The sequence below is a fragment of the Brassica napus genome, chromosome C5 (genome assembly GCF_020379485.1).
Source record: "Brassica napus cultivar Da-Ae chromosome C5, Da-Ae, whole genome shotgun sequence".
Classification (NCBI taxonomy): Eukaryota; Viridiplantae; Streptophyta; class Magnoliopsida; order Brassicales; family Brassicaceae; genus Brassica; species Brassica napus.
In genome coordinates this window covers 17,647,396-17,719,484 of record NC_063448.1, presented here as the reverse complement: position 1 = coordinate 17,719,484, position 72,089 = coordinate 17,647,396, and the positions used below count along the sequence as shown (strand labels likewise).

The 72,089-nt window shown below is 35.5% G+C and overlaps 4 protein-coding genes across 4 annotated transcripts; 2 read left to right on the top strand and 2 right to left on the bottom strand.

Moving 5' to 3' along the window:
* The first annotated feature begins 20,434 nt into the window (after positions 1-20,434).
* Positions 20,435-21,159, top strand: LOC125587816. The gene has a single exon (XM_048759032.1). The coding sequence runs from the start codon at positions 20,638-20,640 to the stop codon at positions 20,944-20,946; it is 309 nt and encodes a 102-aa protein (XP_048614989.1). The 5' UTR covers positions 20,435-20,637; the 3' UTR covers positions 20,947-21,159.
* Positions 21,160-23,893: 2,734 nt separating this feature from the next.
* LOC106399625 (CLAVATA3/ESR (CLE)-related protein 43) lies at positions 23,894-24,534 on the top strand. The gene has a single exon (XM_013840087.3). It carries the CDS (start codon positions 24,113-24,115, stop codon positions 24,401-24,403), a length of 291 nt encoding a protein of 96 aa, XP_013695541.1. The 5' UTR covers positions 23,894-24,112; the 3' UTR covers positions 24,404-24,534.
* Positions 24,535-34,282: 9,748 nt separating this feature from the next.
* Positions 34,283-36,217, bottom strand: LOC106400997 (zinc finger protein CONSTANS-LIKE 16-like). The gene is made up of 2 exons (XM_013841412.3): positions 35,040-36,217; positions 34,283-34,757 (listed from the first exon to the last, which is right to left on the bottom strand). The coding sequence occupies exons 1-2, from the start codon at positions 36,024-36,026 to the stop codon at positions 34,500-34,502; spliced, it is 1,245 nt and encodes a 414-aa protein (XP_013696866.2). The 5' UTR covers positions 36,027-36,217; the 3' UTR covers positions 34,283-34,499.
* An 8,963-nt stretch (positions 36,218-45,180) lies between these two features.
* Positions 45,181-47,861, bottom strand: LOC106400927 (3-ketoacyl-CoA synthase 5). Its single transcript, XM_013841331.3, has 2 exons — positions 46,688-47,861; positions 45,181-45,879 (listed from the first exon to the last, which is right to left on the bottom strand). Exons 1-2 carry the CDS (start codon positions 47,730-47,732, stop codon positions 45,431-45,433), a joined length of 1,494 nt encoding a protein of 497 aa, XP_013696785.2. The 5' UTR covers positions 47,733-47,861; the 3' UTR covers positions 45,181-45,430.
* Between the last annotated feature and the right edge of the window lie 24,228 nt (positions 47,862-72,089).

Here is a 72,089-nt window from a genome sequence, read left to right as displayed (position 1 = left end):
TATATGTATAAGTAATAAAAAATAAAAAAATAAAAAGTTGTTTTTATATTTTTTAAAAAAAATTCGAACATTTTTATAATTTTTATAAGATTTCTATTTTATAAAAATTTATTTTTTTTCAAATTTTCTTTTCGAGATTCGAAAATGTTTTTTGAAACTATTTAAAAAAAATATTTTAAATTTTTAATATTTGTAAATGTAATTATTATTATTATTTATATTAAAAATGTAATATTTTTAAAAATAATTATATATTGAAAAATGTAAAAGTATATAAATGTAATGAATTATAGTTTTGAACATATAATTTAGATTTAAGGTGCAATAGATATTTGGTAAGAATAATTATTTTGTTTTCTAGTATTTTTATCACAAGAATTTTGAAAATCACATGGATACATATGATATTTTGAAAGTTGAGTCTTATAAGTAAAAATAAATAGAATTCATCTCCTAATAACACTAGATTTAGGTAGAATTAGAGAATCAATAATAACTAAACTTTTTGAATAACAAGAGATTTGAATAGATTTTGAAAATTGTTAAACCAATAATAATGAATTCTATTAAGATTTTTGAAATCTAAGAACCAATAACAATGGATTCTTAAAATTCACAAACTCTACATAAATTCATCTCCCAATAACCCCGAATGTATTAGTACTATGTGATCTTGACGCACCCACTAGTCGGTCTATGGTTGGTCGAAAGTCAATTTTGTTACACTGAATTAAGAGGGTATTTTAAGAATAATAATAAAAATAAAAATAAAAACTAAAAGTTGGCCACTATTCGACTATTCCTGCGGCATGTTTTTTTTTCGGTTATATTTTTTCCTTTACTCTCGGTATAAGTCTAATGGAAGTCATCAACACTTAGAGCCGATTCGGTTTAGTTTTAATTTGATTTAAAGAATTCGGACATTGTGAATGATTGAAAGCAATACAATACCAAACTGTCAAATATATAGTAGCACACTACAAATTCCAGTTTTATATTTCTATATTTTATTGGATTCATATACAACATAGAAGTTAATAATGCTTACTAAAATAGTAAAATCCTATATATGGCATAATTCTAACTTTGAAGGATATGAAACTAAATGTTGTGGAAAAAATGGGTGCGGATCAAACCGGTGAATAGACTTTTTGTAAAATTGTTAAGATTAAAAAATTGAATAAATTCGATTAGGTTAAAAATTAACTTGGTTAAATGCGGTTAGGTTAAATTGCTACCGGTGAATAGATTTCTTTGTAAGTCTACAATGATTTTTTTGCTCTTTAGTTTTTACTAGAGGTGTGTTCGTGTGATTGTTTTATTGTTGTTAAGTATAAATTTTTTGAATGATATATTATATGGTCGTATTTATTTGTCAAGAGTATTATTTTGGTGTTTTTATTGTGTACGTTAATATATTATGTATTTTTTAAAAATAATGTATTGTTATGTGTATAATAGTACTTATTAATGGTGGAGTGAGCCTCAGATGTAAAGTATATTGAATTTCAATAACTTTGCAATTAAGCATTTGTTGGTTCTGAGATTTACGATTTCAGCGTCAAAATTATATTTTACTTTTAAATATTTTGAGTATTATTCTTTTAAGATATTTTTTGCCCTCTCCACATATTTTGACATTGAGCCATCACCATCTATGTATTTTGTTTACCTTTCCGTTATACGGTGTTTCTCACCATCACCGGAAAAAGACTCACATATGTGCTCTTGTTCTTCCTCACCTTCTTCTCATGTGAGATTATCTGATATTTGTTGTAGATAGGGTTTATGAGTTCATAGTTGTGCGATTTTTTCTCACGGCGTTGTAGGCTGTTCCGGTGAATATTGTTTGCTCCTCTTCTTCCTTAGATTTTGGTTGATGTTAGGGACTATATTTCCTTGGGTTGAGTTAGAGTTTGTAGTCATTGATGTTGTCTTCCTTGTCGTTGGCTTGCCGTCAGTAGTTCATGCTCGCTTTGGTTTTCAAGATCTGGCTTTTGGTGATCTGAATTATATGCTCTATTTCATAGTTTGAGGACAGCTCCACGGTTTGATGATTTCGTTTTGTCTCTCCTTCCCTCTCTGTTCTTTCATCTCATTACAGTCTTCAACGGTGCTCGCGTCTCTGGTGGCTCTCCTTTTCGCTATGTTTTCCACTCCAGGTTTAGATAATGTTTTCCTCTGTGTATGCTCTATGGGCCTAGAAGGTTGTTTCTGTTCTCAAACTTGGGCTCTGGTTTCTCGGTGATTGGCTTTCATTCTCATTCCCTCAGGTTGTTTCTCTTCTTCCCCTGCTTCACTTGATATAGGTGTGCGGAGTTAGTCTCTTGGAGCTTTGGTCTCTTCTATCTAGAACTTTTTAGTTTTTCGCTGGCATGGACGCTTTGCATGTGCTTCTTTAGTTTGTGAGGTGCTTATCACCTCTTAACTTGTGGTTGTGCTTCTGGTGCATTAAGCATGTGTTTTTTGGCTTCGGGGTGACTTTGGCCTTTTGGTGATTATTCTTCCTTTGATCCGTTTTCTGGGTTCTTTGCGTTGATGCTTGATCGCGCTCATTTGTGTTCGATGGATTGCTTTGTCTCAGATTTTCTGACTTTTGTTTGTTCCTGTCAAGATACTCTATGGTAATGTGAGGTGAATTTATCTTCATTCTTAATCTGCTTTTAGCGCCAGACCTTTATTGAGTTAATGTTACCATGACCTTTTGCTTTTTTTCAGTAATTGTGGAGGTTTTAGGTTTAATTTTGTGTTGTGTTCTAGTTTCCTCTTTTCAGTTTGGTTAAATTTTTTTAGAATTTTTAATAGTAAATTAAATAAGTAATTTTTAAATAAAATAATAGAAAATAGTGAAAATAATGAAAATTTATGTTATTTTTAGTTGTGAATAAATTAAATATTTAAAATATATTTATATTATTTTACTTAATTTTTATTCATCTTGAATTTTGATGACCAAGAAAATTGATTATCAAAATTCATATGATGATGGTTAGTGCGAGAATGATTAGATAAATAAAATAATCAGACGAGTCACACCTATCAAATTAGATCATGTTTAATTTATTGGTGGAAACTGAAAGAGAAAAATAAACATTTACAAAAATAAATATTTTTAAATAATTGTGATTTGATATCACATTTTATTAGTTTTTCAGATCGCAAATACCTAAACCAACAAAAAAAAAGAATTTTCCAATTATTTACAAACTACACCGCGCCGCAGTTATAGTAACAAAAATCTCTACATACTACATATTTATATGTTTTGTTACTATTCGGACTGCATCGCAGTTGTTTTACATGTTGCCATTTGGACGCTATAACTTGACCAATATTTTTATTGTGTGCTGACACTTTGGTTTTTGTTTGCTATTTGTAATGGAAAAAAAAAAGAACATTTTTCTTCACCAATTTTTTTTTTTTTTCAAATATTTTTCAGGTATGAGTTTTTACATTTATAATGGATTCGATGATGTCAAATTCAATTTGAAGACATTAATCAGATAGAAAAATAGAGATACAACTATTTAGATAATTTCTACACTTTTTCCCTTAAAAATTAGCTGATCATCTAAATCTATGGAATTATTATAGCTTCTATCTAGAGATAGGGAAAGATGGGAAGTTGTATGTGACACCTAATATTTTTGATCGTTTTAGTGCGTTGAATTATATTTAAGGAGGGTGTATTGAATCTGAAATTTGAAGTGATTTGATTTTTAATGAGTTTTCAAATGATTGTAGGAAAATCTGAGAATTTGGTGTGATTTTTGTTAAATAACTCTAGAATCCCATATAAAACCGTAGGATTTGGATTTTAATTTTTATAACTAAAGAACTCATCTCAAACACTCTAGAAACACTTAAAGCACTTTAAAATCTCTAACTTAAATTTTGTTCAATAACAGTGGATTTCAGAGTGTATAATAAAATAACAAGTTCAATAACACTTGATTTCAAAGTATTTTTTTAAATCCATGTTTGAATAACATTGGATTTGTGTTTTTAATACAAATCACCTCAAACTCCAAATTTAATACACCCCACTAAGAGTCATTTGTATGATTAGCACAATTTAAAAAAATTAGGACCAATTCAAAAAAAAAAGTATAATTACAAAATATTGGACCAGATTATAGTACTTTAAAAGAAGAATGACTTAAAATGTAAAAACAAAAAAAAAACAAAATTGGACACGTGTCGCAAAATCCCTCTGCCACTTGTCATGAGAACATGTAAAAGTCTACTTTATATATATATATATATATAGATAGATTGTTCAATAATTTTAATATATGATTTACTAAAAACTTTTATTGTTTTAATAGTTATAATATATGATTTCATATTTTTATGCATAAAGAACTAAATTTAATTTTAAAATAATGTTTTTTTGTAATCTACAATTATATGATACTAAAATAGACGTCTAAAATAGAGTAGACTTTATTGTAAGTGTACTATATCCTAAACTAGAAATATCAAATCTTAAATGTTTTCTTGATAATAAAAAAGTCACAGTTAATCAATGTATCAAATATGGAAATATACAAAATATAAACTACACAACATTAATATGTAAATTTAAGTCAATAAAACAAACCACAAAATATGCGGTGTTTTTTTTTATATAAAATAAAATATGTGGTGTTTAACTCTGTGGTTACTGCTATGTTTAAACTTAAAGATCACTCAGAGTAAATCAGCCCTGCCTACACAACATTTTTGGTTACTGCTATATTTAACTCAACAAAGAAAATAAATTAAGTTTTGGTTAAAAAAAGAGAAATTGCCAAAAATACAATTTTCAAAGTATCACTTTTCATGTTTACACTAACCACTTTTACCACCATCTTTAATGAATGGTAAAAGACAATTATAACCATTTGATTAACTTTGACAAAAAAAACATAAGGTTAACTAATCTAAACTTAAAACATCAACTCTAAACTCTAAATCCTAAATCATCAACTCTAAACCCTAAACTATGAAACATCAACTCTAAACCATAAACCCCTAAACATCAACTCTAAACTTTAAACCCTAAACCCTAAACTTTCAAATCTAAACCCTAAAACATCAACTCTAAACCCTAAACGTAAACCCTAAACCATAAATCTAAACTTAAAACATCAACTTTAAACCCTAAATCATCAACTCTAAACCCTAAACCATGGAACACCAACTCTAAACCCTAAACCCCGAAACACCAACTCTAAACCCTAAACCCCGAAACACCAACTCTAAACCCTAAGCTCTAAACCTTCAGATCTAAACCCTAAAACATCAACTCTAAACCCTAAACGTAAACCCTTAACCCTAAACCCTATATTTTTCTGAAATTCGAACCATAAACCCTAAAACCCTAAAACCCTAAACCTTCAAATCTAAACCCTAAAACATCAACTCTAAACCCTAAACATAAACCCTAAACCCTAAAACCCTAAACATTCAAATCTAAGCCCTAAAACACCAACTCTAGGGTTTTAGGGTTTAGGGTTTAGGGTTTAGGGTTTAGAGTTTAGGGTTTAGAGTTGAAGGTTTGGGGTTTAGGGTTTATAGTTGATGTTTTAGGGTTTAGGGTTAATTTTTTAGGGTTTAGAGTTTACTTTTTAGGGTTTAGGGTTTAGTGTTGAGAGTTAGGGTTTAGTGTTGATGGTTTAGGGTTTAGAGTTGAAGTTTAGGGTTTAGGGTTTAGAGTTGATGTTTTAGGGTTTAGAGTTGAAGGTTTAGGGTTTAGAGTTTATGTTTCGGGGTTTAGGGTTTAGAGTTGATGTTTCAGGGTTTAGGGTTCGTATTTCAAAAAAAAATAGGGTTTAGGATTGATAGTTTAGGGTTTAGGGTTCGTATTTCAAAAAAGAAATAGGGTTTAGGATTGATGGTTTGGGGTTTAGAGTTGAGTTTTAGAGTTTAGGGTTTGAATTTCGAAATAGTAAAATTCGGAAAAAAATTAAAAAAATTATTTATTATTTTTTTAGATTTTTTTATTTAAATATTTATTTATTATATATATAAAGAACAAGGGCATAAGAGTTTTTTGCCATTTAATGAAAAATGTATTTTTGAAAATGTCCCTTTAGTGGTGGTAAAAATGAAAAGCGGTAGCATGAAAGTGGTAAACATGTAATTTTCCCTTAATAAAACCATAAAACTTGAAAACACAATTAGAGAAAAAAAAAATATGCGGTGTAGCCTTTCTACATAACAATTTCGTGTGATAAAATACGGTGTCTTAAACATCCCCTATATATTAATCCTGGAGCATTACAACATATTTTCGTAGCCACGTGTCATCACGAAAATGATTCTTAGAATTATTACAAAAATAAGTTGATCCATATAAACATATACTATGTTTTTTATTAAACTAACTATCAAATTAATTAGTTAAATAAAAACTACATAATTACCTAATATGGTTAACATATATATGACAATTAATGATTATGAATAATACATATTTGATAACAATTTTTCTAAAATACATATTTGATAACAATTTTTCTAACCTCTCTTTTTTTGTTTAATTTTATACTATTAAAAGAAATTAAACAATCATATTAAGCATATAATAAAAAAAATTAGATTTTTTCTTATATGTTATATTTTGAATTTTTAAAAACGACTATAAATTACTAAAAACAGTAAAAGTCTCACATTAAAAAAATTTGTGATCAATGGTTTAACTTTTTTTTTTGTTCGAGCAAGATACAAATGATAATCATATATCATAGGAGTGGGCGTTCGGATACATGTTCGGGTTCGTATCGGGTATTTCAGTATAAAGGTATAAAACTCGTTCGAATATTTCTACACTTCGAGTCGGGTTCGGGTATTTTATGTTCGGGTTCAGATATTTTTGGCCGGGTTCGGATATTTAAATTTTGAAGAAAAATAAATAAATGATTCATTGTTTAAGTTTTTTGTATTTAAAATATATTTTAACTGGTTTTCTAATTTTTAAAAAATTAAACTATTAATAGGTTTGGAGATAAAACTTTAAAAATAGAAAGACACTAGTTTAGTTTTTTTTTGAAATTTTAGATGCAACTTTTGTTAATGCAAGAAACAAGAGCTTGATATATATTTTAAGTGAGTAGCGAATAATTTTGTCCTTAATTTTATGTATATTATCTATTTTTGAGCAATAAGCATCATTAATATAAATATTTTGAATAAAATGAGAGAAGTAAACTAGAAATATAGGGTTAAGTATACTTATGTTTGGTTATCTTCAGAAATCTATTCAGATTCGGATATTACCCGTTTGGATTCAAATATTACCCGAACTGGTGAAATAAGTAATTTGTTTTGATGTTCTAGAATTAGATGATTTTTTGACCGAACTGGTGAATATATACTAGGCATACATTTATAATTCAAGTATGCACTTATATATTCTATAATAGCTTGATATATTAGATTTGAAAATTAATCTGTTAATATAGTTTGCCGGTGATTTTTTTTCAAAATTTCTTAGATATGTATCTGGAGTGAAACTAATTTTTACAGATGTCCATTTTTTTTTTAAATGACACTTATTTAATTTACCGAATTCAAAGAAGAAGTTAAAAAAAGAAACTTAACTCATATCAATAAAACAAAGACGAGAATGAAAGCACAATTTTATAGAGGTAGAAAATTAACTCACTTATGGAGAGTCAATAGTAAACAAATCGAGAGCAGAAAACCTAATCCCTTTCGTCATTATACAATCGATGTTGCCTATTTGGTTTTGGTGATTTGTGTCAACCGCAAAAATTAATTTTCTTTTGTGCATATGAAGTCTTATAAATAATTAAAATGAGATGTAATATGTTAACCCTTTCAACAACGATTATATATTTAAGAGACCAACATTTGTATTCGTCATTCTATAATCAATAAAGATTGTAGTATTGCAAAATGTTAAGACCATTTAATAAACAAATATTATTATAAAAACTCACTCCGCGCATGTGTACGGATTATCATCTAGTTTATTAATAAAAATGAAATATATTTTTTTGTATGCTAGTGAGCAGTGACGCTTCTTAATGCGATTGGAAATTTGCCATCTGATTTTTCATCTTTCGGTCAACGTTGGCTTCGGTGTTGTGATATCACCATTGTGGTTTTGCCTCTTTGTCGAAAATCTAAATAATATAAATAGTATTTCTCAACAAAAATTGAATCCGAGTGGCGGAGAGTGCTAACTCAATACTTACTAGTAGACCAATATGTTAGTTTGAAACTATGATTTTATATTCATTCTTCATATCTTCATTTTCGTGGAATTTTTTTTCTAATTATGGTCTGAAACTATGCTAGTTTCACTTTGATGACAACGTTTCTAAACCATTTCTGTTGTTTTATTTTTGACATTTTATGATTTTAATATTTAAAAAATCAGCAATGTTATTTGAATATATCTACGAACTGAAAAATGATTTCAAATGTGAATTTGAGATCTAGGAATAGATGATTTTGGTTGTAAAAATCATGTGTTGAAATGGTGGTCAGATCTAATAAATAATTTTTATGTAGAGTTAGTTAGTTGCCCAAATGATAAGCAAGACCAATTTTGGGGGCACAGTAACGAAAACCCGGATAGCATTGTGGTTAATCCTTAAGTTTACTATGGGTGACGTTTGGTTTAGCATAGAGATTTGCCACTACAAAGTGTAGGCACGGCTGATCTATACTAAGTTTTAGTTGGGAACATATTATTAAAAGTAACAAAAAAAACTTTTTGATAGGGGCGTTTTCTCAGTTTTCTTCAGTAAACTAAGAACATATAAACTGTTATGAAATAAATTATAATTTATAGTATCGAGAAATTTAAATAAGAGTAGAATTTAATACCCGTAGGAAGCAAATAACACTAATATAAGAGAGATAGTTTATTATAAGGAGGAAGAAGAAAATGCAATGATTCTTTGATTATAAACTCTTGTTCTTGTTTTTTTTAGTGTACAAAAAAGTGAGATGAGTGATGGTATTTATAGTGAACAACAATAAATAAAATAACAAAGATGGTGCTTAATTTGGTAAATGAGTGGATGATCATAGTGCTTGATGAGTAGATGATCATAGTGCTTGAGTTGGTAAATGAGTGGATGATCATTTCAATGTTTATCTTATAACACTCCCCCTTGATCATCCATCTTGTATTACGTAGTGCCTCGTTAAAAAAAACCTAGTCATGGAAAACCCAATGGGAAAAACCATAGTAAGGTAAAAAGAGTACAAATACGTAAGCTCCCCCTCGAATGAGTAGTCATAGAACCTTTAGAACAATGATAGATTTTCATCTCTCAAATTGTAACATTCTCTTTAGGTGTCTATCTTTTGTGTGTTCTTTGTTGCCTCGTTAAAACCTTGTCATGGAAAAACCCAATGGGATAAAAAAAAAAACCATGATAAGGAAAAAGAGTACAACCACACTTACTATCATATTTTTTTCTCTGAGAATTAAGCTTAAGAGAATAAACTCTATTCATTTCTATTATGATATCTAGGGCCTTTAGACTTCTTGTCCATAATTCTCTTTTGACTTAGACAATAGTTTATTGGTCTATTTGGATTTCAAACCAAATTTCTTACATATAATCGTATAGAAATTCGTCTCGTACATACGAATTATTCATTTGTAACTATAGAAGTTACTATTATGATTTTCTTTCTTTTCATATGAAATTACATCTTTCAGTAATGAAAAAGATTAATAATTTTCTTAAATAACACTCTTACGTATGGTATTTCAGGACCAAACATATACGAGCGTCTTAAATAAAATACTTTAAGGATCTTTATGATAGCATCTCAGTTTTAGATCTCCAGTTTAGAATACATAAAAACAATATAGTATTGTCAAGAGTTTTCTTCCAAAATATAATTTTTCTATAACTCTTCAGGAGTTTTGATTATATTCAAATCATGATTCTATTGATTTATAATCTCTTGATAAATACAAATGGATACATTTGTTAACCTTATAATATTTCATATATCCCATAAAATAGTTTGTTTCAATTCGATCGAATATGCAGAGTTCCCGGGAACATGATTTTGATATCATCAATCCTTCATGGATTCTACTTTCAGGGATTAACATTTTTCAAGTGGATTGTTATATTCAAGTTCTTCCTTTATTACCAGACTATAAGGAACTTGAAACTAGTTGCATCTACCATATGAAATTATGTCTCTTCACAATCAATTTCATATTGATCCTTCTTTGTGTGCAACGGTTCATTTACATCTCACTTGTTTTACACCTTTTAGTGTATGGACTACTGGTCCAAATACTTCTCTATTTCACAAGAAGTTTATATCTTTGTCTATTGCATCTTTCTGATTTGGCCAATCATTTCTTTGTGTACACTTTTCAATAGACTTTCTTTCATGATCCTCTTTCTCATTTATTATATCAACTGCTACTTTGCATGTATAATATCATCGACGTCAATTTTCTTATCGGTTCCATTTTGTTTCATACATGACATAACTTATTGAGATCTCTTCATTTGTCTCAGGTACCTGAATTTTCGTCAGTCATGTTTAATTTCTCTTCTGGAGATCATACAAAACTATATTGCCTCGTTTTGACCATTATCAATATATGCTCCTTTTCATTTACGAGGATTTATCTTGGGAACCAATCTGTCTACCACGCTGCAGGCGTGACTAGCAGTTTGATATTGTTCTTGTAGCACATTTATTCTTATTGGAGCATTTACAGCTGGTATATGTGACTTGAACACTATATTTATATGGGTCGTGTCTGGCAACTGCTTTAGTAAGTTTTGAAATGAATTATCCTTTGGACTTCTATTTCACATTGTGTTTAGCCCGAGGATCAATGATAATTCATTTCAACTTATTTTCTTTTCCAGCTGTTTATTTTCTCCCCCTTATGTTGGAAGTACTAACTCACTTTTAGAATTCATGTATAGTCTTACTTATATTTTTCGGGGATGGCTCTGGATTCTTAAGTGTCAATAGAGATTTATATCCAACATATATTTCCAACCTCATTTGAAAACACATCTTCATTTGAAGCTCTGTGGCGGAGCAACATCTAACATTCTTAGATGAAAATGATTGGTTTCTGATTCTATACCAATGATGGGGAGAACTAGTGAATATTTATTGGCTTGATGCGAACCAGTGTTGCTCAAAATGTTTAGCACTTATCTCAGTGAATGTGCTATAGTCGTTAAAGACTTTAAGAAGTGAATTCACCAATATTATAAAAATGCATAGTGGGTGATCAGTCCACTAACATCTTCGTTATTTATGCCAATATCTTATTTTGGCTGGTGAAAACCATATTACCCTTTTATCTTATGGGTAAGCAACATATGTCAAATCATTCGGAAGAATCTTCTGGTTCTTATATGACTATGCATATGACCTTTAAGTATATATTCGCATTATTAATGAACCAAAATGGTCTAACTGATTCATGCCAAATGTAAACTTCTAGTTTACTATACATTTATCTTCATTATACTAATCTTTGTGTAGTACAATATATAAGAGGCTGTAGATATTTATCTAAAATACTTATACTGCTTTGAGAATTATTTCTGATTGAAATGTATATATCATTTCGTTTGCTTATTGTCTCAACATAAGTGTCTCAAAATCTCATGGATTTACTTTGAGAAAAATTCATCAATCTTAGTTTTAGTGTAAACATAATCTTCTGGATGTTTGACTTATCATAAAAAGTGAGATTCTTTAACTCTTCCCCTCGAGATGATAATACTACAGGTTTATCAATCTCGAATGTATCTCATTTTCTTAATCAACACCATATCCTACATGGGTTATGTATTTTTCGTAGATCCTTTTAACTTTTGATACTTATAAAAATACAATACCTTAAGAACTTTAAATTGCATTCTTAAAAACTTTAAATTGAATTTTTATGTGCAGTAATACTATGTACACTTCTGGAGCATCATATAGATCCTCTTTTTAAGCATTCTATAAGTTTTTACTACCTTGTATTGTAAACACAATAAATTTTCTTTCATCTTCAGATGAATTCATAATTTCTTTTCTTTATTACCATGTTTATTTTCTCAACTTTAAGTGAGAGTATGAGTTCTATAAAGAAACTCTTTGGACCTTGACCTCATTTATGCTTATGTCTAAAACCACTTTTATGTTCATTTTCTTGACCAATGCTCACGTCTAAAATGGTATAAATGTCATATTCTCTTCAGGAGAATGAATCATAATCAACTAGACGTGATTTATCAATAGATATTTTTCAATATATATGCATCATAAAAAATTTATTGAAGAAATTTTACTTTTAAACTTAACATCCAACATAGTTGGCTTTATTTACAGACTTCAGGTCTTGTAATCTTTAAATGCAAAATACAAAATGAGCTTTAGGTAATCACTTCAGGTGATAATACCTTTTTATATATATTATTCTCCAAAACTTATGGATCTTTTAGAGTCAAGCTTTAAACTTAAAATCCTCAATATAAATGGTAATAAAATCAAAATATTTCAAATATATATAAATATGTATTAACAAAGGTGTCTTATTATATCAGAAAATAAATAAAACTTTCATAGTAATTATTATATAGACTATATTATTACTCTCATGCTTTTTAACAAAGTTTAACCTATCAATCAATTTAATGAACAAATTTATATCACTGCCAACTTCATACAAATTGATTTATCTAATCAAGTTTGTTAAACTTGTATATAAAGCATAAAAATACTTATCTTATAAACAGAAGTATATCGGCGATGAAAGTTTCAGCTGTTCACGTTTCTGAATTGGCTGATAACTTGTACATATCTTTCCGAGAGAATACACAATCCTGAAAACTTTAAATTTTGCTCATATAAACATGGCCATTACATTAGTAAATATCAACATATAATCCAAATTCTTTTATGATATTAGACCAAAGACTAATCGACTACAAAACTAACCGATTACAAATAATTTCTTTTATGATGTTAGACCATGAATCATAAAGTTTGTTTCCTTAATACCATTAAACCATGAAGCATATTAAAGTATAATAAGCAAAATTTAATTCATCAAATAACTATTATTCTTACATATAGACAAGCGTTGATATATATATATATATATATCATCGTTTAAAATGACTATATATATATATATATATATATTTTAGAATTTCGCAATTTTAAAATGAACCATTTATTATGAACTTCATAATTTAAAAACCGTTTACATTAATCATACAAGCAATAACAAGTAAATATAATGTAAACAAACATAAGGCGATGTTAATGCCAAAATATTCATCAGTGGTTCCTCCAACAAAAATAAAATACATAGCCGAAAAAATATAAATCGCACATAAAATTAAAGCTAAGCGACTCATCTTCATTGCGATTGAAAAACCGAAATATGGCGATTTGAAAATTTTGAGAGGAGATGAAATGTTTTGGATGAGTGAATGAAGTGAAGAATGAGTTGTATTTATAGATGAAAATACTGTTCATAGCCGTTTGAAAAAGAGAAAAATTTTGAAATTTTTTCTTTGTGACCGTTGGGGTTAAATCGAGTGCACAAAAAACCAGTCTGAAAATATCGTATTAAACGATCAATCAAATCTATTAAATTTCATAAAATTTTGATAAAAATAAAAATTATGGTTAATAAATATTTTTTGTTATGATAATAAATTATGCGACGGCTCAGCCGGTCAATGCAGAATAATAAATAAATTATACGGCGGCTCGGCCGACCAATTAGCAATAAACAAAATATAAGGTGGCTCAGCCGACCAGTTAACAACAAACAGAAAATAAAGGCGGCTCGGCCGTCCAGTTAACAACAAACAGAAAATAAAGGCGGCTCGGCCGTCCAGTTAACAATAAATAGAATATAAGGCGGTTCGGCCGACCAATAAATTAATTAAAATATTAATAAATAATATAGGCGGTATTCCGGCTATTATAACATAATATAAATAATAGTACATGCGGTATACCGACCATTATAGCAGAGTATATATGATACAATAAATTTTACCGAATTGCAGAACGATCGTGCTGATAACGTGTTATGAAATAACTTATAATTTATAGTATCGAGAAATTTAAATAAGAGTAGAATTTAATACCCGTAGGAAGCAAATAACACTAATATAAGGGAGAGAGTTTATTATAAGGAGGAAGAAGAAAATGCAATGATTCTTTGATTATAAACTCTTGTTATTTTTTTTTTGGTGTACAAAAGAGTGAGATGAGTGATGGTATTTATAGTGAACAACAATACATAAAATAACAAAGATGGTGTTTAATTTGGTAAATGAGTGGATGATCATAGTGCTTGATGAGTAGATGATCATAGTGCTTGAGTTGGTAAATGAGTGGATGATCATTTCAATGTTTATCTTATAACATAAACAAATTAGATTGCTTAAGAAAAAAAATAAATAGTAGAGAGCACGTGATTCCGTATCGCCCCGAGGTGTAGGTGGTTTTTTTTAGCAACGAATAATTATATTAAAGCAGCAATAAAGGTTTGGGCCCGAGGGCAAGTTCATCAAGAAGAAAAAAAACGATAATGGGCCTTAAGTGCATGTTTAGCTAAAAGATCAGCTTCTTTGTTCTGAGAACGAGTGATGTGCTGAAAGTGGGTAGAAGCAAAGAGAGAAGAGAGTCGGTCGATATCCTGGAGAATACCATAGATCTCTTTGATCTGGCTTTTGCTGTTGATTGCTCTGACGAGCATTGAACAGTCGGAGAAGATTGTGACTGAGTTGATTCCCGAGTGGAGTGCTTTCTCGATGCCATTGAGGAGGGCGATTGATTCAGCCACAAGGGGGGGGGGGGGGGGAGGAGGTGACTGATTTGACGATTTGGGATCCTGATAGGGGCGGAGGCGATCGATCAACACCTGCACGCTTCGAAGAGGCGTCTCAAGTGGCGTCGACGAAGCACGAGTGTTCGGCAATCGATCTCGTCTCCCGTGGTGGTACGATGCTGAGAGATAGATGATTACAGCTTTTTTAATTCTCCAAATCTTGGGCTTGGTCCCATTCTAGCGTAACTGATAATCCTTTTGTTGCTATCTCCACAGGGCGATTGGTCTTGGCTTCAAAGATTAGTCTGTTTCTGGCTGTCCATAGAATCCAGCAGATCCAAGGCAGTACTAGTGATCGGATCCCTGTTGGGGGAAGGCAGAGTGCTTGTCTGAAGCGAAACACTGCATATTTAAAGTTTGTGTCCTCAGCTATGTGAACTGGTGATTTGAGAGGTATCTTGCGCCAGACGTCTTTTGCGAAGGCGCAGTGGAAAAAGATATGCATTGATGTTTCTAATTCCTTGCAGTGAGGGCAGAGGGCTGCAGAGGTCATTCCCCTTCGTTGTAGCTATGCTCATATGGGTATGGCTCCTTGTATGATCGACCAAAGGAAGATTTTAAGCTTTGGGCTCATTTTTGCTGACCATGTGTCTTTTATCCAGCTGAAGTGCATGTCCGCTTGAGGGGTGGGTGCAGCAGGACAAGGGCCCGGCGGTCCCTTTGACTGTGCTTGCGCATTGTATCCTGACTTTTTGGAATAAATTCCAGATTGGGGTGGGATCCAGACGTGAATGTCCCCTGCTCCTTCCTTGCTTGACTTGATATTTTGGATCTGCGAGCTGAACTCTAGTAAGAACTGATCAACTCTAGTCTTGTTCCAATTGAGGTCGTCGATGAGAAGATCAGAGACTCTCAGGTCGAGAGCTGATTCATGAATTGGACCCATAGGCTTAGTACGGGTGTTGAGGGAGATCCATGAATCTTTCCAGACTTTTGTGTTCTGACCATTCCAAATGGCTTTTCCTAAGTTCTCCTGGAGCAAATCCCTTCCATGGAGGATACTTCTCCATCCGTGCGAGCAAACAGCTGGGAGCTGGACATCTAGAAAGCCCTTTTTGTGTCAATATTTACCGGTAAGAACACGAGCTAGTAAACAATTAGGGGAAGTTAGAATTCTCCAAACAACTTTTGCCAGTAATGCTTGATTAAATAGCTGAATATCTCTCAGTCCTAGTCCTCCGGACGCTTTAGGTTATGTTAGCTTGTCCCAGGCTACACAACACATTTTTTCTTGTCTGTTGAGTTGTCCTACCAGAATCGAGTAAGTGTTGATTTAAATCTGTTGCAGAGACTCACAAGAAGTTGAAAGCACGACATGGCGTAGGTGGGGATAGCTGTGAGGATGGCTTTGAGCATGGTGAGCTTGCCTGCTCATGGAGTCGACCAATTGGAAGCTCTCTGTCTGATTCTGTCTACTATCGAGGTAAACATGTCTTTCTTCCTTCTTCCAAAGTGTTATGGTAGCCCTAGGTATTTGCCTACACCTCCCTCTCTCTGAATTCCCAGGATTCCTTTAGCTAGTCTCTATCTCTTGTGGGGTCTTAACAGAGAACGTTATAGAGGATTTTGAGATATTGACCTTTTGACCTGAAACCTTCTCATAATCTTGTAGGATGTGGAGTAGGGCGGTGCAGCTCTCAGGCGATGAGTTGCAAAATATCATTATATCATCTGCAAAGAGCAGGTGGTTGACGCGGGGGATGCCTCTGGGTACGCGAATCCCTCTCATGGTTTCGTTTAGCTCTGCTATTCTGTATAGGCCAGAGAGCACTTCTCCATAAAGAATGAACAGATAGGGCGAGATCGGGTCTCCTTGCCTAATGCCACGGTGAGGTTGCATGTTTCCATATATTGAGTCGTTTATTAGAAAAAAGTAGGTTACGGTTGTGATACATTGCATTACCCAATTGATCCATTTGGAGTGAAATCCTAGTCTTGTCATAACATGTGATACGAAATCCCACTCTACCTGGTAGTAAGCTTTAGAATATCCATCTTGACTGCCATAGAACAGTGTATTTGAGCTTGAGAAGTCTTTAGATACTGCAGCACCTCATGTGTGATTAACATGTTGTCCGTGATTGCTCGTCCAGAGATGAATGCAGATTGGTTCTCCGAGATGATCGCATTGAGGACGGGCTTCAGGCGTAGATACAATATTTTTGAGATCACTTTATAGTAAACGTTACACCGAGCAATATGTTTGTATTCTTCAACACTCTTTGCACTCTGTAACTTAGGAATCCGCCTGACATGAGTTCATTCAAACTAGGGGACATGATTCCAGTTGAGAAGAAACGTTGGATCTCTTAGATGAATGAAGGGCCGATCACCTCCCAGTTGGAGTGGAAGAAGCTTGCAGAGAAGCCATCTGGGCCAGGCGCTATGTCTGCATGGATTGCAAACAGAGCGTCTTTTATTTCTGATGGCGTCGGATCTCTGGTGAGAATGTCGTTCCATTCCTGTGTTACACAAGGTTTGAGGGTTCTTATGATTGTGTCGTCTTTTTCATCTTTGTCGTTTGCAGTGAACAACTTGTCGTAGTAGGAGCAGACAAGGGCTGATATCTGGTCTTCTTCAAAGCGAGGTATTCCATCTTGATTCTCTGATACAATCAGTCTGTTTCTTGCTTTTCTAACTTTTGTGACTGCGTGGAAATACCCTGAATTGGAGTCTCCAAGTGTCAGCCAGAGTTGGTGACTCTCTTTTTTTCAATAGGCTTCTTCGGATTGATAGGATTTTAGTAGACTCTTGTTTATCTCTTGGATCATGTCTTCATTAGGATCGTCCCTTGTCATTTGATTCTCTAGTTCCTCTCGAAGTTCTTCAATTGTTTTTCTAATGTTTTCATGAAACAGCTTGCACCATTTGCATATTGCTCTTCGGCATATAGTTAGTCTTGCTTCAATTCCAAGGTACGCACAGTTTGTCCAAATCTCTTCCACTAGTGCCTTAATCTCTGTGTTTTCTTTTAGACGTCTGTCATAACAAAATAGATTGTGACCTTTCTTTTTTGTGGTATCCAGGAAGGAGAGGATAGGCCGATGGTCAGATCCTTTGTACGTGAGGTATTGACAACGACATGATGGGAAGAGTTCTGTCTATTTAGGGTTGCTCAGAGATCTGTCTAGGCGACAGCGCACTAGGTGATCTCCTCTTTTGCCTCTCCAAGAAAAGAGGTTGCATGAGTGCTTAGGTCGGAGAGGTCATTCTATGAGAGGAATGTTCTAAAAGATCCAAAGGTACCTTCCGCTCTCACCGGGCCTCCCTTTTTTCACTATTGTCGATGAGTTCGTTGAAATCCCTAGTTAGGAACCACATGCCTTTAGGGTCCGAATGTAGAGAGGATAGAGTATCCTAAAATGCATTTCTTTTTTACTGGTCTGGCTCACCGTACACGAACGTAGCTAAGAAAGATTTTTCTTTTGAGGTGATACTTGTGTCAATGTAGTTTTGGGAGGATGATAACACTGAAACATCAACGTCTTTCTTCCAACTAAGAATTAAACCTCCTCCTCTGGGACTATGTGGGGGAACAATAAAATTGTTTTCTTCTTTCAGCCAAGGGAGTTGTTTTCGAATCATTTCTTTTGTGTTTTTTTATTCCATCAGGAAGGTGATATCAGGAGACTCCTTTAAACGCTGGACTGTTATGGGGTTCTCCAGTGCACAACAGTTCCAGCTCAGCACTACCAAAAAGCCCGGGTTGGAGGAAACCGAAAATCTGACATTTTCGTTTCTTTTTGTTTTGAAGTTCCATAAGTGTTTCTTCCTTTTCCCACACTAATGCAGTTTCCTGGACTCTTGGATGTACTTCTTCCGTTTCCATTAGGGGGCTAACGATGATTGATTTGATTCTTGCAGTATCGACTCTAGTATCTGATGGAGAGTTATGGACTCTGGCTGGAGCAACATCACTGTAATAGGAGTCAAATCCAAGGTCTTCCTCTTCCCTTACTGGTGGGGTGTAGAGGACTGATGGATCTGGGAACAGGAGCACCTGTATGGAGAACCCTTGCACCGGAGGTGGAGTAGCTGGGTTACTCTCCGAACGCCCTGTGTAGTTTGAGGTGACTTGTTTATCCTTTGCGGCCTTGATGATTTCTAAGGCCGTTTCTTCCATCTGAACGTTTGCATCTCCATGTAAGACTCGGATTTTTAGAAATAAAAAATCAGCACTATATGAACGGATTTTCTAGTTAGAAATTCTCACACTAAAATCGTATTTTCTCTTATGTAAACATTTCGATCGATAACTATATTGGTTGAGTATTATAAATTTGTAAATTATATTCTTCTTACGTAAAACAGTTTACAAAATGCATGTATTATATATGATTGACTCCTAACAACATAGAATTGTGATCTATTTCAACTGCTAGTGAGACGGATATTTGAATCAAACGTTTCTGTTTAAAAAATCTAAACCATTTTATCTAACCATGAATATCTAAACCTGCTCCAATAATTTGGTTTGTTTGAATAGTCTTTCCCTTGCCACCAAAGCTTCCATATACTATTGCATTAGTCAATTATGGAGACAACAACAAGAAGTAATCAATTTTATATACAGTTTTATTTTATTCATAAGATTTTGCACTATGTTATCGTGAAAAGCACCGTTATTAATTTCTCCACCGGCCATTAGGATAAAGGCGCTAATTGGAAACATTTATATTCACATCATCATGGTCGTGTGCCGTGCCGTGTGCGTTAGAGTGAGAAAAAGGCTCACGTATAACTTGCCCCTTCGTACAATTTTGTCTCTTTCTCATGAACGTTTTTGGATATTTCTGGTCCAAGTGGGATTTCAACTAATTTTTTTGAAGTATATGTAGATGGTAAATTCGACCATCCCTCAAGGCCCGAAGAACAGACGGCCTGGCCCATATGAAGCGGAGCATCGGTTCGACGCGGCGGCTTGAAGGGTCGATCTCTCGGCGTAATGTGAGAGAGCTTTCGATGGGCTTCTCGACTAAACACCCCGAGGAAACGACTCCACGAGACAACGTGGGCTTCTCGGCCCAGCGAGTTAAAGCCCACAGAGACGACACAAACTAGGTCACCGAAGAGGGTGAGGTCAGCTATAAAAGGGGAAGGAAAGGCAACGTAGGGAGAATCCAAAAAATCACTGATACCCACTGGGCGGCTAGATCAGGGTTTTACCTTTGTTATCTCGCCTTGTTGTATCTCTCCGGTAAAGCCTTCGAGGCTCCGACACCTTTTCTTTCACGCTTTCCTTTTCTTGTAACCGACGAAACGTTCTTCCGACCATTAATAAGACATCTTTGTTTAAACTCACTTCTAAAACCGAACGTTCTCTCGTTCTATACCGTTTTCCGATCAAACAGTATAAATCGAACAATTTTTTTCTTCTTTTTTTTGGCATATCATTAGAAAGCAACATAAAAATTTTTAAAAAGAAGAATTGGTACGTGCGGGAGTTTCAGTTTCCTCTAGGCGGCATTTTGATTTTTTAACACATTAAAAATAAAATTAATGAAAAATTCCTCGTTATTATTCTGGTGAACCACTATCAAAGATATTTGTACCAAAAAGTAATGGAGGACACGTAGGGCCTAAGGAACAGACAGATGGTGTGTGGTTAAGAAACTGAGTCTCTCTCTTTCTCTCTCCTCCATGTCCTAACTTCATGTCTCAATACACATTCTCTTCAATACTCATTTTTCTCTTCTAAGTTCTGAGCCATCCTTTATATATGTCATCTCTCTCTACCTTCATTCGTACATGCATTGACAATTTACATGAAGAGGGAGAGAAAGAAACAGAAACTGGAGGTCAAGGAGGAGAGGAAAATGGAGGTGGCGGTGGTGGTGGAGCAAGTTGATGCGTTGGCTGCAGCAGCGACGGTAGCTGCGGCTGCGGCCGTTGAGGAGGAGGAATTGTGGGGAATGAGGCTCACGGAAGGAGACGTTGTGGTCGACGAGCTGATGACATGGAGCACCGTGTTGCCCTCATGTTGGAACGTGGAGTTTGTTGAGAAAAACTATGGAGTATTGTTCGAAGATGTTGTCTGGGAGGATGACCTTTGGAATCTGAACACTTCCACTTAGCTCCCTCCTCCTTTAGATAACATAAGACAAGATTGAAGTCGTGAGATTCAAGGTTTTTTCAATCGATTTGGTTGTTCGGTTTAAGTTTAAATGAAACATATACTGTATTTGTTTTGGTATGGTTTTTTAAGTTTTTGATCATGTTTTTTCAAAAGAAAATATCCTTAATTCGAGGTTTTGGGTTTTGTTTTTTTCTTGGTTTGGTATAAGTCCTTTTGGGGGGGGGGGGGGGGGGGGGGGGGGGGGGGGGGGGGGGGGGGGGTGGGGGGTAAGAACAGGAACCAAGTTTTTTATGTGTTTTGGATCGATTAGAAAAAAAAAATTATGTGCCCTATTGAAGCGGTTGCAAACTCAAAAATATACTTATATTTTTTCCGAATCCAGGATCATCTGACCCAAAACGATAAGAAAATTATGCCCGGGACTAATCCTGGTTTGGTTCTTAAAAACCGAGCCAAACCGTTCTACGACCTCATCTTTGTTCGGTTTAGATTTTCCAATGGCTAAACAATTAACAATAACAATAAACAGATTATATATTTATTTGTTCATGTCGAAAATAGAGCTTTTGCTTTCTTTCCATGGCTGCTTTACTATATCTTGAAAGCATGAAACGACAAGCTTTCTACTTAATGGAGTTGAAATCCCTTGTAAACACGTTAGCTCTGCTAAGGGGTGATTGCGGGCGAGAACAAAATAGATTGTTCACATTAGGTCTTTGAGTATATATTAACCGAACATCCTATACATAAATAGTCATTCTGGTTTACTAGCTCGTAGTGCGCATCTCAAAGATGGCGTCCTTTCACCTTTGTCAGTTGTAAGTAGGTCATATTTGTAAGCACCACCATGCCAATCATCGACACTGCACCGGCTACCAATTAACCAAGATTTGTCAAGATGAATTCCCGTTTTATTACTTAAATTGCTAATACCTTGCTTCCACGAATTCTAACAACCACAGCAGCATTCACCACGTTTAAATTAATAAAAATCTTTTTAAATCCATTCTGTGATATTATTTATTTCAGCTGGTGGAGCTTTTTTCAAGATGCATAAATTTACATATTTCACACTCTTTAGTATATGGGGTCGATTGGTAATGGATGTAGTTTTAAAAAAATTGCTGTAGAAAGATTTTTTTGGTGTGGCTTTAGATTTTATTGGCTAGAATTTTATGGAAAGCTCCAAATAATTAATCTGGATTTTTGGCTCTACAGAGCACTTGTACAACTGTAGGTTATTTCAAAAGCTGTGATTTTGAATTTTTTATTAAAGCTTGATTGATGTAAATTTAGTGCTGTAAAAATAAATGGGATTGTAGACAGCACCTACAACAACTACCAATCACACCTTTGTTCTACAAATTAAACCTCTCATTACTTTCATTAGTTACTCTATTTCTGGACTGAAATTAACCAGCAGAAATTCTCCTAAAATGTTCAAGAGAGATTAACTCCAGCCATGCATGTCTGTAACATATCTCACTTATTGTAAACAAAATTTGGTTCAATCATAATTATACATTTTGCTACTTTATATGTCTTTGACCTGTGAGAATCTATATATCAGTAACCATTTTTACATCATACTCCCTGTTCCGAAGGAAGCTAGGTTTATACTCAAGCCATTCCTTTTTAGGAGCCAAGTGAACAACGTCTAATTACTAAAATTCATTGACCATTTTCTTCTTCCAAATGAAATAACAAGTAATTAGGAGTAAGGGGTTGTAGCTTTAGTAGGGCTTGAACTTAACAATAAAACCATTATGAGCTGTATATTTTAGCCATTAAACGATAAGCTCTTGTTGTCCGAATTTTTATATGCAAGACCGTGCTTGATTTGCTAAGAAAGGGAATTTTAATTATATATATAACATTATAGGCATCCAACCCCCAAAGATGTTATTAGTTGGATTCAAATATTCTTAAAATGGTGTTCAAGAAGACTGCCACCCATTACAGTGAAAAACGTTAGTTGTGGGAGCTCTGCAAGAACGGATGATTAGTAAATATAGTTATTTATAATAGCCCAAATAGTTATGGTCTTATGGACACTCTGAATTTGATCATACATTTCTTGTTTTTTTTTTTTTTTGATCAAACATTTCTTGTTTTTAGTTAATATTTTTATATCAGACATGCCCGTGTGACCATTTGACTCCTTGAGCAGACATACCTGTTTGTAAGGAATATACTAACATCTGTTTGACTCCGATTTAACGAAGTTTATTACCACATACTAATTTGTTATATATTTTAACCTCTTCGATAACACGATCATATAGATTAAACAGCTTTCGTTTACACTTTGTGTATTACATTATAGAATATGCTTCGCGTGATTATAATCAACATTGCTCGTTCGCCTCCACCGATCTCGTCTTTAGTTTTGACCACACCGACACACTGAAGCGTAGGTTTTAAACTTTTCTTTTTGTTTTCTCTGTTCCTCTATTGTTGTACATTTTCCTCTTTACATCTCTGTCGGGTAGCTAAAAATATCAATTTTTCTGCCTAATAAATTGCATCCATTTAATTCCCAACGCTACAAAGTTTGCACCCATCTTGGGAATGCAACTCATGATTATGATCTTTTCAATGCATACATTTGTCGTCGACTCCATTATTATATAAATAATTATACATTATAACATTTGGATCATATTCTTAACTAAGCGAGGAATGAACAGAGGATATATCCAAGGGACATGCATGTGACAATATACCCAAATTAGTAAATCCAAAACATAATTTGAGAAAAATCTTATATGTATACGTACTGCCTACCTAAAACAGGTTGGTTATTTATATAAACTTTCCGTTTTGTAACTACAGACACCGTATATAGGTATTTCGTTTGAATGTACTTCTATAAAACAGCTATTTCATTTTAACATTTAAGAACAAAACAGCGAGATAAATAACGAGAGACAGACACTCACTCTTATTATAAATGAGCCAACGACAGAGCACGCCCGTCATCTTCATCTTCCCTCCCCCTGCTCCAAATCTCCACCTCATCAAACACACTGAAAGAGAGAGAGATGGAGTTTTCTGAAATATAACTCTCTGACCTTCTAGTCATATCACAAACAAATCTCTCACATTCGCTTTTCCTCATCGAAACATTCTCTTTCTTCTTCTTATTCGTCTTCTTTTTCTTTATGGGTTGTCGAGATGTTCTGTTGACTTTCTCTGTGGCTCTCTTGCTCATCTTTCTGTTCCAGGTCTGGCTTTTCCGGGAAGGACAAGTCCGGGAACTGTCTGAAGACAACCACCTCGGAAGAGACAGAAACACTCTTGTCTCCAAGAACAAGAAGGACGACGATGATGTTCAACGGCTCTTTCAAAGGTATTTCAAGGGATCATCTTTTGGTCTAAACAACAACAGTAGCACTCGGTTTGAAGATTCTGATAGAAAGATCCCTAGTTCCCCTGATCCCCTCCACAATTAGTTAGTTACTTTAGCTTCTTCTATTCTTTTATTTTCTTTTCAACTCTTAATTATTGTCCAAAACAATCCTTATATTCACCTCACTTTCTTTGTATGTATTTCTTAAATGGGGCCATTTTCTGTTTATCATTAGAAAATATTTTGATGGCCCAAAGCAATAAATCACTAAAATTTCAAAAGAGAGAACAGTTTATTAAATAATTGAATAACCAAAATGGCAAAACCTCTACAGAAAAAAGAAAGCTTGTCAAGAAGAAGATTAAGGGTTGTCATGACGAAGGACCTACCCTGGGTTTTTTCTTCTTCGCGTAGGACACACTTAGAGCATGATTCCCCATGGAACCCCATTAGCATCTCTTGATAACTATTTAAGTAATAAATTTTAGTTATGAACTTTAGCTAAGAGACACCTAATTTTTGTGCTCCAATTGTAGTTTCTTAATTAAGAATTCTTAAAAAAAATTATTAAACATTGCTTTATTAAAGATAAATTTTATTTATTAAATATAACATAGTAAAAGATAACATTTTAAACATAGATTTTAAAATAAAAACATAAAAACAAAGATTAGTAAAATAAACGAGAATAATTTAAAAGAAACACTCGAGCTCAGTTGTTGTCTTTATCACGTCCAAATTTACGCCATATATGTTCAATCAAATCAACTTTCACTTGTTGATGCATCTGTTTATCACGAATTCTACATTGGACACCCATCATATTGGCGATATTTGTAGGGATATTTGTAGAATACGTGAGATCCACATGTGAACTTCCGTTGCCTTCTCCTTGTTGGAACTATGAAACATCAAATTGAGTGTATCCATCTCGTTCGTCTTCTACTATCATATTATGGAGTATGATACATGCTGTCATAATCTTCCCAATTTTGACTTTATCCCAAAAAGTACTGGATTTTTAACAATGGCAAAGCGAGCTTGCAAGACTCCAAAAGCATGTTCGACATCTTTTCGGACAGCTTCTTGATGTTGAGCAAATAAAACCGCTTTCGGCCTTTGTGGTATTGGAATAAATTGGATAAAAATTTATCATTTCGGATAAATACCGTCGGTGAGATAGTAAGCCAAATGATACTCTCTTCCATTGATAGAGAAAGTGACTTGCGGAGTTTGACCTTTTATTATGTCATCAAAAACATGTGAGCGATCAAGAACATTGATATCATTTAAGGTACATGGAGGTCCAAAAACGCATGCCATATCCATAGATCATACGAAGCAACCGTCTCTAAAACGATTGTGGGTTTTCCCGAACCACGTGAATATTGACTTTTCCAAATGATGGGACAATTCTTCCACTCTCAGTTCATACAATCGATGCTTCCTATCATCCCGGAAAATCCACGATGCTCTTCAATATCAAGTAGGATCAGCCGGTGTTGGTTTTCTTAGATACTCATCGCCGAATATATATATTATTCCTTCCATAAAATTATCCACACATGACCGAATAGTAGTTTCACCGAGTCGAAGGTACTCGTCAACCGTATCAGCCGCAGTACCATATGCCAAGACACGAATAGCTATTGTACACTTTTGAAGTGCAGAGAGACCAAGCCTTCCGGGACCATCTTTCTTTTGTCGAAAGAAGTGAACTTCGTTGGATAGTCGATTAACAATACACATGAACAATGGATTATTCATTCTAAATCGTCGTCGGAATAGATTTTCAGGATATGTCGATGTTTCACTGAAATTATCATTCCATAAACGTATATGGTCTTCTTCACGATTTCTTTCGATAAAAACTCGTTTTTTTCCTTGTCTTCCTTTCAGCTTCTTGATCACCATAATCGATGAAAAGATTCTCGAATGTTTGATCAAAATGTTGATCAAAATATTGATCAAAATTTTCATCAACATTGCCCTCAAAAGTGTTTTGAGAAGAAGATGCCATATATGTGATCAAAATGTAGGAATTGTTTTTGATTACTTAGTGAATAAAATAAGTGATAAAAATGTAGAAATTGTTTTTGATTACTTTGTGAACATGAGAAGAATGGAAGGAGAAGGAGAGAAGATGACTTTGTGAATGAAATGTTTGGTGAATACAAACTTTATATAGAGAAGGAGATAAAATGGTTACTAGTCCGTGACACAAGATGCCTCATTATGTTTTATTTTCTCACATTTTCTCACGTGTGGTTGCTTCTTAATGATTTACATAAGAATCAAGTCACTAGTTCGTGACACAAGAAACGTTAATGATTTACTAGTCTTTATGTGGTTGCTTCTTAAGATTACTTAATGTGAGTTACATGTGAGTTACTAGTCTTTATGTGAGTTTATGTGAGTTGATGTGAGTTACTAGTCTTTATGACTTAATGTTTCCAACGTAACACAAGAGAAGGAGAGACGATGACTTAATGACTTAAACATTCGAGATTCTTTTCAGAAGGAGATATGATGACTTAATGTTTCTTTACTAGTCTTGGTTCTAGTCCGTGACACAAGACAAGACTACACAATACTACAGAAGAATACACAAGACTACACAATATGACACAAGACTACAAAAGACTACACAATACGGCACAAGACTACACAATACGACACAAGAATCAGACGCTTCAGTACCACACACGAGAAGACCACAAGAATCAAAAGCTAGTCCGTGATTCTTCCACTCCCAATGCTCCAATCTGGCCTGAAAGTAAGGACATGCAACAAGTGATGAGAACAAGAAACGCGTGCATATCATCAATAACAAAGACAGGAAACACAAACACAAAAAAAAGTAGTCATTATCAATACCATAAGCATTTATATCATCATTAACGAAGAAAAGAAAGACAAACATAAGCATTTAGATTCAACCATAACAAGAATCAGAAACAAAGAGTTAAAATACAACAAACAACAACTCACGACCTCGACTTAGACATGAACTTTAACTAATTAGACTTTCACTTAAACAACATAAACTTAAGTGCAACCAGAGCTTCTTCAGAGCTCATTAATTAGACAACAAGTCATTAATGAGCTTCTTCTTCAGAGCTTCTTCATACTCAGCAAGCGGTTCGTGACTTGCAATTAGACTATCAAGTAGCTTCATCTTCAACAGTCTTTCTTTCATAGCCAAATCCTCCATCTTGATGCTCCACATACTCTGAAACTCAGACAGCGCCTTGCCCTCTGCCTTCGTCTTCTTATCATGCCCCTTTGCTGCCTTAACACCCAGAGAACAATTGGTTGCTTGATCATCTTCAGCAGTATTGGTTTCAGAGGCATGAGAGGTTGATGTTGTGCACCATCGTCACACTTCCTCCTTTTAGAGCTTCTCTTGGTTTTATAACTGGACATGTCACACCATTTCTGGTCATTGCGCAGATCCTTCCAATCATGTTCAAGGGTGAATTTCTTATTATGGTTGTTGAAGAGGATCTCATGAGCTAGTTTGAGAACATCATTCTCGTTTTGATCGATACTTCTCTCTCTGGTTGCAGCTTCATACGCTCCACAAAACTTGCTAACAAGATCATTGATCTTTTGTCAACATTGCTTACAGTGATTGGCCTCCATGTGTTCACTGCCTGCAATCTTCGGACTTGCCGCAAAGTATGCAGCAATTCTTTTCCAGAAAGCACCAGATCTTTGCTCATTCCCTACAACAGGATATTTTCTCGTGTTTAACCACAAGCTGATGAGCACTACATCATCTGTTGGCGTCCACGTCCTTTGTTCTCTACGCTCTGCAGGAGGCTCTTCACCAAAGTTTGAAGCTTCACTTCGTTGAGTGCCAAATAGAGGAACTTGTGAGAAAGATAGTTCGACACTATCTTATCCTAAACCAAAGACAATATTTTGTTGACTATTAAGAAGTTCAACAAAATTATAAGTGTGCTTAATATATGGATTGGAATCCATACCCGCAATTTCAAAGAAGAGAGGGTGAGTAGAAAGAGAAGAAGGAAGAGAAGAGCAATGGTTTAAAGATGATAAGATAGAGAAGAAGGAGATATGTTTAATAGATGGAAGAGAAGAGTAACCAACCATAAAGACTTGACATATATCTAACACATTCATCACAACCTATCAAATCAACTTTGACATCACAACCAGAGCATCGATTTCTATCTAAACAAAACTTATATTTATTACCTAACACAACCACTATCTACCACTAACCAAAACATTTATTACCGAGATTCAACCATAACCAGAATCAAAAGACTTTAACCAATTGAACAGAAAAAGGAGAAATGTATTACATGTATTGCTCTTCTCCTCCTTTTTTGTTTAAAGAACTTCGTTCTTCTCTCCTGAGCCATCCTAATTAAGACAGAAGACAGAAACATATCAAATAGAATTTATCAAACATCCTTAAATTGATCAAAACCGTTCTTCATTCTCAAGAATCTACATCATGACACCAAACAACCTAACGAGAAGCTACTAAACCAATAAGAACATAAAGTAATAGACATGATGATCAAACCTGAGTTTGGATAAAAGATCGATTCTCTCTGCAGAGAATTTATGATTGTCTCTTCAATGGACTTCCATCTGCAATTGAAGAACTCAGAATTAACTTACAAAACTTGTGACACGAACAAAAAGAGCACAATCTAACACATGCTTAAACCTTTCAATTCGACTAAGCCAATTGAGGATTCAAAAAAAAAATTACATAGTTTTGCCTTTCGATTGGACTGAGCAGCAACCGACGATTTTCGTCGTTGTCGAGGAGAACCACCGCCGATTTGCTTCGTCGTCGAGGAGAAGAATCCACGATTTTTTCGCTTCATTGAGGAGAAGAACCGACAATTTGATTCGCCTGAGCAGCATTTGATGATTTTTATCGTCGTCGAGGAGAGCCACCACCGCTGATTTGCTTCGTCGTCAAGGAGAGCAACCCACGATTGTCTTCGCTTCGTCGAAGAAAGGAACCGACCATTTTCTTTGTCGATTCGAAACTGATTTTTTCTCCCTTCGTTTTCTTTTCCCATATGATATCAAGCTGACGCGTGTCCTTTAAGAAACGTCTCTTCTGTCGCTTAATTAAGAGTCATTGCTTAAGGTAATTGCCAATTTTTCTTTTTTAATCCTAATTAACTAAAAGACCCACCTAAGAAACCCCAAATGACGTAAAAGTTGTCTCTTTAACGTTAAGAAATTAGCTATATGATAAAAGGGAAAAGAAAGTCTTCGATGAGACAGTAACGAAGAAAGGTTAACTAGTGTCGAACATCGCATCAATTACGTTATCAAAAAAGTAAAACACTGCATCGGTTACAGTAGCAGTAAACCAAGCATAGATAACACATGATACGCATAGAACCATGTTCCATGAGTATTGCTGGGACATGCAGACCCAAAAAAGGGAACATGTACCTGTGATACTTGTAGCAATATTTTAGGTCGAGGCGTGTGGGCAAATAGTGACTCCTCTGAGTGGATCAATGCCTTAGATGGAATTGAGCGATGTGCCCAATGTCAAAGTAACCGTGCAATATAAATTTTTTTTTTTTGAAAAAGGGTTTAACCGTACAGATAATTGATAAATACTTAAGGCCATATACTACATAGACAAGAATTAACCCTAATATATATTTTTCTGAGAAAGTTAACCCTAATATTTTCTGCCGTGAAATCGACACCTACAGCCTGCGCCTAGCTCAAGGTCATGCAGTCCTCTGATGACTTATTCCAGAATGTACTCTTTTTAAGGTTTCGTATTTTCTTATTTAACCAAACTCTATAATTTTTAGATGATTAATCTAAAAGCATGGTATCCTTACATGTCTCTTCAAACTTTCCACCTGTCAGGAAGAAAAACACAACTAGCAATTCATAGTGAAATAAATCCCTTACAGCATCATTATCGGTGAAACCCTTTTTTGGGTTTCTAATTTTTTTTTTTTTCTCGGCTGATTTAAAAAAAAAAAACAATTAAAAAATAAACCAATCGCAGGTCGTCACGTGTCGGTGGAGCCCGCGAACAGTTGACAAAACCCACCACGATCGTTTCTTCATTCAAGCTTTTTGCAACCGGGTTTTCAACTTTTGTGGGACCCAAAACCTTTAAAAGCCTTTTTGGAACCTGCAGTAATGCTGCTTTGGTTATAATTTTAGTAAAAGAAAATGTAAGATAGGAAAGCTAAAATGGCTATGATCCACCTGATCATACAAGATGAAGAGAGCCGACGTCCCTTTGGGCTTTGATTTATTTATGGGTGAAAAGCTAAAATTTACCTCCAATCACTCATTTTCGGACCATTTATTACTCACTGGTCCATGAAGTTTTGTCTTAATATTCTTTTGGTAAGCCCACGTACGTAGGAAACTATTATGGAGTTCGGGCAGGTTGCCGCGGGCTTAGTGGAAGAAGTTGCATAATCCAACTAGGCTTTATATAGTTGTAATTTATGTCTATGTAGGAATATTTAAAAGAACTGAGCTGACAAAAAGAAAAATTAAAAGAACTGATTTGTTTATGGGAAATTAGTAGGTGAGATAGCCAACAAGAAAAACAATAATTCATTATCTTACTAAAATTACACACTCTCTCCTTCTCTTCCTATCTCTCTGCCTTTTCTCTAAAAAATTAGTTTCTCTTTTTTGTTTGTTATTTCACAAATTAGCCGATTGTTTATCTATATCATAATGAGTACGGAAAAAATGCAAAGGAATAAAATTAAAAGAATGAAAAGAAAAATGATTCCCTATCAATTTTAGTGAGAAACAAATTTGTTCTATATTCCTCTAAAATAAAAAGAATAAGAAGGAATGCAAAGGAAAAATAATTCCTTGTAAATGGTAAAGCAAATTAAGAACAGTAAAAAATGTATTATTACTTTTCATTTTTTGGTCACTAGTTACACTCAAAATCAAGATGTCTTTTCAATCACTTGTTTACAAAATTCATGATTAAACGTGTTTCATCTAGAATAATGGAATAATGTATAATTTATCGGAAAGCGATTCACGATACCATCGGCAAAAACAAAGAAAAAATCATATGGTAATTGTACAGTAAGTAAATAAATCTCAGACTTCCAAAAAAATAAAGATATCGATCGCACATAGTATTTACGGACCGAATAAGTGAGCCTAAAGCCATTAACTATGGGGACGTTAAAATATATGTATTACTTTTTGGGATGAAATTGAGTTATATGGCATAAGTCTGTATTTTATACGCTCTTCAATTAAAAAGATGTCATTTTGACATTTTCGCATGGATTTTTATAACATATATTAATATATCTTTATTTAATTTATAATTAATTAAATGAAAATAATTAAATAAAAAGTATTAGTCATTCTGAAGGATAATAAAAGATAGCAAGTGTAAAATCATATAGAATGGCATTTAAAATAATGACATTTTTTTATAAAATATGAGGAATATACACTTCAACATAATCTCATTTTAGCATCACTAGTCGCTTACCAATGTCTAATAGTATAGTAATGATTATAAGCCATATGGATTATAAGAAGAAGTAAATATATTATGGACGGGTCCTTATGAAAACATCATAGGATAAAACGGGAGATGCCAAACGGGGTTCAATCAGAATGACGGTCCCTCACGTTATGGAATTTACTCATTTTGTTTTAAGATGGATTGTAAATTTTGAAAGGACTTTTTAAAAGATGAGAGGACCACAAACATGTCACTTCAGTTTCCAGCCCACACAGCCAGCCATGAGACACCCTTGTCTTAATATGAAGTAAATTATTATAAAATTCCAAAACTTCAATTTAATTGGTGGGTCCAATTGCCCTTTCAATCTTTGTAAATCTCTCTATTGATTTGGTCCAAATAAGATGGGATTCACAGCTTTTTCGTTTGTCGAGAACAAATTATCTATTTTGGCCGGTGTTTTTAAAACCGGACCGACCCGATGGTTGGACCGGATTCGACCATGAACCGGTTATATAGCCGGGTTGATCTAGTAATTGGTTCGACCATGAACCGGCCACATAGCCGGATTATATTTCAAAGTTATTAAACCAATAAAAACCACTAAAACTATAAAAAATCTATAAACCATTCATATAAACAAGAAACTAATTTATATTTATAATATTTTATGTTCAAAATTGATTTATATTTTAACTATGCATCATGTTTAATAATATTACTTTTATATTTACATACTAAAAAATATTAAACTATATTATTGAACCAGATTTACCCCGGTCGAACCCTATTAAAACGTGACCCAAAATATTTTCGGTTCAGCTTCCGGTCCGGTTTTAAAAACACTGATTTTGGCCAAAACTATTTCAAAATCTTAGAGTCTTTTAATAAATAATATTTGAACATTTAATCTCATAAGCTTAAGACACCATCAAACCAAACGTTACGTTTACACAGCGTAAATATATTAAAATCATATCATATGATTCTTTCTTGTGTTTGTATTCGAGATATTGATCAACTTGCAAGTTTTGGTGGTTTTGTTTAAGAATGTCCACATTGAGAGTCATTGGTATACCGTATACTTTGATATTTGATTAATTTCATGTTTCTGTGAGTACATTTTTGGTGGTAGAATAGATTCATGACTTTTGATCATATCTATAACAAATTTGATATATATATATTTTTTATAAATTTCTCTTATCTTGCTGATTTCTTGTTACAGCATATGATTTTTACTATACCTCCTTTAAACATTCTTTAGCAAGACACTTCTTAATTAATTAAGAAGCCTTTTCTTTCTCGGATAAATAAATTAATTAAGAAGCCTTTTCTTGAGGATAACTGGATAACCGAGAAGTAGTACTTCAAAAAAGCAAGAAAACTATAAAGATATTCGATTGAGGAAAACCCATATTAGGGTTTCTTATTTATGACTGTAATTAAATTAATTTACAAGCTTTTAGATCCATAGTTATAACGTTCAAGAAAAAAAAATTCTTATTTTGACCTAGAATAAGATTATTATACCGAACAGAATTCAAACCTTTATTGATATAACGAGCTTTAAGTCACAATTAAGATTAATTAGGTTTTACATTAGTGTTTTTGAAGAATAATAACACCTAAGTATGATAATTTGAAGATGCTTTTAATATTAAAATTTTTGCCAAATAGTTCTTTATAAATATTATATTGTCCAATAATACTTTTCATAATACGTACACATTTTATCTACTATCCAGTAACTGTAACAGAAAAGCGGCAAATCGAAGGTTGAATGTGATATAAGTTACAAAGCCAATGCCTCTCTAGGCTCCTTCATGCGGACCCAACTCTTAGCTACACAACAACATCCGACGATGTGACTTCTACATCTTTTAGTTGTGTCCTGTCTTTTTATGAAATGAACCTTTTTCATCATTTTATAGAAATAGAAACAAAAACGAAAAGATTTCTCTTATCTTTGAAAGTATCTTCGATGTATAACTCATACTTTCCTAACCTGTAACTTTAGATAATCATACGTTAGCTTTTCCAAAAAAAAAAAATCTTTGAAGTAACCCATCTTACCAAAATGTTAAGCGCCACCAAAAGTAACATTTCTTATGTACCACAGATTTAAATCAATAATTGCTCCTCGATAATGATGTATGAGGATATTTTGTATAGGCGCTGATAGGTAGGTTGTTTGCTGCAATACACGCTTGTGTGGTAGTTAGTTGTCAATTTAATCTTAGCTAGAGATTAAAATGGAACTGGACTCAACATAAAAAACGTTACATGTATATGTTGGTAGGGACGACATATATCTTGGTTCATTGTGCTTAATGTAGCTTGTCAGGCAACTCATTCCCTTTGTTACATATAAGTGTAAATGTGGTGGTGAGTTACATATTTTAAGAAAATCGGCTCAGTTATGATTTGAGACAATTTGTTCGTCCAGTTTCGGCTTTGAGAGATAAACATGGTTAAACTAAATAATTTTAACAATGGAAGTGCCTTGTCACATTCTTATTACCAGATAATATATACATCAGCTCTATTCATACAAGTCACATTATTTGGTTCCCTATGTACATATCAAGCCCACAAAGCACAATTAAGTGCAAAAAAACTTCTGTCGTTGCAGAAGAAAAAAGTCAACCAAAAACATTCAATTTAAAAGGTAAAGTGAGATATAGCCAAATAGCTAGGATATTCAGTAATTCACACCCAATGGTGAACTTGCAGCAGATAGAGCAAGTGAAGCTCTCTTAACGAATCTTCCTTTCATTCGAGGTCGTTTCTCTGCATTCAGTTTACGTACCTCGTACCTTATCTTCTTTGAAAACAATCTCGTCCTCCTCTTCTCTCTGTACCTCGAAACCCTAGCTTCTCTTCCTCCATCCCCAAACCCACTTGATGGTAAACATCCACCAACGTAATGCTTATGATGACTTTCTCCTCCATTTATTTCCTGGGAAACACATTTTCAACTCAACTTTGTTAGCCAAATGAAACATTACCCTTGAGTTCCCAAATGTTTTGAGTTAATATATATGAACATAAACCTCTAAATTATTTTTTTAATTTACTTAATTATTTCGATCCTTCAATATTTCCAGGCCATGTTGTTAGGTTACCACATCTAACTTGAACCTAATTAAAGTAATATATAAGCACCCCGGACTAATATATTCATTTGAAATATAAAGAAAACTCACTTTGATTTACAAAGAATTGAGTTTCTATAACATACCATGGAAACAACTGGCTTGTCACTGATGTCTATGTCTCGTTCTGGTGGCTCTCCTGACATCCACGGTTGACCTTGGCCTCCCCAAGTTGATATCACCGACTCGTAGTTTAAACTCAGCATTAGAACATTCTTTTGCTCTTCCTCCTTCACCTTAATACATTCAACATTCTTTATCGCCTCTTCTTCGTATGTGTTGTGCGAGTCGTGATCAAACCTCAGCTCAAACGCCACAGTTCCATCCCCATCGCCCCGATCCTCACCGCAGCCTATTCCCATGTTCATGGCTTTTGTTTCTTCTCCTTCCTCTTCTTCAATCTCGTCTTTTTCGATTTTAAACATCTCTGTATTAGACAACCCTAGCTCCTCCATCGCATAGGACTCTGTGACGTCTAACCCGCGACCGAGTAGAATCTCCACGTCAGCAGCGAACTCCTCAAGCTCCATGTCGGTCGGGAAAAAACCATTCAGACAACTTTCAGCGTTGTCTTCGTCCTCTTGATCATCGATTGTAATCATAGGAAACTCGATCTTTGGCTCAATGACATCGTTTAAGAACTGCTCAGCCACCATGGGATCAAGAACCGGCACTTGACAGATCAGCAGCTCTTCGATCTCGTAGCTGTCCGTCTGATCCTCTGCACTAATCTCCGGAACCAAATCATGAAATATCGACAAATTGTTTTTCTTACCAGACCCACGTGGAGTCCGAGGTTTACGAGTGAACCCTTGATGCCACGTTGCAGCTTCAAGCGGTGGAGAAGAAGCTGAGTGGTTGTGGCTGCTATACTTTGTGGCCACGGGGCTGGCCGACTTCAAACGAACCCTCTCGTGCCGGCGAGCGAGAGGGTTCGCTGAGTGGACCAAAGTGTCGCAAGACTGGCATAGAAAAGCATCGTCAGCGGCGCAGTACCACCGTGCCCGCTTCTTCACGCAGCTGTCGCAAGCCCTCGCCGTCTTGGCTCCAACAGCATTCGCCAAATTTTTCATCTTTTTCACAAGCTCGAGAAATGAGAGAGCACGAGGGGGTTCAACTTCAATAATTGAATATTTTCTTCAAATTATTGCTCTCTTCAAAAAGTTAGATATAGTGTGTACTCCTAGGGTATAGTATTGGGCAATGAGTGTTTGAGACTGAGAGGACATGCCCCGCATGTAGTGCGTTCTCATTTGTCAGTGGATTTTGAAGTATTTTAATGCACTTTTTGGGTGTTTATGTCTTCAATTGGGACCCACCTTTGCCTTATCTGGATTTTAATTGGTTGAGTTCTGAAGATGATCCTTGTAATAGTGTTTTGATTGGTCTGATTCTTTATCCAATGGATTTCTTGTGTGGTCCATTTTGTCGCTTTCCCTCAATTTTTTCCTTTCTCTTATTCAGTTTTGTTTATTGAAGACTTTTTGTGGTTTTTGTTATTTCATTCTTTTCTGGTAGGAAAGATTTCGGCCGGGTTGTAAATATTCTTTAACTACAAAAAAAATTAATGAAAAGTTACTATACACGAGACACTGTCACTTATCCCCTGTATATTAATAGAAAAATATTTAAAAAAATTATAACATATAGTTTCTACTAATTAAAAAAAGTATCATGCAAAGTTGTCACGTAATTGCAATACTAATTTTGCTTATGGGCGGCCTGAAAATCAATTGAGATTTTGTTAGTCCAAAATTAAATTGCGAGGAAATGTTATATTATATAGTATGTCTATTATGCACCATTCATTTATCAAATTAAAATTATTATATATTCTTTCATTAATTAAAACCTACAAAATTATCTAATGTGATTAAAATATATATAGCAATTAATGATTTTAGATAATAAATATTTGCTAACAATATGTATATTTTATATCATTTTTGTTTAATTATTTATTATTAAAATAAATTACACAATTACATTGATCATATAATAAAATTTTAGATTTTTTTATATATGTTGTATTTTTAATTTTTCAAAACGGGTATAAATTACTAAAACTGTTAAAAGTCTCACGTAAACTTTTGTGATCAAGGTTTAAAATTTTTTCTATAATAAGATACAATGATTATAAAATTATATGAATGAATAATTTTATTTTAATAGGTGTTTATGTTAATATATTATATACATGTATATATATATTTCATATCGTTTAAACTAAACTATACATCATATGAAAATACATACTTATATTTTGATATATGCGTTGAACATATATTGAAAAGTTAATATTTTAATTTTGGAATCTTCATTGTTTTTTTTTTAAATGATTATAAATTATTGAAACCACTAAACATTCCACATTAAAACAAATCGTTGCTGTAAAATTTTGTTACACAAATATGCAAATAATCATAAAATTATATGAGTAGAAACTTTATTTAATAAATATACATATTAAAAGTATAATATATATCTATGTTAATATCATATACGATAGATAAGATTGATTATTTTGATTTATTTATCCTAAAATGATTGCGAATAAACAAGAGCGATCGTTTGATTTATATGCGCACACCAATTTATTACATAATAGTAACTGATTTATTAGTTATTTAATATATAATTATTATTTTATTATTTCATAATATGCAGAAAAACATAAAATAAGTAATAAATATAAAATATTCCTTCGGCACAAGACGTGGATCTTAACCTAAGTATGTATCTATTTAATAATTTTAAATCTCAGACCAAAACAAAATAACAAAATGTGAATAAACTCAAAAATTAATATTTATATCGAGTAATAACAAAAATTAAAAAAAACAGCAAAAATGAGAAAAATATTGAAGATATATAGGATTGGCACGTGAACGTAAACTTCTCATAGCCATAATTAACTTTAAAATTGCTAAATCATGATATAAAACCAAACTGACATAGTTTCATTGTAACTAAATAGTAGATCTGAGATTTTTCGGCCTAAATATTTTGACCTAAAATATTTTTAAAAATGAAATCAGCTCATTAGTAAACAAATTATGTAATTAACAAAAAAATTTAAAAAAAAAATTGTTTAAGGGCCAAAAATATTAATACGATCAAGAATATTTTATTTTTCCATACGATATTTCTTAAATAATTTTCATATAAATTCACCTTGCGCAAAGCGCATGTGTTATCCTAGTAAAATATTAATATGCAAAATAGATAGTTCTTTGGAACACTTGCAAATAAAAACTTTTTATTGTTAAGTTAAGAAAAACTACACCTTTACCAAAAAAGAAAGAAATAACAAATACCAAAAAGACCCCATTTTTTGGTCAGTAAAGATAAAGTTAAAGATACCTCATTCAAAATTAGTAACTAGCTTTGAGCACTAGAACCATACACGTACCTTTGAACATGTGTGATATTTTTGGAAGACTCTGCGGTTATAACATCCCATACAATTTACACTAGAAATTAGCCACGATCATGGCTACAAATTTTTGTGACCAAGTATTTCTGTCACTGACTCACGTATAGCCAAGGGAAAAATTACAAAATAGTTGGGAAAATCTTGGCGAGTCCATAAACAATATATGGTTTGCTTTTCTTTGGTCTTTGTCCACCGATTTGATTTAAGAAACAATTATGATTCTATATCAGGAAATCTGTCAATGAGATCTATAACTATTTTATATAGGTGAAAATAATGTTATTTTTTAAAAAAATGGCGTAATTCAAGTACAAGTTTTAGATGTGATTTTTTATGGAACAGTTTAATATATATAGTTCGTGTGAAATTATCAGATGTGGATCTTCGTAGAATAGTATAATTGTTTGTAGTAAAATCCACAAATCAATATAAAGAGCAATCAAAGTCTTTCTAGGAAAAAAAAAAAAAAAAAAAAAAGTATTTCTAGGAAGCTAAAATGATAGGGATGGCATTCGATAGACCACAAAATACATATTTACCAATGACCACAGAGAATTTGTGGCCTTAATGTGATAAATCAAACAGGTTTAAATGGGGTTTGGTATCTAGCCCAAAGATATATGGGCTGATATTGTTAAAGGAGTTCTCGAAACAAACTGTAATTATAAATTCTAACATTTTGATCTGCGCCTTCCTGCATTTTAAAAAATATGATGCTATTTGTTTTTTATGTCACTATTTAAAGTTGAACACAAAAATCAAATTCGAAGAACCGAACTGATCCCAATCGAATAAGTAGTACAAATTCGAAGCCAAATTAATTAAATATCCGAATTGTTCAAAATTTTAGTATTTGAAAAACTGAAACCTAATCCGATCCGAACATAAGTATTTTGGTATCCAAAATAAATTTATATACGTATATATTAATTATTTTTAGATTTAATATATATAAAAACATCCAGAATATATATGATACTTTTAAGTTCGTTTAAATACTTGAAAATATATACAAATAATCAAACGTAAATATCTAAAATAGTTAAAATATACTTAGTACTCCAAAAATACTTAAATAATTATTAATTATCTATCCAAATAATTAAACCAAACCAATTTATATGTTAAGTTAAGTACTCTGACATATGTTATTCAAATTTATATGTAATATATTCTATTGTTTATAGATTTTTTAAAAAATTAAAGCATATAATAAATTTTAAATTTTTTAAAATAATTTAAATTGGTTATCCAAATTCGAACCGAATCCTCAAAGATCTGAACCGAACACGAAATCCCAAACAGACCCGAAAACGAACCCGAACGCCCACCCCTAATCACTATTATATATCATATATGTGTCATCATAGGTTACAAAAATATGTGTTATCATATAATTAATCGTGTTTTATACGTACCATCAAATAAGTAATCTTATAATTAATAATATTTTATACGTACAATCATATAAATAATCACAAATATTATATTTTTAAATTTCAATGTGAAATATAAAAACCATAATTTAAGTTGGTGTTTGAAATTGGGCTTTGTGTTGTATTTTTCTTACAGATATTGAAAACATTTTTATAATGGTTATTGGAAAATATGTTAGTAAAAATCAAATTTGAATATATGTATATTTTTGAATGAATTTTCGATAGAAATCAATTTTAAATTATTATTTTGATTTGAATATGTATATCAAGTAACATAAGCCCAATATTTTTTAATATAATGTAATAGACTTCCAATTTTTTTAATAGAATAAGTACATTACTTTTTTTCCTAACTTACTGGTATTCATGTTTCCTAACAACACTATTTTTTTAACTACTATCTAAGTTGTCAAACAAAAGATTAAAATATTTCTACTTTAACAAGATAGACTAGATAGTAACCCGCGCTTTGCGCGGGATAAGATGTCTATATTAATGTTGAAATTATATATTATGATTATGTATAACATAAAGTATACTTAGTTAGATAGAACTAAAGGTATGATTGTTATTAGAGGCGAAGCCAAAGACTTTTTATAATGAGTTCACTAATATTAAAATTTAATATATGGTGTTTGTAAGTTTGAGAAGAACCTTTGAAAAATAATTTTTTATATTTCGCCTATCACGTTGTAGTAGTTATGGACTTAGGGGTTTAACACGTAAAATCAAAAAAGGTGGATCAATAACATATTATAAGCAAAACAATAGCTGCGTGAAAGGAAAAAAAAATATAGCTCTTTTAAATTCAGAAAACATAGTTGCATAGTAAAATAAATTGAAGGTTATTTGACCCTCTAAATTGTAAAGGTTGTTCCCGATGCGACCATCACGTGAGACTTGCTGGTGGTTTGTTCCTAGAAGTTTCTTCTCATATTCAAGGTCGTCTAATGCAGAGCTCTCACGGCGGTGAAGGTGGTGACACTCGCATGCTTATATTTCTTGCTCTAGAAGACTAATACACTAAGCCGAGACGATTTACAGTGATTCAGTCTCCTCGAAACAGAGATTACCTCCTCTAGCAGTAACAAAACCGAATACAACACATTTATCTAGAAATAGATTTTTAACGTTCTCTTTCAGCAATGAGAGACGGTTCTCAAGAACGTGAGTGCTCTGCTAAATGCATGAAAGTAGGTATGGAGAAAAGGGTTCTTTCATTAACACTTGGCATCGTACTAAAGTTTCATCGCTTTGTCGTCTCTACGGATCTATCGACTTAAAGGCGATAGATCAGATGGGTTACCGTTTTTAACATAAACGTATAGAGGAATAATGAATCTTTATTGATGCTATGATTATATTGAGAGGATTGATAAATCAACTAATCGAACTTGAAGCTGAAGGTTTATCACATAAAAGTATTCGTCGAGAAAAGTATAGATGGTATAAAGTTCTTTTAAAGGAATGTTAGTGTGAACGCATTAAATTCACAGTTTTAGTGAGAAACGTTCTCTGCGTGACACCTAAGCATTTTACTAAATAAAAGCTTCTCGTGAAGCCACGTCATCACGTCACATTCCTTGCCAATAAACTTTTAAGGTAAGTTTTAAAAATGTTTCTCCTTTAATATATAGGGGATTGGAGGCACATACTTTAACCCGAAAAACACGTACCATTTCCTTGCAAAAGTTGGAGAACTCACTTTGGTTCGACCGTTAATTTTAGTTGTTACGAGAAAATGATTATTATTCATCCAAATTTAAATGGTAGGAAACTCTGCTTGCAGTTTCTGTTTGTTTCACTCCACAAATCTAGGACGACTGAACATAATTTATACTCAAGATTTGTAGTAATTAAGACAGTTCGTCTACAACTCATCGGTGAGAGCCACGGTGGTGATTTACTGTTCATGTTCGTTAAACCAATCATAGCGGAGATCAGGGGCGGACGTACATAGTTCACTACGGGGGCACGTGCCCCCTATTACTTAAAAAAATTATATGTTTAATTAAATATAGTTATGTATGTATATAAGATCACAAAAGAAGTAATAATCTAAAACACCATTATTTTATGACCATAAATCTCACGTAGTCCATTCTAAAAAGAAAGATAAGTTTAGTTTTAAAAAGCCCAATCAAAACAAAATAAAATTAATTTTGATTTTTAAAAAAATTTCGACATGTCTTGATTCATGATTTTATGTAGTTATAATTTATTTTATCTAAACGAGTTAGTTATTAAAGTGCCCCCGACTAATAAAACTTCTAGATCCGCCACTGCTTGAGATATGGTTAACCCTAATGTATTCTTGTAGAAAATCTTCATTCATAACGCATTTTCGAGTGGTATATTTGATTTCTTATTTGGTGGATTTGTTTTAGGGCGTAATACCAAAGATGTTGACAGGAAACTCTCATTAACTTCTCTCATTAACGCATTTTCGAGTGGTATATCTATATTATTAAAAGAGAAGTACTCATTTTAAAATGTTCTTACTTCATTAATTAAACTCTTTTTTTTTTCTTGTCTTTTTCAGTTGCATTTATGAAATATTCTAAAACGAATAAAACTGACTAATTTATTAATTGTCTTTTCAGTTATATTAATGAAATATGTTTAAATGAATTCAAACTTTCAATTTTATTGTTTGTCTTTTTCAGTTACCTTAATGAAATATCCTTAAATAAATTTGGACATAATATCATTTAATTAACCAAAAAAACTTATGAGTTATCCTTACGAGCATAATTTTAATAATGGGGATTTTTAAAAACATGCATCATTAAAATGTTACCTAAAACATGCAGCACTAATATATAACATGCATCAATAAAACTAGAATTTGACTCACACAATTGTACGGATATTATTTTCAGTTGATTAAATTTAAAAATAATTATTTATTCAAAAAATATTTAACAATGGCTATGTTTTTAAAAATTATATGGTATTATTTGCTCATAACTCATGAGTTATCCTTACGAGCATAATTTTAATAATAGAGATTTTTAAAAACATGCATCATTAAAATGTTACCTAAAACATGCAGCACTAATATATAACATGCATCAATAAAACTAGAATTTGACTCACACAATTGTACGGATATTATTTTCAGTTGATTAAATTTAAAAATAATTATTTATTCAAAAAATATTTAAGAATGGCTATGTTTTTAAAAATTATATGGTATTATTTGCTCATAACTCATTTATCTTTTGATAAATTGTTAGAAAGAAAATTTTAGCATAATATAACTCCGTTGTCATTTGCTAAATTTATGGTTTTTATTTATATTTTTAATTATTTAATTATAATATTTTCATTTTATATTTGAAAGATAAATGAATTTTCTTTCAAACAATATTTTTGTAAATGTATTTTTTAAAAAATAGTCAATTAAAATTGTTATTATCATTGAATATCATTATTTTTGACATAATTTGAGTTTTCGTTTACATCAAAACTTATCATATTTTAGGATAATTTTAATTTAAAATGTAATTTTCATATTTTTCAAACAAATTCTAAAAATATTTTTTAAATATTTTGTTATAATTGTTAAAAAAATATTGAGTTGCATTTCAAATAAAAAGGTAAAGATATTAAAAATATTCTAATTAAAATATGTAAAATTTAATATAGTTTTAAAGAAATGGTCAAAATAAAAAAATTACACATAAAATAATCATGATTTTTGTTAACTGGGCGGATCGTTATTTATATGATATCGCACACGAAAAAAAATTTTCTGTTTTTAAAATTATCTAATTAACTCTATACTCATTTTTTATATTTTTTATATGATATCACACATTCATAAAAAAATAGATAGTTTACGATGCAAAAAAAAATATTTACTTAATGACTATAATATGAACGAATATTACAAATACATCATTTAATAAAATAAATAATTAAAAACTGAAAATTCATATCCGCGCTGGCGCGCGGATCAGGGTCTAGTTTGATTTCTTATTTGGTGGATTTGTTTTAAGGCGTAAAACCAAAGATGTTGGTAGGACAGGAAACTCTCATTAACTTCTCTCATTAACAATTTGTTCCTCTTTAATTTTTTCTTAGTTCTTTGAAAAAACTTCACCGTTAGATTTTTGAATTATACCTTCCATATTACGCACTATATACCGATTCCCAGATTTTATCAGGGGTAAAAATTGGGATGTGTAAGGATGGAGAGGTGTGGATAAAACAGCAAAGAATCTAACGACTTTAAGAATACAGAGGTGTGGGTAAAATATAGCATTGGGAAGAGAGTAGAGGCAACAACTAACCACATGAATAGACTACAGTTTCACCTATAACCAACATATTGTTTGCATATTCAGTTATTGCCGAAATAAAAGAATGGCCAGTGTTATATTGCAGTTATCTTTCCCAATCCAATTATGGCGAGACTGACAACGCATCTCTCTTACCACTTCCACAAGTCTCATTCATTTATTTCTAGGGATGACAATGCATGTTAGGTCTGTTCCGGAATGCACTAAAAATATGTGTGCATCGTGACTGATTGGTCCGCCAAATACACATTGAAGACTTGAAGTGAGGAGAATTCAAAAACACACACATGTGTCGAGACACTATAGTACCTCTCATAAAATAAATTTGAATAGAGTTAGATAGGAAACGAGCTAATTTATGGTCTAAACAATATCTTCGTCGCATATTGACGTAATCTTGTAGATCTTTTGCTACAACACTCAGGTTTTTAAATTTCTATTCTAACTCCTATTTTTGTGATTGTAAAACTTTTCAGGTCAGTCCATAGACATACCTACATAGACATATCAATTCTTAATAATACTGGTTTAGCAAATGCATAATAAACGGTCGGAATTTCCTAGTCATACAAGAAAATGAAGATGGGTCTGTAGACTTGTTTGCTTCTGTGTTTTTAATTTAAGACGTTAAATATGAATGTGCTAAATTAAAAAAAAAAAATGAATGTGCTAAATATTTTTAGTAAACTTGTTTAACCCGTGCCATTCGTGTAACCAATTACGTATTTGACTATTTGTACGATCAAAAGGTATATAAAAACCAGACAGAAATTAAAACTAAAGAAAACGATTCACCACTTTAAGGTTCTCACCAGAATTTCCGTGCACAAAGTTAAATTGGATTTTAGTAGGCTGTCAAGTCTATCAACTGTACAACCACATGGCCTGGCCCCTATTGAACTCCCCCCTATTACCTAATACTATTGATTACATAGCTTTTATTGGTCAAACCCAAAAACTTTTATTTTTCTTTTGCTTGCTCTGTTCTGTTCATTTTTCTTTTGTTAGCTCAGGCCTCAGGTATATAAGCACATTCAAGGCAATGTTAAGAGAAAGAGAAGTATTATTCCAAATTTCTAAAAAAGAGGAGAAAAGTAGCATTTGATACATCACAAATAACACATCACGAGAATCTAAAAAGAAATAAGAAAAATAAATACTTCAAATGAAAAAATAGAGATGTGAAAGTATACGCAGATATGAACATTTTTATGGTATTCGTATCGTCTTTTCACTTTTCTCTATCATATTCCAACCTTATTGAAACGTATCACCGAAAAGAGAGAGAGGCATGCTCATAGTTTGACAACTTCAGGGATAAAGACAGGGTATCGGTCGATACAATCCGACCATGGTCCCTCCGTTGGTGTCTTGATCGTACGGTTAGATTTCCACACGGCTGAGTTACACTTGAATCCACTCCCGAACGCGATCTGCCAAACCCTGTCGCCTCTCTTCATCTTCCCTTTAGCCTCGATGTAGCTAAGCTCATACCACAACGAAGACGAGGATGTGTTACCAAACCTATGCAACGTCATTCTCGAGGCTTCCACGTGCTCTGCCGATAGCTGCAGGCTCTTCTGCAGCTCGTCGATCACCGCTCTACCTCCAGCGTGGATGCAGAAATGTTCCAAAGCCATCTTGAAATCTGGTATGTACGGCTTCCACTTTGCATTATAGATTTTACGTCCGATGAGAGACGTGAGGAAGAGCAGCTGTTCGGATGCCGGTAGGACCAAAGGACCTATTCAATCCAGTACTTGTGTTAATTCAAGAAGAAGAAAAACATGATCATAGTGATATAAAGTTGGTGTTAAAAAAAAAAGTGATATAAAGTTATCAACTCTTAGAAAATATTATACAACAATTTAAAATTTACGATATAAACTAAGCTGCAACTGTGTTTTTTGGTCCTGATGAGTGACCACTGTGTTTGTGTCAGAGTCCAGCAGGTGTATATATATATTTCATATGAACTCTTAAACATTTTAAAGCAGAATTTGTTCCATTTTATGTTTGCGTTTTGCACAAATATTTTTTTTTCTTGAAAAACTGAAAATATTTATTCCTAAAGATGTGAATTAAATGCACTAAGTGTTGGCCCAATCCAGCTCTTATAGTTAATGATACTCCATCGGTTTATAATGTATGCTGTTATGAGTAAAACTAAAAAATAAATTGTTTTTTTTTCAAGAGAATTTTTTTTAAAAATAAAAAATTATTTAACTATTTTATAAAAATGATTGTAAAATATAAAGTTAAAATTAACATGTTTAAAATATTTTACATTTGAAAATAATAGAAATCTTGTAAAAGTATCCTGCAACTAAGAGTATGATTAAACCGGGGTTCTTAGGATGGGGTTTTTAAAGTCTTTATTTAAGAACTGGTTCTTAGCTTTTTTAGTTAAAAATTAAGAAACAGTTTCTTAACTTCTGTTAAGAACCTCACTCTAAGAACCCCGGGTTAATCATGGTGCAAGGGAGTATATCATTAGGAATGAAAAGAAAATCATGTAATCAAAGCATATTGTAATAAGGATTTTGAGTTACCTATGGTGGTGATGTTAGACTTCAAGGCTTCTCCAGCAATGGCCATGAGATCTTTATTCAAGTTGATTCCGACGTGACTTTCATCGTCTTCCTGCTCGTAAACGCAATAGTACGACTTGTCTTCCGCACCCCGGTGGGTCCTGACAAGGTGACAGAGCTTATACTTAGCTCTCCACCTGTCTGATCTGCGGTTAGAGAGAAGAATAGCCGCTGCTCCCATGCGGAAAAGGCAGTTTGGGAGCAACATAGCTCTCTCTTTGCCCTGGTAGTAATTAGGAGTAATGATCTCAGTGCTAACTATCACAGCGTTGGAGTTAGGATGAACTTGTAACAAGTCACGTGCTACATCAACAGAGATAAGACTAGCGCTGCATCCCATCCCGGAGAGGTTAAGGCTCTTGATGTTACTCCTGAGCTTGTACTTGTTGATTATCATGGCCGAGAGAGAAGGCGTTGGTGAGAAAAGAGAGCAGTTAACAATGAGTATGTCGATGTCTTTAGGTTTAAGACCTGTTTTCTTGAAGAGATCGTCCATGGCAGTGAAGATAACCAACTCTGCTTCGCTTCTAGCGGCATCCATCGTTGGAGTTGGAGGGATGTAGTGAATAGCTGGAGGGAGACAAGTTTCTTCTCCGAGGCCAGATCGTTCGAGGATTCTCATTTGGAACTCAACGCTCTTTGGACTGTCTATGAGGTTGAGACGAGAGTGTTCCATGAACGTAGCGAACGGGACACGGCAAGTGACGGGAGGTTTGAAGCAAGAGTAGTCAACAAGGTAGATGGTGCGTGGCTTGGACATGAAGTAAACGGTTGAAACGAATATGATGAGGAAAGAGGAACATAGGATGTGAAGGAGATTGAAGTTGAGTGAGTTCAAGTGGTTGAGGATCTCTTCAGGACCCATTCGGAAAAGCTCAAGGGCGGTGTATGCTAGGATTGGAATCAGAAGAAGGGTGAGGAAGTTGTTGACTAGGTATTGGTAACCGAGTTTAACATATTTGTGCTTCGTGGAGGTCGAGAGATCAGGCATTTTGGGAGGCGACATGGTTAAGTGTTTTGCCTGTGAGATTTGGAGGTGACAAAGGGAAAGAAGGAAAGTGGGATATAAAGGAGAAACAGAGCGTTGAGAGGAGTTAATGCAAAGGCTCAAGCTTCACATCACTCAACGCTCTCTCTCTCTCTGGCTACCCCATTTCTATGTGTTTATATTTTTATTTCACTCATTTACCAAATAATATTTCCTTTTTCTTCTTGATTTCCAATTGTAACCAGAGAAACGTCATTTATGGTGCAAATGATTAACGAGTTAATACCTTTTATCCTACTTCAGCTCATCAGTTCGGAATCTTCTTCTCATTTTTCTATAACATGCAAAGAAAAAAAATTCAAGATACGAGATGTGTGTCAGTTATGTTCCTTTTAACGGATGTCAATGACTTCCGTAATAACAGTTCAAAAGTTACACGGCGTGGTACAAAAACTCGCAAAAGTCATTTTTCGTTTTATGTTTTTTTTTGTGTGTTTTTTTTTTGTGTGCAAACAAACAATATATTTTGTTCAACTTTATAGGGACAACCATTAGAACTTAAATAAAAAAAACCAAAAATATATTTTCTCGGTTATTCTCCTAAAATTGATGATGTCAAATGAATTGAAAGATACTATTTAGGTATATCTGAAAACAAAATCGAACATGAATTTAGTGTAACCGAATTGAATCAACTAATTCTATTTTAGCAAATTAATCATTTAAAAGTGACAAATATCCCATATACACATATTATATTTTGTCTTATTTAAATAATTCTATGTTGATTCCTTCTTATCTGAAATCAGGCTAATTCAAACAAAATATCAAGTAATAATTTTACCGTACCGAAACGTAATGAGTTTTGGTTATAGTTCTAGTTTGGTGCACGTGGAATGGAGTAATGGACATAATATATACTCCTACAAGCGATCATCACCTAACACGCCAGACTGTAAGTTTAATTTGAGCTTTGCAATCAAGCTGGCGTTTGGGAAATAGGAAAATCTTTCAAGGAGATAGTTTGGTTTTAGTTCCAGAACTACAGAGACGAATATAACCTATCATATATTTCATTTGTTTCATAATAAGTGTCATTTTAAATTTTTTTCTTGTTACAAAAAAATGTCGTTTTATAATTTAAATGTAAATTATATTTACTTTCAACTGAAAATTAATTGAAAACTGCATTGATTTTATAAATAATTTTATTGACCTCAAATACTATTGGTTAGAGAAGTATAATTAATAACAAATTACATATATTTTTGCCACTTTCTTAATATGTGTGAAAAATGTCAAAATAAGACTTATTTAGAAACGTAGAGAGTAGTAACTATCAAGAAATGCTTATATTTCATTTTAATTACAAAAAAGGATGACCATCCATAGACCTGAAGAAAATAAAAAAACTTGTCACATTTGTTCAGATGAATTCTGTTACATGGCTGGTTCATACTTGTAACTTGTAAGCCACTCATTAATGTCTATTGTATTCAATAAACCTCAATTTTATGTAATACCAAGTTTTGTAGTAGAAAATGGAAGTACGTATCGTTTTTTTCTGTGGGTGAGTGTGAGTTAATGTTCTGGTTGTATTCAGAACTTTTAATTATTGCAATATCCAAAACCGCCTCATATCATTGCTGGAAAATCGCAAGTGAGATACAACAACAGTGAATTTGTGTTACACAAGGGTCGTTTTGTTGTTTTGGGGTTTAAATTGGTGTAACGTAGAAGTAACATTAGTCTAGTAATACAACTCCAACATAATCAGAGACTACTATCGATTATATACTTGGTGTGGAGTGACGATACATACATTACATAAACACGTGCAAATAAAACAATGGTCCTCCTTTATACGGATAATGAGTACAATAATACAAAGTAAATTTATGGGGTGTCGAACCAACCAGCGGCTAACTATAACTTCCCTTTAACAATAAATAAATTCGTACGCACATCTTATATATTAAAAAAGAAGAAATCTATATCGACTTTGAGATTAATAAAGGAACTAGACTCTATCCGCGCGCCAGTGCGGATTTGAATTTTCCGTTTTTGGTTATTTATTTAACTAAATAATATATTTGTAATATTTGATATATTATATTCACCAAGTAAATATTTTTTTGGCATCTTAAACCATCTATTTACGATGAATATTCGATATCATATAAAAAATTGAACAAATAGACGTAATTAGAGAATTGTAGACGATATATAAAAACAATGGTTATTAATGTAAAATATTAAAAAATATTATATTATGACTTAGTATGACATAAAAGATTATAAATTAGTTATATATGTTTAAAGAAAATAAAATGATTTTTAAACTTCTATGAAAAATTTAACATATAAAAAAAGGGCGATGAATTAGTCATCAAATTGTAAATAATTTCATAATTTTATTAATAATAAATTATTAATAGTCTTTGTTTTTCGTCAAGATAATTATTAAATATCCATAACATTAATATGTTAAAAGACCATATATTATGAAAGCCTATGTTGTAACCATTTTTTTCCGGGAAGTGTAACAAAAAAAATTACATTTAACTCTTCGTTTTATTTAAGTTTGTGTCGGTAAAAGATTAAAAAAAATCTCTCTATCTTTTTCAATGTTCAATTTGAAGCTTATTATAAGGAAATCATACGCAAATATAGGCAATTGGTTGGAATCTCTATATCTTTATTTTTTTATAAATTTTAAATTTATTGTTTCCTCTTCTGCAAACAAATCAATTACCGAAGAAATATATCAATTGGTTGGAATCAAATCTATTCTTATAATTAGTGTAATTATAGTTACAGTTTCTATATTTAATAGGTACATTAAAGATACGATATTGAAGATATTTTGTTTTGATTAATAGAAGATATTGGATTTTGAGTTTGTATTTATTGATTTGTTTTTTTATAAAGCTTAGAAAATCAATGGGATGATTGGTTGGTTGATAAATTCTATAAAGAAAACGAAAACTATAGGTGGTTTGAATATTGTACATCGATCGATGCATGATGTAAGTTGACTATATAAAACTTGAACAAGATCATTTCAAACTAAAGTATAGGTAGGTTATATGCATTTGTTATATTGTAGTTAATATATTTTAAATATTACATAAGTCAAGTGATTCACGTTTTCGTAAAAATAAAATTCAAGTTCATTATTGGGCCGTACTCGTACGTAATAAGCTACGTTAAATATGATGTATTTTTAGGTTCATTTAATGACATTAAGTTTAAATTTGATTAAGGAAAACTAATTAATTTAACTGGAAAAGACAAACATTAAAATATGTAGGTTTATTTAATGACATTAAGTTTAAATTTGATTAAGTAGGGGTTATTGGTTGTTGTATTTTAATGGATTTGAAAATCCGAACTAAATCTAGTGTTATTGGTTCTATGATTTTCAAATATGTATTAAAATCATGTGTTATTGGTTTAATGATTCATAAATTCTGTATCAAATCAAGTGTTATTCAATCGTACGGATTTACTAATATATTTGATTTTATAATGGATTTGAATGGATTTGTTTGGATTTTTTAGTTAAAAATACAAAGACTCAAATCCGAGGGAAAACCTCCGGATTTGCATATTTTACTTGGATTTATAAATACTATATGGATTTCTAAATCAATCAAAATATATAAACCAATAAAAAACTCATTAATTTAACTATAAAAGACAAGCATTAAAATAGGTACTTTAAGTTAATTCTCAGTAGCATGCAAGTGTAAATAAATTAGAAAACTTAGGGTATTTTTTAATGGGTACTTCTCTTTTAATGATAGAAATTAGTTGCAACTCTCAACTATATGATAGCTTAGTATTTATTACAGTATATTAATTATTTACATACGTTTATCTCCAGACTCCACGATCGCTTTCGGTTGGGATGTTGATGATTGTTATTTCAACTTTCAACTTTTGGCAGTTTGTCCCTTGTAGAGTAGTAACTTAGTAACCCCCAAAACTCTACTTAACACATACTTAAGCCTATTTAAAAAAAAACTCTAAACATACTTTCTTAAAAAATAAATACTTGCAGAAGGTTAGAGCACCATTATCCTAGAGACCCTAAATGGGTTTCTTTTTTTTTTTTAATACTTTTTAATTGTAAAAGTGAATTAAGAAACTGGATTAAAAGACCAGAAAATTTATGTGCTCCATTGCAAGTCTCTTATTTAAGGGTTATTAAAAAAAAATTTAATTAAACACCAAAATTTTTTGATTTTTCTTATTAAACTTAAACTATTTCTTAAAACATAGTACAAGCTAACTCTATATTCAAGTTTTTGATTGAAAAACTTACAAAAGAACCAAGCATAAGGGGGTTCACATCATTTGAGTCCAGCTTGCCCTCTAAAGAAACAATCCTATATGTGTACGAGACATTAGTGTTCTATGCATTCTACACCAAAATCTTTTTGCCAAGGAGAGAAACGATTTACTTCTCAACTCCTCCACGCCACAGTGTGATCAAATGATTCATACACCAGTTTTATTTCTCACCAAATCAACTCTATAACTTCAGCAATTCATGTTTCCGTGAAAACTATAACCTATCAGAGTCAGCCACACAAAGGCAGGAGGTAAGATACCTTACTTGAGGAAACAAATGATTGTGATATGCCCGTAGTAGAATCTGGAAGTAACAAACCCAATGAGAATCCTTGCCAACCTAGGCCCTGTTCGTTTGCTCGCCCAGATGATCAGTGAAGATGCAAATCGATGTTCGTTTTGTGCATTATAATGCTACATCCAGATGGATCACCCAACTGAATTTTTAAAAACTCATCTCAAATTCTCACTCAAATGAAGGTGAGTCTTGATGGTGCATCTGGAAGCAGATGCATCTAGTTCAATCCAAAATGATAAATGACAAAAATGACTTTTTAAAATCAAAATATTATTTTCAAACCGTAAATTCTATTTTTTTTTGCAAATAAAATTTTCCGCTAGAACCTAAAAATATATTTTCCCGCAAAAACTTAAAAACACAATTTCCCGCCAAAACCGCAAAATGCGATTTTCCTCAAAAAACGTAAAACACATATTTCCATAAAAACACACTTTTCGGTCAAACAGGTAAAACCACATTTTTCGGCCAAAACTTTTTCGGCCAAAACCGGAAAAACGCATTTTCCCGCCAAAACAAAAAAAAAACGCATTTTCCCGCCAAAACCCAAAAAACACATTTTCCCGCCAAACTGCAAAAAGCATTTTCCGGCCAAAACCGCAAAAAACATTTCCTCGCCAAAACCGGAAAACACAATTTTCTCGCCAAAATCGGAAAACGGAATTTTCCTGCCAAAACCGAAAAAACGCATTTTCCCGCCAAAACTGGAAAACACAATTTTCCCGCAAAAACCGGAAAACACAATTTTCCCGCAAAAACCGGAAAACATAATTTTCCCGCCAAAACCGGAAAAACGCATTTTCAAGCCAAAACTGGAAAACACATTTTTCCCGCCAAAACTGGAAAATAGAATTTTCCCGCCAAAACCGGAGAAACGCATTTTCCCGCCAAAACTGGAAAACACAATTTTCCCACCAAAACCGGAAAATGGAATTTCCCCGCAAAAACCGGAAAAACGCATTTTCCCGCCAAAACCGGAAAAACGCATTTTCCCGCCAAAACTGGAAAACACATTTTCCCGCCAAAACCGGAAAACGCATTTTCCCGACCCAAAACCGGAAAAAAATTATTTTCCCGTCGAAATCGCAAAAATGCTTTTCCCCCCCAAAATCGCGAAAAAATGATTTTCCCGCCAAAATCGCGAAAAAAAACTTTTCCCACCAAAATCGTGGAAATTTTTTTTTTCACATCAAAAACACTTTTCCCGCCAAAACCGCAAAACACACTTTTCCGGTCCAAACCGCAAAAGCGTATTTTCCGCCAAACCCATAAAAACTTATTTTTCCGCCAAAACCACAAAATTGCACTTTTCGCCAAAAACACATTTTTCCTCAAAAACCGTAAAAATGCTATTTTCCCGCCAAAACGTAAAAACACTATATTTTAATTATTTTATTAACAAGTCCACCTGGATGTAGATAGAACTTAAAAAATGAAAAGCAAACGAACATAGTTGCATTCAGATGATTCATCTGGATGCATGGACGAAATGAAGAAACGAACAACACCCAGATGGAGCATCTGGATAAGACATCTAGATAGACCATCTGGATGCACCTTCCAGATGTACAAACGAACGGGGCCTATTTAAATAAAACAACGTTTCACAATGTACTAACTGAGATATGTAGAATAAGAGAATGTAAAACTTAATAAAGTTAGGGTAACAAAGATCCTAAGTTCCTGATATACTTTTTGCGTAATCACTAATAGTTCCAAGATTAGCAAGGAAAGAAGAAAATACATTAAACTGCGAACAATCATTTTAATTGAATCTCAGTGAAGAATAAAGTATAATTATACTACTATGCAAAGAAGGCCATGTTTATTGCTTAGAGACATACATGCTGAGAATTCAAATATGTTGTGTCCTCGTGATTGTTATCTGCTAGCCTCTAGATCCTGATAGGAGGGGGTACAAACTGTTTAAAGAAGCCTGCTTCAAAGATGTAAACCAGCAAAGATTTAGCAATCAAGTCAACATAGAAAGTAGAGTTACCGAAACCATACATTTACAACGAGAACAAGCCTGCTTACCCATACGTGAAAAGTACATGCAATGAACTGAACTACATGGAGGACGGCTTGAATAAAATGTAACAACCTGCCCCGTGTAGAGCGCATTCAGCATCTATTAATTCAAGCAACAACCAAGAGAGACACACACAAACTTATCTCGTGGAAGGAAAAAAGATTACATCTTTAACTAAATAGAACAAGATTTATTCCAAACTTACACCACGGCTAATGAAGTTTCGAGGATGACAGGCTTACTCAGAGGGAGAACCAAGACCTACATTAAAGTAATGATTAGGCCAACATCAGATTGCAGTTAGGCCAAATACTTCCCAAGCTTCCTTAACCGCTTTTCGAATGGTGGCTACATCCGATGCGACGTCTAGCTCGAGAGCTGTGGCTTGGGTTCCGGTTGAACCGAAGCTGTTGATGTTGGAGCAGAGAGAGTTGAGGCGGTCGACTGTTAAGCAAATGATAGTACCTGTGTGATTAACAAAGAGAATCCGTATCAAATTCACCAAAGAGATGAAGATGATCCTCAGAAACGAGAGCAATCTCTCGTAACTGCCTCTCAAAGAGATCTCTCTCTCTAAGCCAAGTTTTTCTGTTACAAACTCGATAAACAATACAATATAATGTTTTCTGTATTTATAGTAATGTTCTCCTTTCTTCAATCCTCTAAAGTCAGTGCCACGTCCTCTTCCGCTGACTCCACTTCCCCAATGCTTCTCGTATCTTTTGTTAACTCAGCTCCCCTCTTCCTCTTCCTGAAATAGGATCTCAAGGGCTTATCAATACCCGCCGCGTCGAAACGAAGCTTGTCCTCAAGCTTCAAGTGAGGAAACTGCTGGATCAAAGTAGAGGCACGTTCCCACGAATTTTCATGATCCGGTAAACCCGTCCACGAGATCAAAGCCTCCAAATGACCTTCAGCGTCATAACGGGTATCAATGACAATGTCAGGCTCAATCACGATCTCATCATTGATAGAAAACGAATGTGGTAACTCCGACACCACGTGGTCCTTCCCAATGACCGGTTTGAGCTGTGAAACATGAAAAACATCGTGAATTTTTGAGCCTTGTGGTAACTTCAACCTATACGCCACAACACCCACACGAGCCAAAATCTCAAAAGGCCCAAAGTACTTAGCAGCAAGCTTCTGATATAACCTCTTCACCACAGATTGCTGCCTATACGGTCGTAACTTCAGGAACACCATATCCCCAATCTCAAATACCAACTCACGACGATGTTTGTCAGCATTTGTTTTCATACGATCTTGAGCTAGTACCAAATGATTCTTAATCTGCGTTAACATTTTATCACGTTCTCGCAACATCACTTCCAACTCGAAGTTTCCCGTTGAACCATCCTCAAACTTGAGTAGATTCGGAGGATCTCTTCCATAGACCACACGAAAAGGAGTAGTCCCCAACGCGGTGTGAAAATTCGTGTTATACCACAACTCCGCCCATGACAAAAAACGAGCCCACGATTTCGGATGAGAAGATGCAAAGCACCTGAGATAAGTTTCTAGACAACGATTCAATACTTCTGTTTGACCGTCTGTCTGAGGGTGGAATGCTGTGCTATATTTCAACGTAGTACCTCCCAAGCGAAATAAGGACTTCCAAAAAGAGCTCAGGAAAATGCGATCTCTATCCGAAACAATAGACACAGGGTATCCATGTAGCTTAACCACTTCCCGAAGAAACAAATTAGCCACATCGACAGCCGTGAATGGATGCTTCAACCCAAAGAAATGAGCATACTTGCTCAACCTATCCACCACCACCAATATCACATTGATACCTTGAGAGAGAGGAAGACCTTCAATGAAATCCATAGATACCGCCTCCCAAATTTGTGTAGGTATTGGCAATGGCTGAAGTAAGCCTGCTGGGGAAAGGGTGGAGTATTTGTGGCGCTGACATACATCACAAGCAGCTACATATGCTTGCACATCTTTCATCATATGCGGCCAATAAAAAACCTCCTGAATCCGTTTAAAAGTCTTTAATACACCTGAATGCCCACCCATCAAGCTGTCATGAAATTCTCGAAAAATCAATGGAAGGAACGCAGAAGTTCTTGATATGATCAGTCTGTTTTTGAAAAACAACTTGCCACTCTTAATAGAATAACTCCCCGACTGTTTACCACCCTTCTGAACCACTGACAAAAGGTCCTGAATTTGCGGATCACTTTGTATCTCAGCCAATAAGTCATGAAGACTAATACTCGAGGGAATAGAGAATGAAGCCACCCCCACTGGAGGATTTATCCTTGATAGCCCGTCTGCCGCTTTGTTCTCAACCCCCGGTTTGTAGATAATTTCAAAATCATAGCCAAGGAGCTTTGTCAACCACCTCTGATAATCTAGGGACACTTCTCGTTGCTCTAGTAAAAATTTCAGACTTTTCTGATCTGTATGCACCACAAACCGTCGTCCTAGAAGATAATGCCGCCATTTTTGAATTGCCAACACGATCGCCATTAGCTCACGCTCATAAATTGGCCTGATCTGATCCCTGTCTGATAACCCTGCACTGAAGTAAGCTATCGGCCTTTTATTCTGCATCAATACCGCTCCAATACCGTAGCCTGAAGCATCTGATTCCAAAACAAAAGTGGCTGAGAAATCAGGAAGAGCCAACACTGGAGCTTTCACCATTGCTTCCTTCAAATTTTGAAAAGCTTCCTGTGCCTTATCTGACCACTCAAAAGCATCTTTCTTAAGCAAATTTGTCAACGGTCGAGCGATAGTACCATAACTCTTCACGTAATTTCTGTAATAACCTGTTAAACCAAGAAAACCTCTCAAGTCTTTCACAGATTTAGGGGAAGGCCACTTCGTCATGGCTATTGTTTTTGAAGGATCAGTAGCCACACCCTCAGCACTAATCAGATGTCCCAGATAATCCACCTGCTGTTGGCCAAAAAGACATTTCTTTCTGTTGGCGAACAACTGATGCTTCACAAAAATATCCAAAACGATCTGAAGATGAAGAATGTGTTCCTGAACTGAGTTGCTGTAAACAAGTATATCATCAAAGAACACCAAAATGAACTTGCGTAGATACGGCCTAAACAACTCATTCATGAGTGCTTGGAAAGTTGCTGGAGCGTTTGTCAGGCCAAACGGCATAACCACAAATTCATAATGACCATCAGCCGTTCTGAAAGCAGTCTTGTGAATATCTTGTTCCTGCATTCGAATTTGATGATATCCAGAACGCAAATCCAGCTTTGAGAAGATCTTTGCTCCAAACAGTTCATCCAATAGCTGATCTATCATTGGAATAGGGAACTTATCAGCTATGGTGACTTTATTCAATGCTCTGTAGTCAATGCAAAATCGCCAAGTACCATCCTTTTTCTTAACCAACAACACTGGGCTAGAATAAGGACTGTGACTAGGTCGGATGATGCCCGATTGCAACATTTGAGAAACCATCTTTTCCATTTCTTCCTTATATGAGTGAGGATATCTATAAGGACGAACACTTATGGGTCCAGCTCCTGCTATTAAATTGATAGCGTGCTCTCTATTACGTAGAGGCGGAAGCTGGTTCGGTTCAGCAAAAACTTTCAAATACCGCTCCAGTAAGTGCTCTATCGGAAGTGGAATCTCCTGTTGCGTCTCGGTGGTATTGACCTGGAAGAACTCAGCGTCGATTCCATTTAAGTGAGACTTACTACACTGCAACTCCTTCTTAGAAACGTTCCCATTCTGAAGAGATGAATCCCCTCGTAACGACACTCTGTTTCCTTTAAACGTGAAAGACATCTCATGAGTCTCCCAATTTACTTCACACTTGCCCAAGGTTCTCAACCACTGTACACCCAATATCATATCTACTTGTCCCAATTCCAACATGATGAAATCGGCTGTGTCCTCTAATATTGGTAACTTGAATGACACTCCTTCACAGAAACCTGCCCCATTAACCATGATGCCTGTGCCCAACAATATCTCTAATCTTCGGTCTTGAACCAATGGAATATTCATCTTCTGGACCACTCGAGGAGACAAGAAATTATGAGTGGCTCCACTGTCCAGCATAACCACAATGTCAAGCTTCCCAATACTCCCCCAAACCTTCGTAGTTGTTGGTGAAGACATGCCAAAAAACGAAGATAAAGATATCACCATTAACTCTGTAACCACTCCATTTTCATCCTCAAATGTATCAATCCACTCTTCATTACGAATCTCCACTTCACAACCCTCGAGAACTGTTAACACTTGCAGTCCCAAAAATTTGCACTCGTGGGTCTTGGACCACTTCTCATCACACTGATAACACAATCCCAATCTTCTTTTCTCTGCTACCTCTGCTGGTGACAAACGTCTAGGTCCTGTGTGGCCTCCTGGTCTTTGTTGTTTAACCCCTTGTTGATCTTTGGTACTCGCTGGTGTTGTTGTGTTAGTACTGCTAACATCTGATTTATTACTGTTGAAGTGTGAAGAAGATCTTAAAGGAATATAACCAGTAGCACGTGAAGTCATAACTGTGTGAGATACCCTTGCCACTGATTTACAAAAAGCACTATCCTCCATCATGCTCACTGCAGCCATGTGCTGACGTAACCCTTTCGGTTCCTTCATCTTAATCACTTCTTTCATCTCTGGTTTCAGACCATTGAAGAACACATGAACTAAATTCTTTTCATCCACTCCTGTGACCATTGAACGCAATTCTTCAAATTCATTGATGTAATCTGTGATAGAACCCCTCTGTGTAATGGAGAACAGTCTCTTCCCTGGTTCGTCCTCCATTCTCTGAGTAAACCGCAGAACCAGTCTCTCCTTAAAGTCCTCCCAACTAACAAACGGATCTTCCTCAAGCTCAATGTTAAACCAGTTCAGTACAGCCCCCTCAAAACGTACAGATAACAAATCAAACCGCTCTCGTTCTGTAAAGTTCCCCAAACGAAAGAACCTTTCAGCTCTGTTGATCCATACGTTTGGATTTGCTCCCACAAAGTTAGGCAGATCCACTTTCTTTAACAGCTCACTCCTAGATTCAAGATTATTTGCGATTCCCCGATAACCTAACGGATGTTCTCCCACGATAGGGACTGGAATCGAAGGATGTACCTGATCTTGTTGACTCGACGTCCCCGCTACTGCTTTACCCGCCGCTTTATCCGCTCGTTGCCAAGCCTCCATTCTTGATAACGTCTGTACGATCGTCGCCATCTGAGACGATAGATCCGTATTCGATTTCGTAAGACGTTCCCAACCTCCGTGAATCACCTCGACTTGTTTCTTCAGTTCTCCGATGTTGTTATGCATCTCCTCCAAATCCGTATCGATCGACACGATCGAAGAAGCCATCACCGTGTTCCCTCACCGCACCGCTCCGAATTGAATCGTAACACCGCCGCGTAGATCCGTATCAAATTCACCAAAGAGATGAAGATGATCCTCAGAAACGAGAGCAATCTCTCGTAACTGCCTCTCAAAGAGATCTCTCTCTCTAAGCCAAGTTTTTCTGTTACAAACTCGATAAACAATACAATATAATGTTTTCTGTATTTATAGTAATGTTCTCCTTTCTTCAATCCTCTAAAGTCAGTGCCACGTCCTCTTCCGCTGACTCCACTTCCCCAATGCTTCTCGTATCTTTTGTTAACTCAGCTCCCCTCTTCCTCTTCCTGAAATAGGATCTCAAGGGCTTATCATCGACACGACGTGCTGCTGCGATAATCTTACAGCCAGCTTTGACCAAATCAAGACATATCTCTTTTCCTATACCAGAGGAAGCTCCTGTCACAAGAACCACTTTGTCTTTGAGGTCACGCCATGGCTCCAGCTTCGTCAACACCTGCTTCAGATGGACCATAAATCACACGATCAAAAAGATTACACAAGCCATATATTAAAGACAAAATCAATGTACGTGATTTGGAGAGAAAATATGTATCTCACAGTTTGATGATTGTGCACTCCACAAGACAGGGCCGAGAATCCTCAAATCCCTCGCTCCTCCGGCTTTCTTCTTCGCCTTCCCCGTCGTACCCGCCACGACCGATTCTCCTGCGTTGATCGGCGAAGGAGGAGGCAGAGATGAAGGATTAGACGACTGGTTGGGATCATCCTTCACCGACGAACCTTTCTTCCGGCGGCGGGTTGCGATCTCTGCCGCTTCTTCCTCGATTTCTCTGGTCGAAGATTGTGAGCGAGAGAGAGAGTGAGAGCACGAACGAAAGAAAGGAGAAAGTGATCTGCCAACACGTGTCCTCAAGATACGTTTCTTCCATTGCCTATTTAAGATACGTATCTTCTTTTAATTGCTGTTTTTTCTTTTCATTTAATCCTAATAATGCTTAAGAACCCCCTTAAAATACAGGGATAATGATAGCTCTTATAATGATTAGCTTTATTTAGGTTACGACTATTATCTAGTACTTGTATATTTAATCTATTGTGTATATATTATTCTATTCAAAGGTCAAACTTTTTTTTTATATCCAAAGATCAAAGTTTAGACTACTAGTTTTCTGCAAATAAATAAGAACCTGTGAAGCAATGGCTTTTATTTCATTTATGTAAATGGTAAATTGTTAAATTACTATTACTAAACTGATAAAAGACTACAAAATTATGAACATGGAACTTAGCGTGTGATTTCATTTCACTTAAATATATTTGCTTTTGTCAGCAAGATCTTTAGGTTATCCTACAATTAAGAAGCTGATGTTTCTGGTGATCATCCAAAGCATGGTGTAAGTGCGGATGAGTCAGAGATATATAGCAGTAAGTAAATGACACACAAAGTTTGTTAACGAGGTTTGTTTCCTACTTTCCGGGACCTTGTCCAGTATTCGAATTCACTAGAATGGGAAAGCAAATTACAACCAATTTCGCAAACGCGTAATACAAGCACAACCCTCTTGAATCACCGCTCTTTTCTATAACATGAACTTTTCAAGGTTAACCAATCTTGAGCTAAACCCCCCCCCTTAGGCTTCAACCTCCAAGTCTCTGAAGGTACGTTACTAAGTACTTCACCCTAGTACGTCACCGAGTACGTCAGAACCTAACACACACCAAGGATACCAACGAGCACGCCAACACCAACGTACATATTGATCTCCGCACCACAACGGATAACTCCGATACACGTAACGCCAGCACCAACGTCACAACACCAAGTGCAACGGAACACTCCGTCAGACACTTACCAAGAACACAATGAAACTTTCTCTCACTTTAATCTCTGGGTGCTGTCTTTCTCATAAGGGCACATCCCTCCTTATATATAAACCGTAGACTTGTTCTCCAAGTTCATTAAATGCACCTTAATGAACTTCCATTCCCATATAAGGAAGCTTCCTATTCCTCTCCAAGTAACACTTCTTCTCCAAGCAAAGCCTCTTTGCTTAATGGAAAACGTCCTTTGTCATCAACACGATATTCTCTTTCCTTTTCCAATCTCCACTTACACACGCAATCACCTTAGACAATCTCCTTGTAAGCAACTTCTCCACTCGACATCCTGCCGTACGTCTTGACATACGTCTTGACACACCTTCTGATGTACATCACGAACTACATCAGAACTTCTTTGGAAATATCATCTACAATCTCCCCCTTTTTGACTATGCATGTGAACTCAACAACTCAGGCATGAAGCAGCATCTTCAATCTCTCCCTTTGAGTCACATCATGGTCAAAAACTAATATGAAGATGATCGCCATTGTAATACCCCGTCTTAAAAAAAAAAAAAAAAAAAAAACCTGATTTCGGTTTTATGGAATTTCTCGGAGAAGCCGAAGGCTCGGGAAATATTTATCCGCAAGGTTAAAGTTAATCAGGAGTTTATTACAAATATTCAGCTCATCAGATTGGGACGGAAAAATATTCATGATTGATCGCAGGACGAAAATTCACCAGAAGAGCCGAAATGGCGCAAATCGACCGAGAAGCTCGAGGTGGCTTAATCTAAGGGATCAGGACGTGGTGTCAACCATTAAACCTGTAGAGTGTCAACACAAGAAAGAGGTGTAGACGTGCATGAAGCAGTTCCATGCAGCTCGACACACAGAAGCACGAGGTGTCGCAATACCTGCGATCTGCGCATGCGAACCGACATGCAGAGGCCCGTGTGTCGCGATGCATGAACACCAGACATGCTGAAGGGCAAGTGGCCCATTCTTATTGGCTAGCAACTTCTATATATACCCAGCTACCTGGTTCATTTTTACTCATTCAGACACACCAAGGACACTCCAAAACGTGGCTTAGAGAGAGAGAGAAAGAAGTGAGGTGCTTTAGAAGTATAGACATTTTTCGAAGACCGATAAACTGCCGGGAAGTTCCGAAAGACTGTCCAGAAGAAAAAGAAGGTTCTTTCCGAGTTATGATCAGTCCAGACGAGTTCATTCAAGACATTGAGGTTGGGTTTTGGGATTTAACATCACGGTACCAAGACGAAGATTTAGAGGGGATAAAAGGGGTTGGTCAACATCTGGAATCAAAGAGTCGAGCCACATCGCTTAATCACTGTGAGTCACGGTTAATTGTTTGTTAACGAATTTTTAATGCAGGTTCCTGACTTCGGAGATGGCTTCTGAGCTTGGATAGCCGGACCGGTCTAGGTGCCAGTTTGTGGATCCGAGCTTTGAGACGATGTCTGGGCTAAGTGGATAGCAAGACTAGTCTAAGCACCTGGATTATTGTGATTGTGTGATTATTATATGTTGTTATAGTGTGTACCTCGTGTTGGTACTGCTGTGTGAGAACCTCGTGGTGGTTCTAGTAGTAGTTTACAGGTCATTGCTTCCTCAAATAGTACCACTAAGTCGGTCGTGGTCCGGAAAGTGGTGGGCTCGGTTTAACTTGGCTTAATCACCAAGGCCGAGTGTCACACATGGATGTGACAGCCCCCGGCGAGTCCGATAGAGGACCGGGGCACGGCGATTCCGATAGAGGACCGGGGCACGGCGATTCCGATTGAGGACCGTGACCAGGCGATTCCCGAGCGCCTACGCCTGTGTGGTGTAATAGTGACGGGATTGCCAGTGTCCCTTATGTGGAGAAAGAATGATTCTGTTGGGCCCTAGGAGTATATATATATATATATGGTTGATTGATATAACACTCATAAAGAGTGCTTGATTTATTATTGTTTAATGGTTTATTTCTTAAATCGGTCATGCTTTATGATCTTGAATATTGATTGTTGAACTACCCGTCGTGCTTGTGTTTGGGGTGGGGTTTTGAATGACGGGTGGTTGTATATGCTAGATAGGGAACCCTGGCTCACTGAGTAAAACTAGTTCACTCACTCCTCACATCCTTTTGCAGGTGACCAGTAGAAAGGACCATAGCGCTCGCGGAACTGTAGGAGCTGGTGTAGATTGGACATCTTTTGCTAAAGACTCGTTTTCAAGATATATGAATGTATGTTTTACTTTCGGCTGCGTCCATGGACCCTATGTATAATATTTTGGGCTTGTGAACTTCATGTTTTATATAAATGAAATAAAGTATGTTTTATATTCGCGACGTGTTGAATCTGATATTAGGTTAGTCCAACCTAACACAACTCTATGATTCGGTACGGGTTGCAAAGCCTCAGGCCGAAGATTAGAGGAAACGAGTTTTGAATGAATATTCTGGGTTACAGAATTATGTTTTGTGACTTGAAAAGTCTATTCTCAACCCGTCGTAACACTTCCGGACTTGGCAGAGGAAGGTCGTTCGGGCATGTTCTTGTTTGATTGTTGCCCGGCTGACTGACCGATGTCTTAAACGGTTCGGGGGTGTTACCGAGGTGGTATCAGAGCATGGTTTAGATCATGCGGTCAATCACGTGTTTTTCGCATTTTATCGAGTCAAATGTGTCGCAAAAGATGTATTAGGAAACCAGCAGATTTCCGCTCTAATTAGTATTCTAAATAGGAATTCCCTATTTGTGGATTGCAGATGGCAAGGAAGGGAAGGAGTGAGGGGGACAGGATTGGATGCTGGGTATAGACAGAGTCCCAAGACGAAGAGGACTTGGATATGAATCCGAGGAAAGGGTGCAAACACTGGCGCACACTAACCAAGGATCCAGTGAAGAAAACGTAGGAAGAAACAACAATTTGTTTGGACATGATCAAGAGATACTACCAGATGAAAACTTTCCACCAAACCGTACTGTAAGGAGAAGACCAGAAACATATATTAGCGAGTCAAATGTCCAAGGACCAAGACCAATAAGGCGGAACAACCCAATTGAACCAGAAGCTCCTAATCAACCACAACAAGGATTAGGAATGGAGCACACTTTGAAGATGCTTCATGACGTGATAGCAAGGTCACTACAACAACCTCAAGTGCAGCCTCAACCACTCTTGCCACCACAACCTACAGTGGCTACACCTATGTTACCGTTGATAACTGCCATGAAGAATATGAAGACACCACATTTTGAAGGAGGGACATATCCATTTCAAGCCAACCAGTGGCTTCGAACTATGGAGAAAAACTTTGAGACCCTGACGTGTTCTGAAGAATCTAAGAAGAAGATGGCAGTGTATTACTTAGATAAAGACGCGGCAGAATGGTGGGAGAGTAGGGATCGCCAAGTGGGACATCTGGTCACCACTTGGGCGTCATTCAAACAAGAATTTGAACGCAAGTACTTCACTCTTGAGTCCAAGCGAAGGCTTCAACGTCAGTTTGCCAACCTAGTACAAGGAGAAAAGACAGTTAGAGAATATGAATATGAGTTCATGCGACTGCGACGACACGTGTTGCGAGTACAAGATGATGAAGAAACAATGATATCTAACTTTATGTTTGGTCTAAAGCCAGAGTTAGAAAATAGACTAGCATTCGGGAACTACGAGAGTCTCACCGAGCTAGTGGAAAAGGCTGTGAATGTGAAGATCGGATTGGAAGCTGAGAAGGCGGCAAGTAAGAAATCCAAGCAGCATCAAGAAGGAAAGTATGGTGGAAACCAAAGATCATTTAAGGGTAAAGATAAGGAAAAGGAATCGAGAGGGCCAAGTCGACGATCTTTGTTCACAGGAAAATGCTTTAACTGTGGCAAGATAGGCCATAAGTCAAGTGAATGCTTCGGGAAGAAACCTGGATCCTTTCAGTCAAACTCCCACAATCTTACATGCTACACGTGTGGAAAGAAAGGACACATCTCTACCCAGTGCAGCGTCAATCGTCCTATCCCAGCTACGCCAATCACTGTTCAACATCCTCCAGCTCTACCTGCAACCGCACCAGTACCAAAAAGGCAAGCTATAGGAGGTAGAGTTTACGCTATAGAACTAGAGGATACTAAACCTACAGGCTCATCTACGGGTCCCATCACAGGTATTTGGGTTCTTTAACCTTACTAATTTGACTTTGTGTTGTGTGATTGCTTGTGATGGATTGGTTAATTTCTATTGGATAATTATTATGTTGATATATATTGATGTTGTAGCAGGAACTTTATATGTTGCAGGGCGTCCCACACATGTATTGTTCGACTCCGGGGAAACACATAGTTTTGTGACCCCTGAGGTAGCTGCCGAGTTTGTGGGATCATTTGTGATTGACAGGATGGATGTGGCTGTAATGACTCTCGGAGACCAAACCCTCCAAGCAAGAGAAGGCATTACAAGAGTTCCGTTAGTCATTTGCGAGAAGATGTTCTTGGCAGATTTGTTGGTGGTGCCCTTAAATGGATATGAAGTTATCCTGGGAATGGATTGGTTATCAGGCTATCGGGCACAATTAGATTGTGGAAAAGGTCGTATTTTGTTCAAGGAGAACGGGCACAAGGCACACTTGAAGCTAGTGTTGGAACGGTTAAGGAACCAAAAGTTGTATGCCAAGTTCAGCAAGTGCTCTTTCGGGAAAAGAGAAATCGGGTTCTTGGGCCACCAAGTGTCTGGGGAAGGAGTTTCCGTAGATTCATAAAAGGTGAAAGCCATTAAGGAATGGCAAAGACCATCAACAGTAACCGAGGTAAGAAGTTTCCTCGGGTTAGTCGGGTATTATCGAAAGTTCATCAAGAACTTTTCTTCGATCGCTAAGCCCCTGACAAAGTTGACTGGAAAAGGAGTTTCCTTCATCTGGGGAAAAGAAACAGGGGAAGCATTTCAGAGACTGAAGAAAGCTTTGACCACAACACTGGTATTGGCATTACCTGAACAAGGTAAACCTTACACTGTGTACGCAGATGCTTCTAGGGTTGGGTTGGGCTGTGTGTTGATGCAGGAAGGCAAAGTAATTGCTTATGCATCAGGGCAACTCAGGAAGCATGAAGAGAACTACCCAACACACGACTTAGAAATGGCGGCAGTGGTGTTTGCGTTAAGGATTTGGAGATCCTACTTATATGGAGAAGTTGTGGAAGTATTCACAGATCATAAGAGTCTCAAGTATTTGTTCACGCAGCCTGATCTGAACCTCCGACAAAGGCGATAGATGGAGTTTGTGGCGGATTACGACCTGAAGATTCAATATCATCCAGACAAAGCTAATGTAGTCGCAGATGCACTAAGTCGTAGAAAGTTGGCGTCCGATGTTGGAAAGGAAGTGGAAGCGTTATCGAATGAACTTAAGTTGATGACTTTATGGGCAATTGAAGGAGAGCCAAGTGAGCCATTAGGCATGCATGCAGTAAACCAGGTGGGTTTACTCGCACGGATCAAACAGGAGCAACAACGTGTTGAAAAGTTAAAGAGAATTATTGAGGAAGTCAAGAGTCAAGAAGGTCCAAACCCAAGTGGCTATCATATGGCGCCAGATGGTACATTATTACTTAATGGGAGGATTTCAGTACCACAAGGAGAAGGGCTACGAGATGAGATTTTGAAGTCGGCGCATCATTCGTTACTCAGTATCCACCCCGGGAGTACGAAAATGTATCGAGATATCCGAAGGTATTATCATTGGCCAGGAATGAAGAAATCAGTGGCGCGATGGGTGGCTCAATGTCAAACTTGTCAACAAGTCAAAGTCGAGCATCATATTCCAGGAGGGTTGTTACAAAGCTTACCAGTACCTCAGTGGAAATGGGATTCCATATCCATGGATTTCATCACTGAGTTACCCCCGGCTCGAGGTAGATCAAATAACGCAATATGGGTGATTGTCGACAGACTGACGAAGGTGGTGCACTTGTTACCTATGAAGGAAACTGATAAGGTAGAAGTATTGATAGAGATGTATGTTGACCAAATTGTGAGGTTGCATGGTGTGCCAACAGATATGGTCTCCGATCGAGATCCTAGATTCACCTCAAAATTTTGGAAGGCGTTACAAGAAGCAGTGGGATCTAAGTTATTCATAAGCACTGCGTATCATCCCGAGACGAACGGCCAAACCGAAAGAACCATTCGCACCATAGAGGATATGATGCGGATGTGTATATTGGATTGGGCGGGAAGTTGGGAAAAGCATTTACCATTAGTCGAATTCTCCTACAACAACAGCTTTCATTCTAGCATAGGTATGGCACCATATGAAGCGCTTTATGGGAGGCCATGCAGAACACCTTTATGCTGGACCGAAATTGGAGAAATAAGAAAGTTTGGACCCGAAATTGTAGAAGAGACGATGAAAAATTTGGAGATCATTCAAACCAATATGAAGAAAGCGCAGGATAGACAAAAGAAGTACGCCGATCAATCAAGGCGAGAAGTGGTGTTCAGTATTGGTGATTGGGTTTATCTGAAAGTGTCAGCTCAAAAAGGAAAGGACCGATTCGGGAAGGTCGGGAAACTAATGGTAAGATTCATTGGGCCTTACCAGATTATACAACGAATCAGAGAGGTAGCTTATCGTCTAAACCTACTTGGAGAGATGCAAATACATCTGGTATTTCACGTATGAATGCTGCGTAAACATGTTCATGATCCCAACGCTATTGAGACAGAGCAAATCAAAAACCTGCAAACAAACCTCACTTATCCAGAGGGACCAATCCGAATAGGTGAACGTCGGATACGAAGATTGAAGAATCGAGAAATTCCTCAAGTCCAAGTTTTCTGGGGTAAGCGGAACCGTGTAGTTGTGACCTGGGAGGATGAATCAAGATTCAAAGTGTTGCATCCAGAGTTCTTCCACGAAGATTTAGTGATGGAAGAAGGGGGATCACCAGATCCTTAGAGAATTCGGCGACGAATTCTAATAAGGGGAGGAGGATGTAATACTCCGTCTTGAAAAAAAAAGAAACCTAATTTCGGTTTTATGGAATTTCTCGTTGAAGCCGAAGGCTCGGCAAATATTTATCCTCAAGGTTAAAGTTAGTCTGGAGTTTATTACAAATATTCAGCTCATCAGATTGGAAACGGAAAAATATTCATGATTGATCGTGGGATGAAAATTCACCAGAGGGGCTGAAATCACGCAAATCGACCGAGAATCTCGAGGTGGCTTGATCTAAGGGATCAGGACGTGGTTTCAACCATTAAACCTGCTGAGTGTCAACACAAGAAGGAGGTGTAGACGTGCATGAAGCATTTCCATGTAGCTCGACACACAGAAGCACGAGGTGTCGCAATACCTGCGATCTGCGCATGCGAACCGACATGCAGAGGCCCGTGTGTTGCGATGCATGAACACCAGACATGCTGAAGGGCAACTGAACATGGAGGTGTCTTCTGGCATGGCTATAGAGCATGCCACAGGGCAACTGGACGCCCATGTGTCGCCACACATGCGACCGGAAGCATGCAGGACGACACACAGGCGATTGGGTGGCTCATTCTTATTGGCCGACAACTTCTATATATACCCAGCTACCCTGGTTCATTTTTACTCATTCAGACACACCAAAGACACACCAAAACGTTGCTTAGAGAGAGAGAGATAGAGAAAGAGAGAGAGAGCGAAAGAAGTGAGGTGCTTTAGAAGTATAGACATTTTTCGAAGACCGAGAAACTGCCGGGAAGTTCCGAAAGACTGTCCAGAAGAGAAAGAAGGTTCTTTCCGAGTTATGATCAGCCTAGACCAGTTCATTCAAGACATTGAGGTTGGTTTTTGGGATTTAACATCACGGTACCAAGACGAAAATTTGGAGGGGATAAAAGGGGTTTGGTCAACATCCGGAATCAAAGAGTCGAGCCACATTGCTTAATCACTGTGAGTCACGGTTAATTGTTTATTAACGAATTTTTAATGCAGGTTCCTGACTTCGGAGACGGCTTCTGAGCTAGGATAGCCGGACCGGTCTAGGTGTCAGTTTGTGGATCTGAGGCTTGAGACGATGTCTGGGCTAAGTGGATAGCAAGACTAGTCTAAGCACCCGAATTATTGTGATTGTGTGATTATTATATATTGTTATAGTGTGTACCTCATGTTGGTACTGTTGTGTGAGAACCTCGTGGTGGTTCTAGTAGTAGTTTGCTGGTCATTGCTTCCTCAAATGGTACCACTAAGTCGATCGTGGTCCGGAAAGTGGTGGGCTCGGTTTAACTTGGCTTGATCACCAAGGCCGAGTGTCACACGTGGATGTGACAGCCCCCGGAAAGTCCGATAGAGGACCGGGGCACGGCGATTCTGATTGAGGACCGTGACCGGGCGATTCCCGAGCGCCTACGCCTGTGTGGTGTAATAGTGAAGGGATTGCCGGTGTCCCTTTTGTGTAGGAAGAATGATTTTGTTGGGCCCTAGGAGTATATATATATATGGTTGATTGATATAACACTCATAAAGAGTGTTTGATTTATTATTGTTTAATGGTTTATTGCTTAAATCGGTCATGCTTTATGATCTCGAACATTGATTGTTGAACTACCCGTCTTGCTTGTGTTTGGGGTGGGGTTTAGAATGACGGGTAGTTGTATATGCTAGATAGGGAACCCTGGCTCACTGAGTGAAACTAGTTCACTCACTCCTCACATCCTTTTGCAGGTGACCAGTAGAAAGAACCATAGCGCTCGCGGAACTGTAGGAGCTGGTGTAGATTGGACATCTTTTACTAAAGACTCGTTTTCAAGATATATGAATGTATGTTTTACTTTCGGCTGCGTCCATGGACCCTATGTATAATATTTTGGGCTTGTGAACTTCATGTTTTATATATATGAAATAAAGTATGTTTTATATTCGCGACGTGTTGAATCTTATATTAGGTTAGTCCAACCTAACACAACTCTATGATTCGGTACGGGTTGCAAAGCCTTTGGCCGAAGATTAGAAGAAACGAGTTTTGAATGGATATTCTGGGTTATAGAATTATGTTTTGTGACTTGGAAAGTCTATTCTCAACCCATCGTAACACTTCCGGACTTGGTAGAGGAAGGTCGGACATATTCTTGTTTGATTGTTGTCTGGCTGACTGACCGATGTCTAAAACGGTTCGGGGGTGTTACAGCCATCAGCCATCCTCCATACTGAGGATAAAAACTCATTCCACCATCTCCATAATGACCAGATCTTCCAGACCACGTATCCATGAGCCTTATCCTTCCATGATTAGCTCTATGACCAGAATTAAACCCACCACAATATCATACTGGATTATGAAACCTCATACCATATGTTTGCTTCATCAGATGTTTCTCCCTCAACAGCTTGAAACACCTTGGCCTAATATGACCACGAACTCCACAATGATGACAAACAGGAACACAAGCTCGTCGAGGTGCACTCTGCAGCAGTCGCACCCCTTGCAGCAGTCGCACCCCTTGCAGCAGTCGCTGTCGCAGTCCTTGCCGCAGTCACTTCACCAGTCTTTGGGACAGTCACAGTAGAAGCCTTTGCTGCAGTTGCAGTAGCAGTCACAACCTTCACATCATCAGTTGTAGCTTTACCGTCTGTTACAGTTCCTCTTGAACTCTTAACCACTGGTTTTGTAGCATATGTCGCTACGTTCTCTGTCACACCAGCAGACACAAAAACAAATCCACCTTTAGAAGATTTACCCTTGAACCCGAGACCACACCGATCAATTTTTCCAATGTTGAGAAGATGATCCAACTGATCCGTACCAGTATTAAGCATCCTCAGACCTTTCTGAGTTTCTTCAAGTTGAACTCTAGCTTGTCTTGCTTCTTCTTATTTCTCTGAAGCATGTTTCAATGCTTCACCAATCTGAGCCTCTAGCTTGACTTTCTCCTTAGCCAAAACGGAATTCTCCTCAACCATCGTGAGCCATTGTGCATACAATGTCTCATACTTCTTAGCCAGATCGAAACCCTCAGCATCATACTCACTTCCAGCAACATCATCATCTCCACGTGTAGACCCTGACACAGATGATGACACAGACAATGACACAGATTCCGCCGCAGACTTCTTCACATAACCCAAGGTTGTAAACGCCACAAAGTTCTTCAGATTCTCACCATGATCTGAATCAGTATCAGAGTCACTCTTATTGTTCCTCCTCTTATCGTGCCTCTGTAAATTTGGACATTCCAACCGAACATGTCCAATCCCATTGCACTCATAGCATCGTAGCTTTGATGGTAATCTTCTCGAACCACCTCTTTTTCTATTGTATCTTCTGTCTCGATGTTGCTTCAGATACTCAGCAAGATTTCTTGACAGCATCGCCATAGGATCTTCAGAAGGTGAGACTTTCAAAGCAACACCATAAGGATCTTCCGTCTCCTTATCCTTATCCTTCTTCTTATCTTTATCTCCATACGCCTTGCTCAACTCAAAGGCTTGGAGAATCCCAACAAACTCATCAAAAGCCATCTCATCCAGATTTTGAGCTTCTTCTACAGCAGAAATCTT

Coding starts and splice junctions, on each gene's coding strand:
- LOC125587816 (XM_048759032.1), top strand. CDS start 20,638: ATGAAGAGGGAGAGAAAGAAACAGAAACTGGAGGTCAAGGAGGAGAGG.
- LOC106399625 (XM_013840087.3), top strand. CDS start 24,113: ATGGGTTGTCGAGATGTTCTGTTGACTTTCTCTGTGGCTCTCTTGCTC.
- LOC106400997 (XM_013841412.3), bottom strand. CDS start 36,026: ATGAAAAATTTGGCGAATGCTGTTGGAGCCAAGACGGCGAGGGCTTGC. Junction 34,758..35,039: donor ACAAGCCAGTTGTTTCCATG/GTATGTTATAGA, acceptor TGTGTTTCCCAG/GAAATAAATGGAGGAGAAAG.
- LOC106400927 (XM_013841331.3), bottom strand. CDS start 47,732: ATGTCGCCTCCCAAAATGCCTGATCTCTCGACCTCCACGAAGCACAAA. Junction 45,880..46,687: donor GTCTAACATCACCACCATAG/GTAACTCAAAAT, acceptor TGGATTGAATAG/GTCCTTTGGTCCTACCGGCA.